Source organism: Carcharhinus amblyrhynchos, chromosome 23 (assembly GCF_965287045.1).
Source record: "Carcharhinus amblyrhynchos chromosome 23, sCarAmb.v2.hapA, whole genome shotgun sequence".
In the NCBI taxonomy this organism is placed as follows: domain Eukaryota; kingdom Metazoa; phylum Chordata; class Chondrichthyes; order Carcharhiniformes; family Carcharhinidae; genus Carcharhinus; species Carcharhinus amblyrhynchos.
In genome coordinates this window covers 26,859,542-26,920,489 of record NC_137346.1, presented here as the reverse complement: position 1 = coordinate 26,920,489, position 60,948 = coordinate 26,859,542, and the positions used below count along the sequence as shown (strand labels likewise).

At 40.4% G+C, this 60,948-nt stretch overlaps 1 protein-coding gene across 4 annotated transcripts; it reads left to right on the top strand.

The window, feature by feature from the left end:
* The first annotated feature begins 348 nt into the window (after positions 1 to 348).
* On the top strand, positions 349 to 56,479 carry ggnbp2 (gametogenetin binding protein 2). 4 transcript variants are annotated; one of them, XM_080210835.1, is made up of 13 exons: positions 349 to 819; positions 17,830 to 17,910; positions 25,488 to 25,741; positions 26,978 to 27,076; positions 39,666 to 39,779; positions 39,959 to 40,162; positions 42,397 to 42,571; positions 44,332 to 44,523; positions 45,632 to 45,827; positions 46,611 to 46,736; positions 50,797 to 50,951; positions 51,611 to 51,853; positions 55,793 to 56,479. In XM_080210835.1, exons 1-13 carry the CDS (start codon positions 727 to 729, stop codon positions 55,988 to 55,990), a joined length of 2,130 nt encoding a protein of 709 aa, XP_080066961.1. In that variant the 5' UTR covers positions 349 to 726; the 3' UTR covers positions 55,991 to 56,479. The 4 variants fall into 4 exon arrangements, with proteins under 4 accessions (XP_080066961.1, XP_080066960.1, XP_080066963.1 ...); XM_080210834.1 differs by having other exon boundaries at positions 350 to 819; positions 39,959 to 40,168; XM_080210837.1 differs by having other exon boundaries at positions 351 to 819; positions 45,677 to 45,827.
* Positions 56,480 to 60,948: the final 4,469 nt, after the last annotated feature.

Genomic DNA, 60,948 nt, shown 5'->3' with positions numbered 1-60,948 from the left:
AGGCGTGTGAGACTCTGCAGACAGGAGACTGGATCCCAAAGGGGGAAGCGCGCATGCGCCGAGTGGTCGGCTCGCCTCCCCTCCCTCGCTCATGCGCAGATCGATCGGAACTACTTTCAGCGGGGGTGGTGGCGGATGTTGAATTTGTCGCCACGTCCCTGGGCCCGGCCGCAGAGAGAGAGAGGAGGAAAACTGCCCGCTCAACAATAGAGAATTAATATCAAAACACACGCACACAGAAATAGAACAATTGAGAGAGAGCGAGGGGGAGTAAGAAATCTGAGGGCGGTGGTGGTGGTGACTGAGGAGGGAAGAAGGCGTTGCTGAGGTGGAGGGGTTAAAGGGAAGGACCTCTTTTGCCGGGGCGGATGGCGGCGGCGGCGCTGCGGCTGTGACGCGCTCCATTTTTATTCGAATATTTTGGTGGAGAGGGAGGCGAGTTTGCGGGGAGGCAGCGCCCGTGTGTGAGTGCGGCTCCAGCCTGATTCCCCACCATTCCCCTCCCCACTAACCTAGCCAGGCCCAAAGCCTTCAACGCACCGCCTCCCCAACACAACCGCCGTGGGCGCTCAGCTGTTTGGATTGAAGCGGAGCGGGAGGATTTTTACACTCCCCCTCCTCCTCCTCTCAGGCCCCGCGGGGGGAGGGTGTGTGTGTGTGTGTCAGTGAGTGGCGGTTGGTGCTGTCAGCTTCCCCCTCCTCCTCCTCCTCCTTCTCCGTGTTGACATGGCGCGTCTGGTGGCCGTCTGCAGAGACGGCGAGGAAGAATTCCCCTTCGAGAAGAGGCAGATCCCGCTCTACATCGACGACACCCTGACGGTGAGTTTGTGGGGGGGGGGAAGAAGAAGGAGGAGGAAGGAAAATGGGGGAGGGGGGTGAGAAGGAAGGGCGAGGCCTCGGGGGCCTGGGCCTGGGCCTGGACTGCCCGCGCCTGAGGATCAGCGGGCTCCAAGGCCCCCTTCCGCACCAGGCCCCTGGCGTCTGAGCGCCGTCGCACTTCCCTCCTTGGGACACGGTGTGCAAACTGCAGGGAGGTCGTTCAGCAGCCTTTCGCCCACTAGGCCTGCCTGGAGTGCAGTCTCTTTCCCCCCCTCCCCCCCAAAACAACTTGCCCTTTCCTCCTCTTGGGCCTCAGATCCTGCAAGTTACCAAGTTATGAAGTGCGTCAGTTTATGCTGTATGACTGGCATTTTTTTAAAAAAGATCCTCCGGTTCAAATGCAGACTTTGCACAAATTCAGATTGTTACATCATCCCTTTTATCATTTTTAAAATTTTCGTTCTTTGTAGATAATTAGATCAGATGATTAGATGATTCAAGTTTAACCTTTTGACTGCAAAACATTGCATTTTTATTCCGTCTTCAAATGTAACTTTTTAACCCCAATATTTTCAGATATTGCATTTTTTTGCCCCTGTATGATAGTGAGACAGAATTAACCCCAATATTTTCAGAGATTGCATTTTTTGGCTCCTGTATAATATTTGAGTGGGACAGAATTTAGCTTTCAAAATTGCAAAGTGTTACTAACATCTTTGGAAAATAATTAAATTGCAATAAACTTGAAATTTGTGCAAGCAATAAACCTGAAATCAGTGTGCAGTTTCCCATGTTAAAATATGTGGGATTTTATAAAAGTGTAATTGTGTAGAATGATAGTTGAATTTACATGGAAGATTATGCAAATTATTTGGTTCAGGCAGCGATTTGTACTCATTTTAGCTAATCTTGTACGATTTGTACCGAATCTGGCGCACAGATACAACTTGGTGCACCATGCCAACAGAATGTTAAAGGTTTCCCCTGTCTTCCAAGATATTAGCTTTTTCTGGCATTTCAGAAGTGCCATGCCCAATGGTACTTTGGCTTAAATGAGCTCCTGAGAGAGTGGCAGTGTATTTGATTATGAAGTCTATCGCAACTAAAATTGACTATTGTCATATATGCACTTTCATTTTCCACTTAGATGATTGGGATAAAGTTGTGGTGGACCACTTTTTCCTCTAGCTCACCCCTTCCCCCATTTTCTCTGTCCACAAAATGGGTCCTCTGGCTAGTTGTGACCCCTGTCTGCTAGTTCACTAATGTCATCTATTTGATTTGCATGACTTGGACTGTGCTAGATGTTGTCTAGATGTGCTAAGTCAAGGGAGCTGCAAACTTTTTTTGAAAAAATAACTGATTTTTTACAATTTTTTTCAGTTGTACAATCAAATTACAATATTGATGGCTGAAAGTGAACTTGAACAATTGCTTTAATTCATGTGTGCACCATGTTTTTGTGCCATTTATTGGTATTGCTTTGCTTTGACATTGATTTGTTGCTGTATAGCTTCACACTTCTCAAATCTTAACCTATGAAAGTGTATAGATTTACATTTTAACGTGATACCATAAATTATCATGATTAAGACATACAGAATGATTCAGAAGTGTGAAGCTGGTTTGCTGTTTTATTCTTTAATGGGAAATGGGCATTACTGCCTAGGCCAGCATTTACTGCTCTTGAGAAGGTGGCTTTTTGAGGCTCTTTCTTGAATTCTAAGTGGTGGATGTCATGGATTTTGAAGGTGCATTGATGCGTTGCTGCATTGCATTTTGTAAAGACTGTTACAAGATTGTCAAGAGTGGAGGGAGCAAATCTTTAAGTTGGTGGATGGGGTGCCGGTCAAGCCGGCTGATTAGTCTTAGATGGTGTTGGACTTCTTGATTATTAGAGCTCTACTTGTGCAGCAAGTGGAAAGTACTCCATCACGCTACTGTGCCTTGTAGATGGTGGAGCAGTTGTGCAGAGTTCAGAGTTACTTGCGACAGGATTCCAAGCGTCTGACTTGCCTATCTGCTTTATGCCCATTATCCCTTAAGTGCATTTCAGTTCCAAGTTTAGCTGCATGTGCCCTTTCTCCATCCACTGATCTGATCTGCTCTGTTGTCCCTTTGTGTATAGTCTCTAACCTAGAGTGGTTCTGCCTTTCTCCACTTGCAGGAAACTAAACTTTTCTCATTTCACTTTCACCGCAATTGCCTCCAGCCAAATATTACCCCTTTTTTTTATCAACCCCCAGAATACTCCATTTTCCCACCCTACTAATTGTGGAAGAACTGTTAGCTGACTGAGTCTGATTTTTGTTTAAGCTGCTTTTAAAATCTTTCAGCTTTTTAAAAAACTTCTCAAACCTAGTTGTTTAACCATACTTTAGGGTGCACCTTCTCATCTCTTTCACTGTCTGGCTTGGCCTTGCCCCTGTCTGAAACACCTTAGTGTTCAAGGAAAGATGGTTGGGTATGGATCCTTCAAATAAACTTTGCCTTCCCAAATTGAAGCCACTTGACTTACCACTGCTGTCCTGACCTGGAATCTTCCAGCTTTTTTGACAGACATGGCATATTTAATGTCTGCATGACATTAAATATCAAAACTCCTTAAACCTTGCACCATTTTTGTTAGCGTGGTTTAGTGGAAATAACTTGTCTGAGTGAATCTAAGCCTCACTTCAAAGCTCCTGCTTTATTAGCTCAACGACTTTATTAACTACTACTTTATTGCCTTAAAGGCAAAATACTGTTAATGCTGGAAAATCTCAGCATGTCTGACAACATCAGTGGAGGAAGAATAGTGTCACCGTTTTGCGTTTAGGTGACCCTTTGTCAGAACCAGCTCAGATCAGTATTCTGACAAAGGGTCGTTTAGACTTGAAACGTTGGCCCTATTCTCTCCTCAGATGCTTTCAGACCTGAGATTTTCCAGCATTTCTCTCTTTGTATGTTCTTTATATATCACTTTTACATAGTAAAACTTTTCCAGGTATTTCACATGTTATTAAACCATTTGATACTGAGCTGTTTAGGGCCATACTGGGACAGATGGCCAAAATGGTATTTTTTTAAAGAATGACTTAGAGTGAAGTAGAGACTTGGAAGTTCAGAGTGGAAGTCCCAAAGCTAGTGACTAGGCAACTAAAGGCGTGGCTGCCTTTGAAGTGATTAAAATTGGGGATGCTGAAGGCCAATATTAGAGCAGTACCAATATAAGGACTGGTGGATTACAGATAGAAAGCAGTGAAGCCATGGAGGGATTTGAAAAAAGGATTAGAATTCTAAAATCAAGGCTTTGCTTAACTGGGAGTGACTGGTTTAGATAGGACACGGGTACTAGGTGAACAGGACATGGTGCAAATTAGCATACGGGCAGCAGAGTTTTGAATGATAAGATTTATGGAGGGTGGAAGTTGGGAAGTTGGCCAGGATTGCAGTGGAATAGTCAGTTTGAATGTCGGTGGTGCAGTGTGACAGATCATGCGGGGGGGGGGGGGGGGGGGGTGGGTAGAGCTAGGTGCTGTCAAAATGTATGTGAAAATATGCAATGTTTTTGGTTGATTAAGCTGCGGCATGCAGCATGTAAGTGGGAAGGGGGCCAGGGAATGCCACAAGTGTGGAGGTAGAATAATGTCAACGTTTCGAGTTTAGATGAGCCTTTTTCAGAATATTGATCTGAGCCAGCTCTGACAAAGGGTCATTTAGACTTGAAACGTTGGCTCTATTCTCTCTCCACAGATGCTTTCAGATCTGCTGAGATTTTCCAACATCTCCCTTTTTGTAATGGCATGTTAAAAGCTTGATTTTGAAGTTGATCTTGAAGCAGAAAAGAGATGTTGTGCTTTGAGGGAATTACAACATTTGGAGCTTGTGCACTGTCATCAATAGTTAGTTGAAGTGAATGAGGGATATGTGAGGAGCCAGAGTTGGAGTGGTGCAACCTTGAGAGCTGCAGGGCTTAAAAAAATTAATGTAATTGAGCAGGTTGATTTTTAAATCGGAAGCATTAGATTGGATGCCAATGTCCGTCAGTGAGTATAGAAATGATTTAATTAGTTGGACATTAGGATCTGGGCAGTGGAATTTTGGCTGAACTCAATTTTATGGTGGTGGAGAATTGATGGACAGCCAAGAGGGTATTAGGACAGTAAAGCCTCTGGTGATAAAAGGATGACATGCATTTCAGCAGATGGACTGAGGGACGATAGAGACAAGTAATGTTACAGGTGTAAACTAGGAGAATACTGCATTTTCAAAAGTGCTGTTTGTAGGTAAAATGTTAATCTGATATCTGGCCTACCTGCTTAGGTGATATTGAAAAAGGAACTGGAAACTTCTTCCAGTGTGACAATCATCAAAATAGATTAATTGGTTCAAAACTGCTAGAACTATCCAGGTCAGGCAGTGGAGGGAAACGTACATCAAGCAACATTTCAGATCAACCTGTCATCAGTACTGAAGAAAAGTAGAAATGAGAGAGTTTAAGTCTGTAGAAGGGTAGGGTGGCAGGAAGAACAAAAGGGAAGGTCTTGATTAGGGGGCATAAGAGATCAACCAATAAAAGATTTCATGATGCAAAGGCCAATGAGTGGTAATAAGATTAAAAGTATGAAAGTTGTGTTCAGTTGAAGTGTGAATTCTTGCATTTCCACTTTCATTGAGCTGAAATGTTAATTTTGTTTCGCTTCACACATGCTGCCTGATCTGCTGAGTACTTCCAGCATTTTTCTTTACTCATTCCAGCATCTGCAGAGTTTTGCTTTTTGACTAACTGGTTCATATCTTATTTATAAATCTTCTACACGTGTTGACCACTAATTGCCTACAAAGCAATTAATACTCTGCAAAAATAATTGCCTCTAAAGTAGTTTGGGATCTCTTGAGGACCAGGGAAAAAAATAGTGTTCTTAAAGAAGTAGGTGACGCCTTGCATGGAAGTTCTTTAGACAGATTCATTGGGACATCTAAGTGCAAACAACTTCATAGTTCAGTATCACACATACAGTGGGTTGATCTCCTGGTTGTGCTACTTTGTCCCTGATTTAAAGATCTAGCGGATGACTACTGAAATTTTTGTATTAATTTTGTAGTTTCTCGTTTTAATGTTGCACTTGAGTTTTTATTTCCATAAATGCTGCTGCTAAATTATTTTGCCTTCTATTGCCCCCTCCAATGTGTCTAATTTTAATTTGTAATATCTGATTTTATTTGGTTGTAACCACCTTGTGATTACAGTACCAAGTGCTGTGTTTAATCTCATTGGATTAATTATTTGAATGCCATTAAGTTATATTTGAGGGAGGAAGACATTGAGGCTTATATATTGGTTAATAAAATGGCCTGATGTGTTTATGCAGCATCACACTGAATTGATGTTGCCCATATTTCATATCTCCTCTGAATTACCTGAGTGGTAGCTTTTTGGCATCTTCTCACTCCCCCCTGCCCTCCAGTGGCCATTCTTGTGACCCTAGATATTGACTTTTGATGTGTTTCATCAGGGATATTGTAGCCAACCCTGGCTCTGTTCACCAATGCCCTAACACTTGCATTATAAACACACACCACTGCACCTGACAGACATAATGCTAGTATTAGCATTTCAAAGCAGATTTTAACTTGACTATTGTTACCAGTGATGCCCTAAAATAAATTGGATGTGGATGACACAGACATTTCCCCAAATGACAGAACGTATCATCCAGTATCGCAGTAAATTGTATCTTCCAAATATTAAGTTCAATTCCAAGTGCAAATTAGCTGAACCAAGCACCAGTTTGGCACTGTTGAAAAATCCTCTGGTGAATGAAGTTAAATACCTTAATATGATAGTTGTTTGGACTACAAGATGGTGTAGTGAATCACAAGTTATTTTAAAGAGCATTCTGCATAGGTTGCTTGCAATAGGCTAATGCTGTCTAGTTTCATTGTGCTGACTTTTCCTTTGTATCTTAGAAAACTAAATGTAATTCTTGATTTTTAGGATTTGTATAGAAATTGCAAAATGTGCCACTGGTACAAAATACTATCAGCCTTTTTTATACTTACGATGGATTGATCTGTGATTTCAGATGAGCAAACTATCCTCCAGGGCTTTTGTTCTGAAACCTTGAATAAAATGTTTCTGTTGCTTTGATTTATCTTCATACAATAAGTGTTTGTGTACTTATCAATGGAGCTTCAGAAAACCCACATCTTGGCTTGCCAAAAAATATAGCTTATCTTCACAAAGTGGAAATCAGACTCTGTTTAAATGAAATGTCTGTGCTGTTGAATACTTCAGATTTGTTCCATGGTCGTCTGAGTTAGTGAATGACAACAGTACTGATGCTATTATGGTGTAGGAAATGGAAAAATTGGGCATGAGTCCTATAGTTGACCTGTGTATGTTTGTAGCACTAGTGAGGATAAGAATGAAAACAAAGATTCTGAAAAAGTGCAGTTGTTCACTGATTCTGACCCATTTAGCCAGCTGGCAACTAGGCATCATGACCTTCAATGCTTCTCACCTAAGAATAGGCATTTAATTTTGAAAAGGCAGCAAATTTGGATAATAAAACACTAGCCTGTGCTGGGAGGGAATTGAGATTCTAGAAAATGATGAACGTGGAGGAAATAGAATTGTGTCCTTGTCACATTATTATGGTTCAGGTCAGAAACTCCAGATTTTTATAGAGCCTACCTGAATCATGGGTTTTGCACCTTGAATTTGGCTAGGCTAAGTACGATATGTTTTGCTTCAGATATGATTCAAATGACCTATTAGGGAGCTTTTGTCAGTTTATTTAAAAACGTGTATAAACTCTTATTACAAACAAACAAAAACTACTATAATGTATAACCTTTTAACAAATATATCTAATGTGTTGTAATCAAGCCAATCTGTGGACAAAAGACCGTTTTCACAGGTTTAACACAGCAAAGACTAATGCTCACATGTTACTGGACTTGAGACCTTTGGATGAAGTCTACAGTTTTCTGGATAGACTCAGAACAGTTGGAAGTTAACAACTTCATGGAACCCCATGTAGACTCTGGTCAAGCCACCAGCAGCAGATTTTCTACTCCAGGAAGGGTTTCAACTAATCCACGGAATTTCTAAAACCAAGGGGGGAGAGAAAAAGACTTTTTAGCTTGATGCCCCTTCTAAAACTTAAACAGCACCAACTGAAAATGAAAGAACTTTTGTCACCTGACCTGCTGACCAGTTTTTCTCCTAACAATGCAGAGTCATAAACATCCCAGTAAAAATAAACTTGCGTTTAAGCAGCAGTGGAAGGACATAAGAACATAAGAAATAGGAGCAGGAGTAGGCCATCTGGCCCTTCGAGCCTGCCCCGCCATTCAATAAGATCATGGCTGATCTGTCATGGCTCAGTTCCACTTTCCCGCCCTCTCCCCATAACCCTTAATCCCCTCTCTTATCAAGAACCCATCAACCCGCTTCTTAAAAATATTTAGCGAGGCAGCCTCCACCACTTCAACGGGCAGAGAATTCCAGAGATTCACCACCCTTTGAGTGAAGAAGTTCCTCCTCAACTCCGTTCTAAACCGCCTCCCCTTTATCTTGAGGCTGTGCCCCCTAGTCCTACTGTCTTTTTTGAGCGGGAAGAGTCTCTCCACCTCTATCCTATCCATCCCATTCATCATCTTATACGTCTCAATGAGATCTCCCCTCATTCTTCTAAACTCTAGCGAGTACAAGCCTAGTTTATTCAGCCTCTCCTCATAGCTCAATCCCCTCAACTCCGGTATCAGCCTAGTAAACCTCCTCTGCACTCCCTCCAGGGCCAAAATATCCTTGCGCAGGTGCGGCGCCCAAAACTGCACACAGTACTCCAGCTGCGGCCTCACCAATGCCCTATACAGCTGCAGCAAGACCTCCCTACTTTTATATTCAATCCCCCTCGCTATGAAGGCCAGCATCCCATTTGCCTTCCTGACCACCTGCTGCACCTGCAGGCTGGGTGACACTTCCAGTCAAGCTGGCAACAATGAAAAAACAGCTGAAGCCAAAAAGGCCAGCTTACAACTGCAGAAAACATGACTTAGAAAAAAAATCTAAGATACCCTAATGTTATAAAATAAACATCTTTATCATATAAAGTTAAGGATTTTCTGTAAATTGCCATCTAATGGCTTGATTATTTCATTTTTGAGAAGTGAGATGGTGCATTAAATCTGTTTAATTTTCAGAGACTGGCCAGCATTGCTGATACCCAGTGCTTACAAGTTAACTATATTATACTGTAAGTTTTAGAGATGCTCAATTATGCAAGGTGAAGGTCTCCTATATATCTGACATTCTTGAACTGTATGTCTGGTGTCAAAAGCACTGGAAGGTTGAAGTTTGAATGGTGATACTGATATTAAAAACACTTCCCATTGAGGCAATTGCCTGCATCTGAAATGTTAGCTACTATTTGGGTACTACTGGTTTCCCTTTTTCAACAGTTCCTGTGCATCAACTATTTCTATGCCATGAAGAAATATCCATTTCACATTGATCAATAACTTTGCTGTTATTAGATCAAAATACTGGAACTCCCTCCCCAGTGATAATGGAGCAGAGGTTTAAGAAGGCATCTTTCCACCACCTTTAAGGGCAGTTAGTTGGGCAATAAATGCTGACCTATCCAGCAATATGCACATCCTGTGAGTGTATTCAATTGTGAAAGGACTTTAAAGATCTGGATACAATATTTAAGGCAGTTTGAAATGTTGTGTATTTGACCATTTTGCAACAAATTTATTTGATTTTGCTTCTGTAATTTTGTATGATGGTTGATCCTTGGCATGTCTATTTTTCTTGTTAAAATTAGTACTTGTGGACAGCTGTGCAAGGTATTGTTGTAAAAGTTCAATTGTGACATGTTTCTTTCACAGTTTGCAAAAAGAAGTTTAAGATTACATGAAATGCAATTCTGCCTGTGCAAATAGAACTGTCCACATGCTGAAGTTGAGGCCGCAGGTTACATTATAGCATGTTTGTGATTGCTGTAGCAAAAGCTCACATAACATTAATGACTTTCAGCTTATTGAGAATTTAAATCACAGGTCCAAAAGTTTGTTTACCTTCTCCCTGAAATGATCAAAGTGTCAAGCAAGTATGATGGGTCAGTGTGGTTCTTTCACTCCTGGAGTTAGCAATTACACAGCTATTTCTTAATGGTACGGCTGAGCTTTTAAGTCACAGTTTTGGACTGTTATTCTCTCTGTTTGAGAACTTTAATGGTGAATGCAATGATCCTCCTTGCATCCTGAAACTTCTGAAATGTTGGGGCTCGGTTTCTAATTCCAAAGTAGCAAGGGCATTGGAAAGATTCAGGACTGGCAGTGTCCGGAGAGCAAAACAAGAGTTAATGTTTCATGATTAATATGATTACAGAACTGTAAAGAGGTAGAAATGAGAGGTTCAATGCCGTTGAACGGGCTGGAGGAGAACATGAGGAAATGTTTGGGATAGGATAAAGGGCAGGAAAGATTGAATAACATTGTTTTTACAACCATTACCACTCCCTGCACAAAGCATTGGTCTAGAATAAGTATTAATAGCAAAATAATGAATTCCTCTGTCTGAAAGCAAAAACATGAATAATGTACAGTCTGGCATGTGGCAAAAGGAATTAAAATGGAAAACAACTTCAGGCTATGAACTATCAAACTTAATGTTGAATATTCTTTTAATACAGGCTGACAGGTGCTTAATAAAAGATGAGGTGCTATTCCTCAAGATTGCGTTAAGCTTTACTTTATAAGGTTCACCATGCTGATACTGGAGATGAGGGGGTTAGCTTATGAAGAGGTTGAATAGACTGGGTCTGTACTTGTTAGGAGTTTAGAAGGCTGAGGGGGGATCTTACAGAGACTTACAAGATAACGAAGGGGCTAGATAGGGTAGAGGTAGAGAGAGTCTTCCCGCTTAGTAAGGATGGTAGAACGAGACGGCACAGCCTCAAAATGGGGGTGGGGGGGAGGAAGCAGTTCTTCACTCAGGGTGGTGAATCTCTGGAATTCTCTGCCCGTTGAGTGGTGGAAGCTACCTTGTTGAATATATTTAAGTCACGGATAGATAGATTTCTGATAGACAAAGGAATTAAGGGTTATGGGGAGAAAGTGGAACTGATTCATTTCAGATCAGCCATGACCTTATTGAATGGCGGGGCAGGATCGAAGGGCTAGATGGCCTACTCCTGCTCCTATGTTCTTATGCTTACTGGAACGTTGTACCAGACTGAAAATAGAAATGTCAACGCAAGAACAAGATAGTAAATTAAAATGGCATGCAACTGGAAGGTCAAGGTTAAGCTTGTAGATTGAATGGAGATGTCCCACAGAGTCGTCCAGTCTGTATTTGATCTCCAGTGTACAGGAGACTGCATTGTGAGCAGCAAACAGTATGCAGGTAGAGTACCTGAAACCCTTGGGGGCCAACTGGATTTCAGGTCATTTTGGTTTTTGGATTTCACATAGCTAAATTATAGCTAGGCTATTGTAATACAGGATGCCATTTAAAAGATACTTGTAATTTTCTTTTTGACGTTCACAAAAACCACAAAGTATAAGTGCAGGTAAACAACTATACTTCCTGTACAAGGTCAATGAGGTTCAGAAATGTGCGATTTTTGGATGTGCTTGGTTTTGAGATTTACAGATATTGGATACTTGCCCTGTAATAAATTGAAAGTAACACACACATTGTTGCTTCATCTGGAAGGCGTGTTTGAAAGAAGGTAAAAGCAGGTGTTGCTGTGATTGCTTGAGATGGGGCTGAGGTGTTGTGGATAAAATGGATCAGCATTTCTCAGATGGAATGGTTTCTTTGAAATGCTGGCAGAAATGGAAGATGTATTTAGTATCACCATGCTGGAGGAGATTCCATTCTGTCATTTCCACCACATCCAGCATGATGCCATCACCAAATGCATCTTTCTTTAACTACTCTTTCCTAATAATGTAATGAGGCGGGTAGAATTAGGGACCTTGCGGTGAAGGATCCTCTTGGAGAGAGTGATCATTGTATGGTGGAGTTTCTGGTGCAGATGGAGGAGGAGAAAGTGGGTTCCCGGACGCGCGTCCTTTGTTTGAATAGAGGGGAGTATGGTAGGATGAGAGAAGAATTGGCGAATGTGGACTGGGGGAATGTGTTGGAAGGTAGGTCTGCTGAGGAGCAGTGGAGGATCTTTAAGGAGATCTTTCTTGGTGCTCAGCAGAAATTTATTCCGATGGTTAAAAAGGACAGTAGGAAGAGAGGTAATAAGCCGTGGATAACGAAGGAGGTGAAGGAAAGTGTTAAATTAAAAGCGGAGGAATTTAGAGTAGCTAAGAGCAGTGGGCGAGAAGAGGATTGGGAAAGGTTTAAATGTCAACAAAGATTGACAAAGAAGTTGATAAAGGAGGGTAGGAGAAGCTATGAGGCTGGGCTAGCACTTAATATAAAAAAGGATAGCAAGAGTTTTTATAAATATATAAAAAGGAAGAGGCTGGCTAGGGTGAACGTTGGTCCTTTAGAGGATGAGAAAGGGGAGCTAGTGGTAGGGGATGGGGATATGGCGAAGGTCTTGAATAACTTTTTTGTTTCTGTCTTCACGGAGGAGGACGTGAATAATTTGCCGGGTGTTAGCGATGGAAAGGTGGTAGGAATGGAGGGTCTTAATGACATTACTGTTACTAGAGAGGTGGTGCTCGACAGACTGGAGGGGCTGATTGTGGACAAGTCCCCAGGACCGGATGGAATGCATCCGAGGGTTCTGAAAGAAATGGCGGAGGTGATAGTGGATGCCTTGGTGGTTATTTTCCAGACGTCGCTGGATTCTGGGGAAGTGCCGGAAGATTGGAAAATGGCTAATGTTACGCCGTTGTTTAAGAAGGGTGCCAGGCAAAAGGCGGGGAATTATAGGCCGGTTAGTTTAACGTCTGTGGTGGGTAAAATGTTAGAATCTGTCATTAAGCAGGAAATTGCAAGGCATCTTGAAGGGAATTGCTTGATAGGGCGGACGCAACACGGTTTCATTAAAGGGAAGTCGTGTCTGACAAATTTACTGGAGTTCTATGAGGATGTGTCTAGGGCAGTGGATAGAGGAGAGCCGGTGGATGTGGTCTTTCTGGATTTTCAGAAGGCCTTTGACAAGGTACCTCACAAGAGGTTATTGCAGAAGGTCAGGGGACATGGAGTTGGGGGTAGGGTGTTAGCGTGGATAGAGGATTGGTTGTCAAATAGGAGGCAGAGAGTGGGGGTCAATGGGTGCTATTCGGATTGGCGGATGGTGACTAGTGGGGTGCCCCAGGGGTCAGTGCTGGGGCCTCAGCTATTTACCATTTATATAGATGATCTGGAGGAGGGAACCGAGTGCAGGGTGTCGAAATTTGCTGATGACACCAAGATTGGGGGAACGGCAAATTGTGCGGAGGGTGTGGAGAGTCTGCAGAAGGATCTAGATAGGCTGGGCGAATGGGCCAGGAAATGGCAAATGGAATTTAATGTTGGCAAGTGTGAGGTGGTCCACTTTGGTAGGAAGAATGGTAGGAAGGACTATTACTTACGTGGCGAAAAACTGCAGCAGGCGACGGTGCAGAGGGACCTCGGGGTCCTTGTGCATGAGTCGCAAAAACCCAGCTTGCAGGTGCAGCAGGTGGTCAGGAAGGCGAATGGGATGCTGGCCTTCATAGCGAGGGGGATTGAATATAAAAGTAGGGAGGTCTTGCTGCAGCTGTATAGGGCATTGGTGAGGCCGCAGCTGGAGTACTGTGTGCAGTTTTGGGCGCCGCACCTGCGCAAGGATATTTTGGCCCTGGAGGGAGTGCAGAGGAGGTTTACTAGGCTGATACCGGAGTTGAGGGGATTGAGCTATGAGGAGAGGCTGAATAAACTAGGCTTGTACTCGTTAGAGTTTAGAAGAATGAGGGGAGATCTCATTGAGACGTATAAGATGATGAATGGGATGGATAGGATAGAGGTGGAGAGACTCTTCCCGCTCAAAAAAGACAGTAGGACTAGGGGGCACAGCCTCAGGATAAAGGGGAGGCGGTTTAGAACGGAGTTGAGGAGGAACTTCTTCACTCAAAGGGTGGTGAATCTCTGGAATTCTCTGCCCGTTGAAGTGGTGGAGGCTGCCTCGCTAAATATTTTTAAGAAGCGGGTTGATGGGTTTTTGATAAGAGAAGGGATTGAGGGTTATGGGGAGAGGGTGGGAAAGTGGAACTGAGCCACGACAGATCAGCCATGATCTTATTGAATGGCGGGGCAGGCTCGAAGGGCTAGATGGCCTACTCCTGCTCCTATTTCTTATGTTCTTATGTTCTTATGTTCCTCACTGTCCAAGACTCAAAACGTTCTTGCTGGTGTAACAACAATTGTACATTCAGTTTAGTATACTGTATTTAGCTGCTCACAGTGTAATCTCCTTTACACTGGGGAGACAACATACAAACTGGTTGACTTCTTTGCAGAACAGCTTTACTGAGTCCACAAGCATGACCCCAATCTTGCAGCTATCTACCATTTTTAATTCACCACCTTACTCTTGCTCATTTTTGTCCTGAGTCTTCTGGGTTCAACAGTTTAGGCCATAAACTCTGTCCTCCGTTTTGTTTTTGTCAAGTGCCAGTCTATATTTTAATTTTGGACAGAACTGTTCATTATTCAGCCATTCTGGGCCGGTGCTTTGTTTCTTTACGGCAACTATGATGACTACCTTTGCCTTTTGTTCCATGAAATCTTTGTTATTTAATCTCCTGCTCACTAACCTATCCGAGCCCTTCCATTCTGTTCTTCCTCCATAAAACCCATTACTTTTCTATTTTCCTTCACTTATGAAGAACAGTCACTCTGCTGTTTCTCCACATACACTGTTAGATCTGCTGCATTTTTCCTGCATTTTCTATTATTTAGTCTGCACAGTTTAGCAGTGGTAATCTGCTGCCACTCTGGGTTTAGTGACAATGTTAGCACAACTTTTTTTGCGTTTGGATAAGGTGCTTTGATTATTAAAATTCCTTGAGCAATATATGCACAATTGTGGATTCCTTAAGTGGGCATCTTTGTACATATGTATTGATTTAGAATTTGAATGTTCAATACAGTTTCCTGGTTCAAAGATTTTGCATTACAATTTAACTTGCCTGGCAACCAACTAAGTCATACAACTGACACCTTAGGAATTTGGTACTTATGAGAAATAGTCGGCATGTTATCTACCTTTAGGAAGGACAGTAATTTCTTAACTTTCACAGCACATAACAAAGATTAGACTTTCTTGCTGCCCCAACCTTTAAAGCACAAAATAAATTTGACTTGGTTGCTGCCAATGTGTAGTAAGCCTTTAGGGCTGGGCCAAACCTAGGACAAGTGATTTTGAACATCTTTTTATAATTAAATTGCAGGTTGAAATATTTGAAAGGAAAATAGTGAGTTTGTTTTCTCTACACAAGATTAATGGACATGTGCAGATTTGGAAGTGAGCAAACCTGCTTAGCTGTTTTGTAAGACGATCTCAGAAACCAAACAGCACGAGGGCTTCCTCAACTTTAAAACTACACAAGTAACGTAGAAGTGGGATGGAAGGATATCTGCACAGTTATGAATTGAATGGCGATCATGTGAATATTCCTCAATGTCAGAACTCTTGAGAGCATTACAAGTAAGGTGAAGTCTCTGCAATACAACTGACTTGGATCTCTAAGATTTCACCATACGCCCCCCACCCCAGTTCCACTTCAGAAAAGCACAGGGATAAAAGTGAGTAGCTAAGCCAAAGATGTTAATTGGGGCGACTGAAGCTTGTTTTAAAGCAGGTTAGAGAGTTAAATCATAAAATTACTATAGTGCAGAAGAAGGCCATTTGATATATTGGGTCTGCATCAATTTTCTAAAAAGCATTCTATCTGCCTCCTTTCTGCAAACATCCATCATAACTAATTTAACTAACCTACACAAAGGACAAATTAGAATAGCCAATCCACCTAAATTGCATATCTTTGGACTGTGGGTGGAACCCGGAGCACCCGTAGGAATGTGTAAATTCCATAGTCACCTGAGGCCGGAATTAAACCTGGGTCCCTGACACAAGCAGCAGTGCTAAACACTCTTTCCACTGTTACTCCAAGTGATAAAGTAGTTTAAGATAGGAAAGCATAATGCCTTGGTAGCTGAAAGCATGGTCACCAATGAAATGATATAAAGGAAGCATGCACAGCAGGGCAGAGTTTGAAGAACATAGTTTGGGGCTGTAGGATTGGAGCAGCCATGAAGAAATTTAAACACTTTTAAACTTTGGGCTTTTGAAGGATCAGAAACCAATGCCTTTTTAAAACTCATTTATACTCTCTGTATCCTGCTATTTTTTGGTAATACAGTTTTCACTTTATCTTCCTTTCTCCCAATTTCATTCCTTTCCTAATGATGTTGAAAAAATACTAACTATATTATTCTCAGCCTCCACCATCTGCAAATTTTACAGGGTGTATTGATTTGAGTCTTCAGGCACTTTGTGCAAGTAAAGAAGGGATCCAAGCACTGAACACTGGTATCCCAGTTAACACTGTACAAGTACTCTTACTACTTTGTGTCACCCTTGGGTCAACTCGTCCAAAAATTATAGGAACCAGCCATTCAACTGCTCCAATCTGCTGTGCATTTCAATTAGATCAGGCTGATCTTCTACCTCTGTCATTTCCCTGCACTGTCCATTTCCGTTAATGTCTTTTAATATCTAGAAATTGCTCTCTTGATGACTGAACCTTCACTGCCCTCTGAGGTAGAGAGTTCCAAAGACTTAACAACTCCCTGAATGAAGAAATTCCTCTTCATGTCAGTTTTAAATTGACTACTACTACTTCTAGGACTGTTTCTCCCCATCCCACCCTGGTTCTAGACTTCCCAGCCAGTGGGAGTGTTCTTCCTGCACCTAGCTTCAGCCCTGGAAGGACTTTATGCTTTACTGAGATCACACTCGTTCACTTTCCACAATCTCCTCATTGGACAGTTCTGCCACCCCAGAAATCATTCTGATTGTTGGCCTGTTTTGTACTAGCAGCTGCGAATGTAGTTTTTAGGTGATATTGGAAAAACAAAGAACAAGTTGAGGATGATGGGGGTGGAGTTGAAGGTGGAAGACAGGGAAAACCTACATGGATGGGATGGGCACTAATCAGAAAGTTGCCCTGGACTTGAGCCACCTTCTGTCTCTCTCTCTTGATGAAACTTGCCTGTTTTATGATTGATTATGTACTTCTAATTTAGTTGGTCTTGGCAGCCAGAATAACTCTACACATTGTGTTGAGAATGGGAACAAGCTCCTGGGCATGGGGAGAACATTCAGAGTGAACAACCAATGTTCAAAAAGAACTGCAATGCATTTGATTCTAATGGTGCCTTACCACATTGGAATAGGTTTCAGGGGCTTCTAAAAATATGTAATTTAAGTATGTTATTTATTGTAATAATCACAGCTTTTCTTGGCTCTTTCTAGATTAAATATTTTAAAATGTTAAATCTTGTATAAGGTCTGATTTAGGTGACATTCTTGTTTTGGCAAATTTAGCCATGTAAGATCAATAAAATTGATTACATTCTAGTCAGGTTTACTGAACTTTATTGACAATTGCAAATGTGTAGTTTCTCACAGGATGTCTATTAGTTTTACGTATGATGTAAATGCAAAGCCAGGAATTCTTAAAATCAAACATTTTCTCTGAATAGGATAATCTATATTTTGACAATTGTGGTTTTAAAAAAATCAGATGAAAAACTTGCATGTGGTTATCTGATGAAGTTAATGGACTAGGAGTTGGAAAACCATTGATTTTTTTTTTAAAGAAACCTTTTTTAAAACACTGAAGATGTAATGTAAGTTCTGTACTATTAAACGTTTTTATATTCTTTGGCAGAGTTGTGGAACTTGAGCTTTTTAGCCAGATAATCAGAAAAATCCTAGCAGTTGCTTTTAGCTGCTTTGTTCATTTCACTCAGTCCCTTTTACTATGACCACTAACTGAGTTGCATTTTCCCTACAGATGGTAATGGAGTTCTCTGATAATATGCTGAACCTTGATGGTCACCAGATCAATGGTGCACAACTGAAACAATTTGTTCAGGTAAGCAGAAAAAATGTACCTCAGTATCAGTTTTGTACTCAATATAAAATATTGTAATTATTATGTCTATATTCACGTCTTATGGTAAAACCTTAAATTTTAACTTAACCATTTGACTATAGAAAAAATGTACTTGTATGAGCTGTCACACAGGGAAAAGGGTTGAGTGGGTCTACTAAAGAGTTGTTATTCAGTTCCTTGCTTCAGGGTTGCCTGGATGCAGAAACCAAATAAACTTGTTAAATGGGCCTGATATGAAAGCATCTGTGACTTGGTACAGTAAGAATTTAAAGAAAAGGCTAATGGAATTAATGCAATAACTGCCAAATTTGTGTTTGATGAATTTAGTGGATTTTTATGAAAATTTAACAAGTGCGGTTGACAGAGGGGAACTGGTAGGTGTGGTGTTTTTAGATGTCCAGGTGTTTGATAAGATGTCTCTCGAAAGGTTGCTGCAAAAGATTAAGGTACACAGAGTTGGGGGTAAAGTGTCAGCCAGGGTTGAGGATTGGCTAGCTAACAGGAAGCAGAGAGTTGGAATAGATGGGTGCCTTTCTGGTTGGCAGTTGGTGACTAGTGGCATGCATCTGTGCTGGGGCCTCAACTGTTTACCATATACATAAGCCATCTGGAGGAGAGGACCAAGTGTAGGGAAACAAGGTTTGCTGATGAGACAAAGGATGAGTAGGAAAGCGAATTGCATGGAGGACGCAGAAAGCCTGCAGAGATTTGGATAGGCTAAGTGAGTTGGTGAGGATCTGGCAGATGGAGTATAACGTTGGCAATGTGAGGTTATCCACTTTGGAAGGAATAATAGTAAAATGGACTACTAAATGGTGAAAACTTCAACATGCTATTGTGCAGAGGGACCTGGGGGTCCTTGTGCATGAATGCAAAGACTCAGTTTGCAGGTGATCAAGAAGGCAAATGGGATGTTGGCCTTTTATTGTGAGGGGGACGGAGTGTAAAAGCAGGGAGGTCTTGCTGCAATTGTACAAGGTACTGGTGAGGCTGCAGCTGGAGTACTGTGTGCAGTTTTGGTCCCCTTATTTGCGAAAGGATGTTTTGGCCTTGGCGGGAATGTAGAGAAGGTTCTCCAGGTTGATACCGGAGATGAGGGGGTTAGCTTATGAGGAGAGGTTGAGTAGATTGGGCCTGTACTCAGAGTTTAGAATGCTGAGGGGGGGGGGGATCTTATAGAGACAGATAAGATAATGAAGGGGCTAGACAGGGTAGAGGCAGGGAGAGTATTTCCACTTGGAAAGGAAACAAGAACTAAAGGGCACAGTCTCAAAATAAGGCAGAGTCAATTTAGAATAGAGTTGAGGAGGAACTTTGAGGGTAGTGAATCTTAGGAATTCTCTGCCCATTGAAGCAGTGGAGGCTACCTTGTTAAATGTGTTTATGTCACAGGTAGATTTCTGATCAATAAGGGAATTAAGGGTTATGGGGAGCAGGTGGGTAAGTGGAACTGAACCGCTATCAGATCAGCCATGATCTTATTGAATGGCGGGGCAGGCTCAAGGGGCTAGATGGCCTACTCCTCCTTTTTCTTATGTTCTTATTGCCTTTGTGGAATGGGTAATCTTCTAAAGTTTTAGAAAGCATTCCAAGACTAATGTTCATTGTTTTGTAGCAATAATGAAAGGTAGCATTCAAAGTACACCATATTGGCAAATACACAACGTTGAACTTAAGCATATAGTTACCGCATTGAAACATATATAATGTGCTAACTTTGAAATATTGTATGTAATTTTGTTACCATTTTTATACGAACAGGTTTTAGTATTCAACACAGCAAGGATAATCTATCAAAAATGTTTGAAAATCTGAAATTCTAAATTCTAAGGCAAAAAGCTTAAAGGTTGGCAGGTCAGGAAGTTCTTGAGCTGAAAAACTTGATGAACAGCTATTTGATTAAAAGTCAATAAGATCAGAAGATGTAAATTATGTGCCCTTTTCATATTGCAAATTTCTGGTTTGCATTGCGTATTCTTCCAGGCACTGGTAACACTCATAAAATAATCCTATGTCTTATGTTGAGAATTTTGTCCGTACTGCCCAATATTTAGCTATTTGATCGCAAGATCCTAATTGGTCTAACATAATGTGACCCCTTTTAATCAGAACTGGATAGTGTCCAGTGCATGTCCATTGATGTCTCTAAATAGTCTTGATGTGGGTATGCCGGCGTTGGACTGGCGTAAACACAGTAAAAAGTCTGACAACACCAGGTTTTAGTCCAAGACTAAAACCTGGTGTTGTCAGACTTTTTACTCTAAATAGTCTGTCAGGTGGATTTGGCATTAGTGATAGAATTTGAACAATGAAGCTGTTTTCCAATGACTGTACAGACTAGCAACAATCAAATTTCAGACCAATTTAATTCTGATCCTTTACAACACCCTGTCATGATGAGCAGGCTGAATATGCTTTTGGTCTCATGTGAATCAGATTAAGAAATACACTGAACTTATTTGGTTTTATTTATTGAGACTTGCATCTCTTGCATCTCACCAACTGACCTGAATTGAATGAGTTTGTGTTCTTGCTCGTTGTGCCCATTTGAAGTAGTAGACTTCCTCCAGTCCAAAGGACAGATGTTACTATTGTTGTCCCTTTGTCGCTCGGCCAATTTTGTATCCATATTACTTGCTGCTGTCCCTTTTTTCCGTAATTTCATGATACGGTCCTCGTGTGACCAATGTCTTTTAAAGTCCACATAGCACTGCTGTCAAATCTTTCTGTTACAGCATCTAAAAACTTTTATTTGCCCTAAAATTCATACTGGCTTTCCATAATCCACATTTTCCAAGAGATGATTAATTTTGTCCCTAATTGTTTCTAAAAAGTTTTCTGACCACCAAGGCTAAACTGACTAGCTTCTAGTTGCTTGGCTTATCTTGACACTTTTTCATTGAACAAGGGTGTCATATTTACAACTCTCCTCTGGCACAACCTATGTATCCTAAGGTATTGGAAGATAATGGTCAGCACCTTTGCAATTTCCACCCTTCCATCAGTATTCTTGGCTGTTTCCTCCAGTCCTAGTCACTTAACTTGGCCAACCTTTCTAATACCTTGTATTCATTAAATTTGAGCCCACTGAGTGTCTTGTTCATCTCTCCCATTGGTTTTTGCAACATCTCCCTTGGTAAAACCATGTTATGTAACTTCGTACCTCAGCCAGGCCACCGTGCTTAAATTCTCTTTTCTATCCTGAATTGTCCTCATTTTTAAAAAACTCTTTATGCTGATTAAAATGTTTGACAAAGAAGTTGATAAAGGAGGGTAGGAGAAGCTATGAGGCTGGGCTAGCACTTAATATAAAAAAGGATAGCAAGAGTTTTTATAAATATATAAAAAGGAAGAGGCTGGCTAGGGTGAACGTTGGTCCTTTAGAGGATGAGAAAGGGGAGCTAGTGGTAGGGGATGGGGATATGGCTAAGGTCTTGAATAACTTTTTTGTTTCTGTCTTCACGGAGGAGGACGTGAATAATTTGCCGGGTGTTAGCGATGGAAAGGTGGTAGGAATGGAGGGTCTTAATGACATTACTGTTACTAGAGAGGTGGTGCTCGACAGACTGGAGGGGCTGATTGTGGACAAGTCCCCAGGACCGGATGGAATGCATCCGAGGGTTCTGAAAGAAATGGCGGAGGTGATAGTGGATGCCTTGGTGGTTATTTTCCAGACGTCGCTGGATTCCGGGGAAGTGCCGGATGATTGGAAAACGGCTAATGTTACGCCGTTGTTTAAGAAGGGTGCCAGGCAAAAGGCGGGGAATTATAGGCCGGTTAGTTTAACGTCTGTGGTAGGTAAAATGTTAGAATCCGTCATTAAGGAGGAAATTGCGAGGCATCTTGAAGGGAATTGCTTGATAGGGCGGACGCAACACGGTTTCATTAAAGGGAAGTCGTGTCTGACAAATTTACTGGAGTTCTATGAGGATGTGTCTAGGGCAGTGGATAGAGGAGAGCCGGTGGATGTGGTCTTTCTGGATTTTCAGAAGGCGTTTGACAAGGTACCTCACAAGAGGTTATTGCAGAAGGTCAGGGGACATGGAGTTGGGGGTAGGGTGTTAGCGTGGATAGAGGATTGGTTGTCAAATAGGAGGCAGAGAGTGGGGGTCAATGGGTGCTATTCGGATTGGCGGTTGGTGACTAGTGGGGTGCCCCAGGGGTCGGTGCTGGGGCCTCAGCTATTTACCATTTATATAGATGATCTGGAGGAGGGAACCGAGTGCAGGGTGTCGAAATTTGCTGATGACACCAAGATTGGGGGAAAGGCAAATTGTGCGGAGGGTGTGGAGAGTCTGCAGAAGGATCTAGATAGGCTGGGCGAATGGGCCAGGAAATGGCAAATGGAATTTAATGTTGGCAAGTGTGAGGTGGTCCACTTTGGTAGGAAGAATGGTAGGAAGGACTATTACTTACGGGGCGAAAAACTGCAGCAGGCGACGGTGCAGAGGGACCTCGGGGTCCTTGTGCATGAGTCGCAAAAACCCAGCTTGCAGGTGCAGCAGGTGGTCAGGAAGGCAAATGGGATGCTGGCCTTCATAGCGAGGGGGATTGAATATAAAAGTAGGGAGGTCTTGCTGCAGCTGTATAGGGCATTGGTGAGGCCGCAGCTGGAGTACTGTGTGCAGTTTTGGGCGCCGCACCTGCGCAAGGATATTTTGGCCCTGGAGGGAGTGCAGAGGAGGTTTACTAGGCTGATACCGGAGTTGAGGGGATTGAGCTATGAGGAGAGGCTGAATAAACTAGGCTTGTACTCGTTAGAGTTTAGAAGAATGAGGGGAGATCTCATTGAGACGTATAAGATGATGAATGGGATGGATAGGATAGAGGTGGAGAGACTCTTCCCGCTCAAAAAAGACAGTAGGACTAGGGGGCACAGCCTCAAGATAAAGGGGAGGCGGTTTAGAACGGAGTTGAGGAGGAACTTCTTCACTCAGAGGGTGGTGAATCTCTGGAATTCTCTGCCCGTTGAAGTGGTGGAGGCTGCCTCGCTAAATATTTTTAAGAAGCGGGTTGATGGGTTCTTGATAAGAGAGGGGATTAAGGGTTATGGGGAGAGGGCGGGAAAGTGGAACTGAGCCACAACAGATCAGCCATGATCTTATTGAATGGCGGGGCAGGCTCGAAGGGCTAGATGGCCTACTCCTGCTCCTATTTCTTATGTTCTTATGTTCTTTTATCTCCCAGCGTCTTCTCGTACATTTTTACTTCTCCTGAATTTTCAGTGTTTTGTCTACTTAACTTTCCTGTCATATGCATACTTTACCTGCTTTATCTTGCTCACTATCTCCCTTCATTTAGGGAACTCGAATTGTTCTTCCGATCGTCCCCCATGACCTGTATCTTGACTGTCCCAAGCTATTTTTTTAAAAGCAGACCATTGTTACTGTTTTGCTTTTGTTTCCAATTTATCTGGGCCAGATCAATGTTCTTGTTATCGCAAATGGCGCACTCTCAATCTTACTCTGGATTGCTCCTTGTTCCTTTCTATAGCCTAGCTAAAACTTGCATTAGTAGGTCACTGTCCTCTAAATATTTCCCTAGTGACGCTTGATTAGATACAGTAATGCCATCTTCCTTGTTGATGCTAAACATATGTGGCAAATTCTCCTCTGCCCTTACTTTACCTTACCAGTCTTAAGAATAAATGGGTCCTTTTTCACCATGAAAAGATGTAACCATAGGGATCAGTTCTTAGCCTGCAATTGTTCACTTTACGTTAATGACCTGGATGAAGGGACAGGATATAAGATTTCCAAATTTGCCAATGATATAAAGATAGGTGGAAGTGCATGTTATAATGAGGATATTGTGATTCTGCGATGGGTTACAGAGAGCTTGGGTGACTGGGTGAAAACCTGGCAAATGAAGTTTAATACAGGGATGTGGGGTCATGTGCTTTGGTAGGAGGAATCACAAAGCAAGAGTATCATCTAAATGGAGAGAGACTGCAAGTGAGTGAAATACAGGGATCTAGATGTTATTGTGCATGAATCATAAAAAGTGCAGTAATGGTTTAGCCTTTATAGCAGTGGGGTTTGAGTTTAAAAATAAGGTGGTTTTGTTGCAATTGTACAGGTGAGGCCTTACCTGGAATACTGCGTGCAGTTTTTGTCCCCTTACCTAAAAAAGGATATTGTAACATTGGAGGCAGTCCAAAGGAGATTCACCAGGTTTAACTACTGGGATGAAGGGGTCTGAAAAGAGTTAAATAGTCTAGATCTGCTCTCTTTGGAAGAGTGAGGGGTGACCTTATTCAAATATATAAATTCCTGAGGGCTTGACTGGATAGATGGTGAGATGCTTTCATTAGTGGGAGTGTCTTGAGCCAGGGGACATAGCTACAAGGCAAAGTAATAAGAACATAAGAACTAGGAGCAGGAGTCGTCCATCTGGCCCCTCGAGCCTGCTCCATCTTTCAATAAGATCATGGCTGATCTTTTTGTGGACTCAGCTCCACTTGCCTGTCTGCTCACCATCATCCTTAATTTCTTTACTGTTCAGGATTTGATACTGGGGTGTGTAGAAATTTCTTCTCTGTGGAGAATCTCTGGAATTCTCTGCCCTCAAGGGTGGTGGAAGCTGGATCATTAGAAGTATTTAAAGTGGAGGTGGATAAATATTCCTTACATCGAGGGCTATAAGGAAATGGCACAGAAAGGGAATTGAGGCCATGGATCAGCCATGATTGTTCAAAAGATGTGCTGGTTGGGTGCATTGGCCATGCTTAATTCTTCCTCAGTGTATATGAGAAGCCATCAGGGTGTGGCAACTTGGGGATTTTCACTAACTTCATTGTAGCGTTTATGTAAGCCTACTTGAAAAACTAAAAATTAAACATAAAAATGTAACTTAAAAACTTAATTTGAATGGCAGGGCAGGATTGAAAGGCTTACTGGCCCACTAATCCTGAGTATTAGGAATGTTTGCAGGGTAAACTTACATGCGGTGAGTGGAGTAGGGCCTTGTTGACATTGTTGTCGGTGCGGGCTTGATGGGCCAACGGCCTCCTTCTGCACTGTAGGAATTCTGTGAAATAACATTATGGGTCTATCTATGCCATATGGACTGCAGCTGTTGAAAGAAACATCACCTCAAGGGCAACAAATAGTTGTGTTGTCAGCAATTTTCCCATCCCATGAAAGAAATAAAATGCAAAAAGCTGGTCAGTCCATTGCTTACCAGTTCTTTCATACTTGAATCATTCTTTAAGTAATTCTAAATATTTCATTTTATTCAGATTACTAGTTTTGATTCTAGCCGAAAGCAAAAGCAGGAATCTAGAATCTGTAGTGCATGTTAAAATTAAATTTGGTAGATGACAGTGCAAGCATCTTAATGCAAAGAAAATTGCATTTTGAAAAGTGCAGCTACTTACTTCGAAGAAGCCTTTATGGATTGTATTAAACTGCTGTATTTAAAGGTGAGTTATTAAGATCAGCTGTAGTTTTTCCAACAAGGGTTTGTCATTATCAAGATATCCTACATTTGTAATTCTAAACATTTTTAGTATGTTTACGTATCACAGAATGAAAGTTCAAATCATTTTGTTTCAGCAACATGGCATGCTCAAGCAGCAAGATCTTAACATTGCTATGATGGTAACATCCCGTGAAGTCTTCAGTGCACTTTCTCAGCTTGTTCCATGTGTTGGATGTCGGCGCAGCGTGGAGCGTCTTTTCTCTCAGCTTGTAGAATCTGGCAATCCAGCCTTGGAGCCACTCTCGGTTGGGCCCACAGGAGTTCTTTCGGTAACTCGTGCCTGCATGACTGATGCAAAAAAGTTGTTCACGTTATTTTATGTGCATGGGTAAGTGAATTATTTTAGATTAGATTTTTAAAGCCAATTTTGCTAAATCATTTATCTATTGTGATTGTTTCCTGACTGTACTGAAATGTTGAATAAAGTTGCTCCTGAACAGAAATGTTTATAATAACTAAATGTGCTATGTTGTGCATACTGCCCTTGCCCATGTTGCTCAATTTGGGAAAGGTTGTCTGAATAGTTGTCTTGACCATCAATCAGATTTCAACTACCTGTTTAGAGAATGAATTGTTTAATATATATGCCGTACCTTGTAATAACTTGATTGAAAAGGGAACAAGAGACTTTTGATTCCACAGGGAATTTTGGGTTTAACTAGTAAATGTGGATATTTAAATTGAAGTGATTGTTCCCCAAACAACAATTTTAAAACTTATTAAACTGAAAAGTGTGTACTTATCACTCCCGAATACGTTAATTACAACTAAACCTCATTTAATCCTGCACATGTCTAACTTGGAAATTAGTTGTCGGATTTGGCTTGAATAAATCTATTGGTGGTGAGCTTGGAGCTGCGCAGTAGTGATATTTCAAATCAGTGGTACATTTTTTTTTGTCACTGTGAGCTGTGAAGTAGAGGTAGCTAGTCCAGTTGAGAATAATTTCAACATTAAAACCAAAGTGTTAAATATAGTACTGATTTGTAACTAAATTTGTAGCAAAGAGCATGTCGGCTGAAATGAACAACTTAACTCATTGACAAAAGTTCAACTTCACAAAAGAACATTTTAAAGGTTGCATACAGTCAGTCCATTTTAGATATTCAATAATTTAATAAGCTATTTTAATTGACTTGGCTGTGTCTAAAGCTATTCAATAGCAAATGTTCAATTTTATAATTCTGCTAAAATGATAGCCATGCCCTATGTTTTGGTGGCATGGGTCATAGGTTCCCTTTCCCTGACATTACTACTTTGCTATATAATTGAGTATTACGATGATTTTAAATGCTTCTTGCCTGCTTTTAGTGTTATTTTGCTGCATACATTGGAGCCTGGCCCCGGTCTTGGTGTTTATCAAATGAAAGGTGATGCAGAAGGGCAGACACAAATTATTTTGGTCTTTCTTTCCTTCTCCAATCCAGTGAAACCCAACCAGGAGTTCTGAATGTATAAGACGTGTAATCCAACATCCTAGTCGTAGGCTACTTATGGGCAGTGCTGCAGATGTTTATCCATTTTGTTAATGTTCTGTGCAGTTAAGTTCTGAATTTCTTCTTAGGTCCAAACTAAATGAGACTATTGACGCAATTCCTAAAAGTAAAAAGAACAAAAGATGTCAATTACATTCGTTAGATACGCACAAGCCAAAACCTTTAGGGTAAGTAATACCTACAGTTCTTTGGTACTAGATTATAATGTAATTTTAAAAAATGTAGCTGCACTTCTATGGCAGTATAAAAATTGAGTTATAAATTCAATCTAATCTATTCAGCCAATTTTAGTTGTATGAGAGGAGGATTTTAATCCCTTTTGAATGCAGTGGTTAGTAAATCAAGGCAAATTAGCTATTCTTGGTTATTGGTGTTACTTTTAGTTGAAAGTTATTCATCAAGTTAATTTGATTGAGGTGGTTCAGATAATAAATAAGAATTTGAATGAAATATAGTTCCTTTATTCTCTAATATCTTAATAGTTTTTGTAAAATTTTTGTGACTTTATTCATGATCAGTGGCTCAAAGGAATATTTCCTGGTACCACTGAAGGAAATTTGAGGGTGAAGGAGAGACGTTTTTTAATTGCAGTGGTATCTGTTTGGTTCAAGGCCTAAATTGGAGAATAGTGGTACACCTTCATGCCTACATGGTCTTAGGGTTATTGGATCCAACTTGATTTTGCATTTTCGATACTAGTTGCCTACATTTCCTCCATTGTATAGTTAACCTTTACCTTATGGTTCAGTTATTTATAAAAGCTGATTTTTCAATAGGGCAATGAAATCTGCTCTGCAATGTTCCTAATCTTGCAGCAAAGTAAGTGCGTTGTGCTAGATTGACATTTTTATTCACCATTTTCATCTGCATATCCATTACTTCAGCCTCTTCTGTGCTGATGAGAAAGGCTTAGCTATCTAAAGTATTGGTGGCATGTTTTTAGTTGTCATATATTCCTTCCAATTTGTTATGGGCCTGAGGAAACAGGCTTGGAGCAATCGCCTGTACATCCAGAGTTTGAGGCTTAATATAATTGAGTAAGAGGCAAACAACTGTTGCTGATCAGTGGAAACTATTGAAACCATTGCGTAGCCAGAATGATGGTGATAATGTACTGTTGGTGACTTGGGACTGCTCATGAGTTCCTTTATCCACTTAGTGGGTGCCCACTTTTTATTAGGCCAACTGTTGATTCTGGTAGATTTGGATGAGCAGACAGAGGGGGCAAGATCATCTCTCAAGACTGAATTAGCTCTTTAACCTGCTTGCTGATAGAATTTCAAAACTGAGTCTGCCACCTCTGGCAGACTTGGTAATCAAACACCTGAGGCAACAGGCTCAACAGCACTTGAGGAGCACTGATAATTGGCTCATGAATGGGACTTGGAAAGCTAATACTGAAGCTGAAAACTGGGATCTGTTTCCAGATACCCCTTCAGGTCACTTGATTCACTTTTCAAACTTCACAAATCACTGACAATAGTTGATGTATTCCAGAAGTTCCTCATCATATCTTCCCAATGATAAAGCAGCTATTTAAAGGAAAATCGTGGTAAAATTAGTTTCTGTAAACTCTCAAAATATAGCTGAATAAATTGTCGTATAGAAGGGTGTAGAAATTTGAGATGGATAGAAATCAGGCCTTTGGGGTCCTAGTTCGAAAGCCTGTGTCCTGCCCTGATTGGACAATTTGCTGAGATGTTTGTGCATTGTGCTGCTAAGCTTGTTGGTTTCAGCTGGTTGAACAATTCAGTGTCAATGCATACTGTAGGGTGCCTAAGGAACTCTATAGATTGGTGCCTCCTTGGGAGAGATGGAAGCATGCAAATCATGAGGGTCAGTCAGCCTATAGGTCTGTGCTGCTGGTTTTAAAATGTTTCCATTCCATTGGCTGCCTTCTTCAAATAAATTCAATTTCTTTTAGAAGTTTGTGGATTCTACATTTTCTATGCTCCCTTGGATAAGGCATGCCAAGTCCTAACAAGTTTCCTAGAGTTGTTTTTAAAATTCTCCTTTCCTGGACACCACCTTTTGTTCCTCCCATTATCTTGTACTTGGGTTGGTGGAAAATGTTTTTCCCAATTTGCCATATCCCTTCTCAATGGATTTTGCCATTTTTTCTTCTGTGTAGATTTGTATCGCTGAACCGCAAAGTCTGCCTGCACCTCTTCAGTGTATGTGTCCTTTTATTGTTTATCCTCCCAAAATCAATCACCTTATTTCTTGATATGTGGAATAAAACTACATTTTGCTGCTCAAGTGTTCATGGCAAATCATTGTATCAACATAATAATCTGTGTACTGTTAGTATTAGTAACAGCCATCAAGTGGTAAAAGTTTGATCATTGAGCTAATGAATTTCATTGCACCGAGCAGATTGAACTACAAATTCCAGAAAATTAGATTTTATGCATTTTATACCTTCATTCTGTATGGGAGCACCTACTGTTGCAGCATAAATTGGTATTTGAATGTTTTTGACTGTTTTCAAATTACTTATTACTATTTTTGTGCATGCATGAAAAAAGCTAAGTTGGCTTTTCACAAATCATCTTGTACTTTAAGGCCTACACTCCCTGCAGTGAGAAGGTGCCTGTCTTCAAGTCATGAGCTGATGCAGCTTCAGTTGATTATTTGCCCAGTGATTCAGTTGTCCTCCTTCCTTGGTATGCCTCTTAGAAATGCATGCTCAAGATTGGCAACTTTGAGTAAGGAAATGAAGCTGCATTCCAACATCTGAGATGTCATGGCTTTATGATAGATTGGTTTTCCAAAGCAAAATCTTATTTAACAACTTAAGTTATTTGACTGAAATTTGTTTCAGAATGCAGTAAAAGTTGTAGGATTTTGTATCTTTACACTTGATGTACATCTTTATAGGTGAAGGGTAGAAGGATGTATGCATAAATGATCCTGAGCTTGTTAACTCTTCTGCAAATTACAGTGAAGGGAACAGTGGCAGTGGAAACGCAGAGAGAGCACTAGGGTCAGATAAGAAAAGTAATGGAGACAGCAAGAAAGAAGTCAGATGTAGCATCCTTTTTCACTTTGGACCTTTTCAGCCACCGCACAGGTAACAGGGAGATAAATGTAGAGGTAGTTTATTTGAGGTGCATAGTACACTTGTAAACATTAACATGTCATGTTCATATTTGGCTTTTAACCAAATTTATCCTTGTCGTCAACCACAATCCTTTTATGAAGTACATTTTGATGATTATTACTGAATGTTGATCTGCTACCTTGGCCTGATACTTTTTAAATTAACTTAAAAAATAACTTTCAAAACAAGCATGCAAAAGCTTGCTTTTAGAAATTGACCAGTAACAAACATTACATTATTGGTTTGTGATAGCTAGTGGATTTAGTAGCATGGCATAACTCTGCTTGTTAATCTTGTAACTTGTTACATCTCGTAGCAAAAGCACAGGTTAAAGATAGATCTGGCGGGTTGAGGAAGAGAGAGAGGGAAATGATGTTTAACCATCCTTCTAGTAATTTTTAAAAAATGCTACCATAAAGCTTCCTTAGTCCAAGCATCTATCGTTCACAATAGGTTAAAATAGTGCATTTGAAAGCATGCTTTACACACCCAAGAGACGTGAAAAATACAGTTGCCCCTTAAATCTATTTGTATCATGAAACTTTTGTTCTTCTCTGCTTCCTCCTAACTAAAGGTACCTTGTACCTTTTTATTTAGAGGCATGAGTTCAATGTCTGCTGGTGGCCCCCCCAATCCCTTGCATTAATGATTCATCTTGATGATGAATGTTGACTGGTGCTACTTAAGCAAGGGATGCATCAGTTTAACTTGGCATTCTTTGTGAAATAGCAGGACTCCAAAGACAGCAATCAGGTGGAAACCTTGGCTGACTTTATTTTCCCCATCTTCCCTTAAGACTAAAAGTATAATACAGTGATGAGTTTTATTGATATTGGAGATCACGTAACTTGGCACAGATGAGGCATTAAAGCTATGTCAGTGGCAAATAGAGCATTTAGAATAGCACTCTTCGTGGGCCCAGCATCACAAATATCTTTAGATCAAATTGAGCACCTTTTGAATTGTAGTCATTATTGTAATATATGTAAATTTGTATTTGTGGTTTACTTGTAATTCAGACTCTTATGAAAACTCAAGGTGAGTGGACATTGGTCAGCAGACTTGAAGGTTGAGGGGCTATTGCTAGTTCAATCAATGTGAAACTTGATTCTGTGTTGCTGATTTAAATTAATTAAAAATGTGCTAAAATCTCGTAGGTTAGTGTAGCAACTGTAGAGTTCCAGAAAACAATGTATTTGTCAATCCTGCTAAAACACGGACTGGCTTTGGGGAAAACAGCACTTGTACAAGTTGCACCTGTAGAGAGCTGGAACTGAATTTGTTGTGGAGAGTTTTGCTAGTGATTCTGGGAGAGGTTAAGATTAACTCTCCAGTGATATGGAAATCAGAAGGGAATATTAGAGGAATATCAGGGTCAACAAAATGCTTGGAGACACAGATAGCACTAATATAGAGAACAGTAAACTAAGGTGGAATTGCAGTAAGGGAGAAAGTAGTGAAGTCTAAATCAGGGTTACTAAGCATCTATATGAATGCATGGGTTGTCGTAAATAAGATTGGAAAGTTACATGTGCGTGTTGTCATGTGGAAAGATGATGCTGCAGTGATGACAGGGACCTGGTTCAAGAAAGGTCAGGATTGCTGGATATGGGGTGTTCAGAAGAGACAGGAAAGGGAGAAAAGAGGGTGACAGTTTTCAAGAGCATTGCGGTGCTACTGAGAGTATATCCAAGAGGATCCAAGGAGAGCAAAGGAAGAAAAAGGGTCCAAGTATATAGTCGATAGACAACCAACTAGTGGGAAGAATGTAGACGAACAAATCTACAGGAAAGTTAGTTATATGCAAACAGAGTAGTTAAAATGGGCCACCTTCAAACAAATAGATTGGTCACGGTATGTTCCCTTAATAAAAGGTAGAGCAAACAATCTAGAGCCCCCTGGATGAAAAGATAGCCTCTTGAGGACCAAATGGAATACAGAAGATTCAAAGAGGTGGAAAAGCAAATAAGACATTAAGAGAAAAGGCAGACGGTCAGAGGTTTGCAGCATGGAAACAAGCCCTTTGGCTCAACTTGTCCATGCTGCCTTTTTTAAACCCCCTAAGCTAATTCAATTTGCCCGGATTTGGCCCATATCCCTCTATATCCATCGTACTCGTGTAACTATCTAAATGCTTTTTAAAAGATAAAATTGTACCTGTCTCGAATATTACCTCTGGCAGCTTGTTCCAGACACACTCCACCCTCTGAAAAAATTGCCCCTCTCGACACTTGCGTATCTCTCCCCTCTCACCTTAAACCTATGCCCTCTAGTTTTAGACTCCCCTACCTTTGGAAAAAGATATTGACTATCTACCTTGTCAATGCCCCTCATTATTTCATAGACCTCTAAGGTCACCCTTCAGCCTCCTACGCTCCAGAGAAAAAAGTCCCAGTCTATCCAGCCTCTCCTTATAACTCAATCCATCAAGTCCTGGTGGCATCCTAGTAAATCTTTTCTGCACTTCCTAGTTTAATAATATCCTTTTCTATAATAAGGTGACCAGCATTAACAATGTCTTGTACAACTTCAAGATGTCCCAACTCCTGTATTCAGCGTTCTGACTGATGAAACCAAGCATGCCAAATGCCTCCTTCACCACTCTGTCCATCTGTGACTCCACTGTTAAGGAGCTATGAACATGTACCTCTAGATTTCTTTATCCTGTAACTCACCCCAACACCCTACCATTAACTGAGTAAGTCCTGCCCCGGTTCAATCTACCAAAATTCATCACCTTGCATTTATCTAAGTTAAAGTCCATCTGCCATTCGTCAGCCCCACTGGCCCAATTGATCAAGATTCCGTTGCAATTGGACATAATTTTCTTCACTGTCCACTCTGCCACCAATCTTGGTGTCATCTGCAAACTTACTAACTGTGCCTCCTATATTCTCATCCAAATTGTTAATATAAATGACAAATAACATTGGGCCCAGCACTGATCCCTGAGGCACACTGCTGGCTACAGTCCTCCAGTTTGAAAAACAGTTCTCTACAATCAGAAGCCAATTTTGTATCCAATTAGATGCCTCATCCTGGATCCTGAGAGATTTAACTTTATGCAACAACTTGCCATGCGGTACCTTGTCAAAGGCCTTGCTGAAGTCCATGTAGACAGCATCAGCTGTACTGTCCTCATCTACTTTCTTGGTTACCCCCTTCAAAAAACTCAATTAAATTTGAGACATCATTTTCCACTCAAAGCCATGCTAACTGTCCCTAATCAGTCCTTGCATCTCTGAATACCTGTAGATCCTGTCATTCAAATTAACCTTCCAACAATTTACCCACCAGAGATATGGGGCTCACTGGCCTGTAGTTCCCAGGCTTTTATTTTCGGGCTCCTCATCCGTATCTATCAGTGGTTCAAATATCTTGGCTAGGGGACCCGCAATTTCCTCCCTAGCCTCCCACAACATCCTGGGATGTACTTCATCAGGTCCCAGAGATTTATCTACCTTCATGTGCTTTAAGACTTGCAGCACCACATCCTCTGTAATACGTACACTCCTCAGGACATCACTATTTATTTCCCCAAGTTCCCTAACATCCATGCTTTTCTCAACAGTAAATACTGATGAAAAATATTAATTTAGGATCTCGCCCATCTCTTGTGGACCTGCGCATAGATGACCTTGTTGATCCTTAAGACGCCCTACGCTCTCCCTTGTTACTCTTTTTGCCCTTTATGTATTTGCAGAAGGTCTTTGGATTCTCCTTTGCCTTATCTGCCAAAACAATTTTGCCCTCCAGATTTCTCTTAACTCTACTCCTACAACTCCTATACTCTTCAAGGAATTCACTTGATCCCAGCTGCCTATGCATGTCATGTGCCTCTTTGTTCTTCTTGACCAGGGTCTCAATATCCCGAGCCAACGTAAAAGGGAATCCCAAAGCCCGGTTTAGGCATGTAAATGGGAAAAGGAAAATTTGGGCTGATTTAGGGACCTAAAAGGGCACTTGCACATGGGGATGAGGGGCCATTACTGAGGTATTAAATGAATGGTTTACATTTGTCTTTATCGAGGAACTAGATGCTACCCAGGTCATGGTAACAGTGGACGAAACTATTAGAAGAAGAGTTCAAAATTGATCAGGAGGAACTATTTGCTAAACTGTTGGTGCTTAAAGTTGAAAAGGCACAATCTGGATGAGATGCATCCAAGAGCACGGAAAGAAACGAGTGGAAATTGCAGAGACACTGGCCATAATATTTCAGTTTTTCCCTGACATTTCCATTTTGGGTGGCACAATGGTTAGCACTGCTACCTCAGTGCCAGGAACCCAGGTTTGATTCTTGACTTGGGTCACTGCATGGAGTGTGCACATTCTCCCATGTCTGTGTGGGTTTCCTCCCACTGTGAAAGACGTGCTGGTTAGGTACACTGACCTGAACGGATGCCACAGTGTAGTGACTAGGGGAATTTCACAGTAATTTTATTGCCTTGTTAATGTAAGCCTTACTTGCGACTAATAAACTTTATACTCATGTAGATGCCAGAGAACTGGAGAATTGCAAACATTTGTTCAAAAGGTTGCAAGGATCAGACCAGTCGGTTTAACTTCAACTTCAGTAATGGGGAAGCTTCTGGAAACAACTGTTCAGGATAGAATTAGTCATATGGAAATATGCAGGTCAATTAGTAAGTCAGCATGGATCTCTAATGAGGAAATTGTGATTTTAAATAGACAATCAAGGCATTTGGTAGTGCCACACAATGGACTTGAGACATCTAAGCTGTAGTTCTTGGAATAAAAGGGACCTATTTCAAAATGTGAGGTCGTTTATTTTGGTAGGAAGAACACAGATTATGTAAAACCTGGAGCAAAAATCATGAGTGCAGGAGCAGAGGGACATGGGTGTGTATACATGCATAGATCATTGAAAGTGAAGAGAGCAATTAAGAAAACTGTTCTCGGCTTAATAAATAGTGAGATTGAGTCCAAGAACAAGGAGGTCATACTGAACTTGTACAAGCAGTAGTTAGATCTCGGCTGGAGTAGTGTGTTCAGTTCTGGGTGCCATAACAAGAATGTGAATGAGCAGGAGTAGGCTATCTGGCCTCTTGAGCTTGCTCCTCATAAGCCAACCCCTCAACTCTGGAACCAATCTAGTGAATCTCCTCTGCACCCCCTCCAATGCCAGTATATTCTTTCTCAGGTAAGGAGACCAAAACTGTATACAATATTCCAGCTGTGGCCTCACCAGCACCTTTATGCAACTGCAACATAATCTCCCTATCCCTCTAGCAATGAAGGATAAAGCTCCATTTGACTTTTTAATTACCTGCAAACAAACCAACTCTGATTCATGTACAAGGATACTCCCTCTGCACAGCAGCATGCTGCAATTTTTTACCATTTAAATAATAGTTCATTTTGCTGTTCTTCTTACCAGAATGGAATACCTCACATTCACCAACATTATACTACATCTGCCAGACCTTTGCCCACCCACTCAAACTATCTATATCCTTTTGCAGACGTTCAGTGTCCTCCGCACAGTTTGCTCTACCGTTTTTCTGTCGACTGCAGCTTGGACACACTATACTTGGTCTGCAACTCCAAATCATCTGTGTAAATTGTAAACAATGCAATGCAGAGAATGCAAAAGAGATCACCAGAATGATTCCAGGGATGAGAAACTGACCTGTGAAATATTGGAAGAGAAGGCAGCCAAGAGGGGATATCATTGATGTGCTCAAATCATGAGGGAGCTGGATAGAGGAGATGGGGCAAAACTGTTCCTGCTTCTAAAAGGATAAAGAACGAGGGGGCACAAACTTAAAGCAATTTTCAAAAGAAGCCAGTGTGATGGGGAAAAAAACACTTTCTTGTGAGTGGTTTGGGTCTGAAATGTGCTGTCTAGTACATTCCATTGAGGCATTCAAGAACACAGTGGATAATTAGTACAGGGGTATAGGGAAAAGGAGGAAGAATTGCACACAACTGATGTTCAGATGGAGAGCCTGTGCTGATAGAAGGGCTGAATGACAGTCTTCTATGTTGTAACAATTCTTTGATTGGAACGGTGTCAATTGAGGTTGCAGATATTGCCAGTAGTTTGAAAATCAACTGATGGAAACCCATGCCAGGGATTAGTTTCTTTTATTGGTGCTGATTTCAGAAATCACTTGAATTCATCAAACTATGCAGCAAATAGAAATATTCTGTCCAACATTGAACCCTAATCTAGCTACACCCTCTGAATGCTCTTATCACATTTGTAATATTGAATTTTTGTGATTCCATCTCTATGCAGGAGCTAGTTTCAATTTTGGCCTTCCAACTGCCACTGCTAATAGTGTATGGCAACAATATTAGCAGTGGCAGTGGCTAGGTTTAAAGCAAACTGGGGTAAATGTCAGCAACTTATTACATTTCAAAAGTAATTTGACCACCTTGCATTTGGAGTTGGAAATGGAACAAATGGCCTGCAGATTTGTGGGAAATCTTAGCTACCAAAATTACTTCATCCCATAGCTATTAAATAACTCATAAATGGAAAGCATTCCATCTGAATTTAAAAATTGCAAATTAAGTGGTATGCATTTGAGCAAAGTCTAACTAAAATGAATCAGATTCTCACTCAAGGTTTCTTCAGTATGGATTTAACATAAAATTCAGGAGTGGTGGACAGTCTTGAGAATTGAGACCAAAATTGCTACCAAAAAATCCTCCTTTAAAACAACAGAGCTGCAGGAGAGCTTTGATAAAACCATAACACTTGAAAAATACAGCCTTTAGTTCCATCCAGTACAAGGAACAAATTAGGTTTGAGTTCTGGTTTGTTACACAAAGCATAATACATAGGCTCGCAGATCTGGCAATTCTATGTGAGCTGGGTGTTTTCTCTGAAATTATATATAATGTGACTGATAAAAACAAGAGTGATCATTAATTTTGTTGTGGAGCATCATTGCAGTTCAGTTACATCTTTGAGGTTGTGCTGGCAGATGCGTTGAAGCAATTAGCTGACTTTTCTCTTGTCAAGACAATAGAAATACAGACGCATTTTCATAGAACATTACAGCGCAGTACAGGCCCTTTGGCCCTCGATGTTGCGCCGACCAGTGGAACCAATCCAATGACCCTCTAACCTAAACTATTCCAATGTTATCCATATGCCTATCCACAGACCATTTGAACGCCCTTAAAGTTGGCGAGTCCACAACTGCAGGCAGGGCATTCCACGACCTTACTACCCTCTGAGTAAAGAACCTACCTCTGACATCCGTCCTATAATTACCACCCCTTAATTTAAAGCTGTGTCCCCTTGTGTTAGCCATCACCATCTGAGGTAAAAGGCTCTCACTGTCCACCCTATCCAATCCTTTGATCTTCTTGTATGCCTCAATCAGGTCACCTCGTAACCTCCTTCTCTCCAATGAAAATAACCTCAAGTCCCTCAGCCTTTCCTCATAAGACCTTCCCACCATACCAGCAACATCCTGGTAAACCACCTCTGCACCCTTTCCTATACCTCCACATCCTTCTTATAATGTGACGACCAGAACTGTACACAATACTCCAAGTGCGGCTGCACCAGAGTTTTGTACAGTTGTAACATGACCTCACGCCTCCAATTCAATCCCTCTACCAATAAAAGCTAACACACCGTATGCCTTCTTAACAACCTTATCAACCTGGGTGCCAACTTTCAGGGAGCTATGCACATGTACCCCGAGATCCCTCTGCTCGTCCACACTACTAAGAGTCCTTCCATTAGCCCTATATTCTGTACCCCTGTTGTTATTACCAAAGTGAATCACCTCACGTTTTTCTGTATTAAACTCCATCTGCCACCTCTCGGCCCAGCTCTGCAGCTTATCTATGTCCCTCTGCAAACTGTAACATCCATCCTCACTGTCTACAAGATTTTGGTGTTGTCAGCAAATTTACTCATCTGTCCTTCTACACCCTCATCCAGGTCATTTATGAAAATGACAAACAACAGTGGCCCCAAAACAGATCCTTGAGGTACACCACTTGTAACTGCACTCCAGGTTGAATATTTCCCATCAACTACCACCCTCTGTCTTCTATCAGCTAGCCAATTCCTGATCCAAACTGCTAAATCACCCTCAATCCCATGCATCTGCATTTTCTGCAATAGCCTACCATGGGGAACCTTATCAAATGCTTTGCTAAAATACAGTACATTGCAGTAAAATTCAGTACATTGCAATTCTGACTTGAGCAAACTGCTGGGATATAGTGTCCAGTGAAGGCCTCAGCCACATCTTATGCCACTTGAATATTTTATTTTCAACACAATAGTTGACTGGTAAAATACAGCAAGATTATGTATGCTGTTGCTCCTTGACCCCTGATTTTCTTTGAAAATGTTGAATTATGGTTGGGTTAAAAGAATCAACATTCTATAATTTCACCTCTGGTTTCACAACTGTATTTAGTTTTAATCCCCTTGATTAACTTGGTCATCCTTTAAAATGGTGAAAAAATTGAGTGCAGTTTAATATTTGATTTGGGACAGTAATCTACCATTGTATAATATATCCAAATGTATATTAAAATCTAGCTTGACTATGCAGAAAACTTTGTATAGTTTTAGTTAGCACAGTTTCCAAGTAACTAGCTTTGTATGGACCATTAATCCACTGAAGCTCATTTAACACTCCTTGGCATTAAATTGTTTTCATCATTAGCCCCAGTAACAATTTATTGTTCAAGTCCCACTCAGGAGATGGAGCATGTAATTAACCCAGGATCAACCAAAGCTGCTAAGACAAATGAAACTGAATATTGGTGATGCTAAAATCTGAATTGAATTTTGTCAAAACTTTGTGATATCAGATAAGATGTGAAGTTAATGTTTCAGGCAGTTGTTGATCAGAAGCAGGTCCTTCCTAGATACTACGCCTGACATGCTGAGTGCTTGCAGCGTTTTTCACTTTTTGTTGCATTAAAACCAGATCTGATCACTTAACTAGTAACTGCCTGTGGAGTGTTGCTGTATTTGCCTACATGGCAAATGATTGCTTCAAATTAATTGATATTGAAGTAGTTTGAGACATCCTGAAAATGTGAAAGGTGCTATATAAATACAAGTCTGTTGTTTGCCTGAATGTTTTTTCCTTCTCTTCCCAACCTTCCCCATATCCTCCATCTTTCTAGATTTTAATCCTAGTTGATGTTCACCCGCTATCTATTTTTGTTTTTAATACCCTACCTAATGTAAACTTTAATAGGATGTAGATACTACTGAACAGCAAGTGACTTTTATTACTTCACAGTGGGCGATGCTCACCTGGGCTCCCTTGGACCATGAGTTTTCCTTGGGATTGGAAAACTTGAGTTACCAAATCATTTAGTTTTAAATTTAATTGTTTGCTCCTTGCATTTTAGAATAAATGAAATGTTTGTGGGATTTTTTTCAATCACTCTCTTCATGATTGATCAGTATTGGATGAGTGCATTTTTTATGCACTGTTACATAAAGAGTCTCTTTTGTTCAGAGATCATTAATTAACTGATTCTGGAGGGAAAAGAAATCAATCCCAAATGGTGGCAAGTTTGAATAATTGTTTGTTTAGTATTGATGTCCATTCTAGTAACCTGTATTCTAATTGGGCCAAATGTTTTTAATAATTTGGAGAAAATCATATTGTTTTTGTTTCTCTTAACAGGGGTTGCTGGATGGATGTGTGGGAACTAATGTCCCAAGAATGTAGGGATGAAGTAGTACTAATTGACTCCAGTTGTCTTTTGGAAACACTAGAGACTTATTTACGGAAACACAGGTTTGTAATACAGTACAGGGGTGCTGCGTGCTATTGTGTGCAGAATTTGCCACTGAAATTAACTACATTATAAATTATTATATGAAAGCTATTCAGTATTAAGTAAAGATTACTGCATTTATATATGCCACTGTAATGGTAATTTTATGGCTGTTCACATCAGTTTCTTTTTATTGCAGGTTTTGCACAGATTGTAAAAATAAAGTACTACGTGCATACAACATTCTCATTGGGGAATTGGATTGCAGCAAAGAAAAGGGCTACTGTGCAGCTCTCTATGAGGGACTACGTTGCTGTCCCCATGAACGACATATTCATGTCTGCTGTGAGACTGACTTCATTGCGCATCTTTTGGGGCGTGCTGAGCCAGAGTTCGCAGGAGGGTATGAGTATGTAATTTGCTAGAATGGGCTATCTAGCGCTTTTGGTTGCTTTCTTTTAAATGTATTTTCTTTAGACATGATGCAAGTGTAAAATAACTGCTGAAATCAGTTGCTTCTGTTAAGGCTGCAACAGTAATTGACTGAAGCTTTACAGCATTTGTTCATAATTTGCAGAGATTTAGCTATGAACCACTTGGGGTGACTGCACTCTTGAGGGAGAAAATTGAAGATTGTGTGTGCACGGACCATACCAGCAACACTAAAACATGTGATAAAGTTGTCTATTTCCATTATCAAAAATGAGTTGTGGATGACATTTGAGGCTTAAAGGCTGTTTTGGAGAGGATTCCATCTCTGTCATTGGCATTGTTCCAGAACATTTTCACAAATTGGTAATATGGCTTGGGTTGTGAAGATGGAGAAACCATCTTCTCAAAGAACAAGGTTATTTTTCACCTGGGATATGAGGTACAGTAGCTAAAAGGAAAAGATCCCAGTTTGAAGGGGGAAAAGAAATCCATGCTGAGGCCCTGATTTTTTTTTTAAAATTTATTTCTGGATGTTCTGTGACCCTAACCAGTTCATTTGGATGGGGTTAGGAAAATTGTTGCAGCACTTGCTGTGAGTATGGCAACATTTTGAGGCTTTTTTATAGTTCCTTGATTTCTAGTATACTTTGCAATAGATTCTAAGGCTGTTTTAAAACCCCCTCTGCTTTCCTAACAACTTCAAATGCCAGCAATGCATCTGAACCAGTGGATGTCTTGTGTCTGGATTTCCAGAAGACATTTGACAAGGTGCCACACAAGGCTGCTGCATAAGATAAAGGCACATGACATTACGGGTAATGTATTAGCATGGATAGAGGATTGGTTAACTAACAAAGCAAAGAGTGGGGATAAGGGTGTTTTTCTGGTTGGTAGTCAATGACTAGTGGTATGCTTCAGGGATTAGTATTGGGACCTTAATTGTTTACAATTTACATGATTTGGAGTTGGGCATCAAGTTGTCAAAGTTCGCAGGTGACTAAGATGAGTGGTAGAGCAAAGTGTGCAGCGGACGCTGAAAATCTGCAGAGGGGTGTAGTTTGAGTGGGCAAGGGTCTGGCAAACGGAGTGCAGTATTGGTAAATGTGAAATCCATTTTGGTAGAAAGAGCAGCAAAATGGACTATTATTTAAATGGTAAAAATTGCAGCATGTGCAGAGACACCTGGATGTCCTCTTGCGTGAATTGCAAAAATTTGGTTTGCAGGTGCAGCAGGTAATTAAGGCAAATGAAATTTTGTCCTTCGTTGCTAGAGGGATGGAGATTAAAAACAGGAAGGCTATGTTGCAGCTGTATAAAGTATTGGTGAGGGCATACCTGGGGTACTGTGTACAGCTTTGGTCTCCTTCCTTGAAAAAGGATATACTGACACTGCAGGGGTGCATTGGTGATTCACTAGGTTGATTCCAGAGTTGAGAGGGTTGGCTTATGAGGAGACTGAGTAGACTGGGGCTTATACTTATTGGAATTTAGAATGAGGGGGGGATCTGATAGAAGTGTATACAATTATGAAGGGAACAGGTAAGGTAGAAGCACGGAGATTGTTCCCACTAGTGGGTGAAACCAGACCTAAGGGGCCTAGCCTCAAAATAGGACGGAGCAGATTTATTACTGAGTTGAGGCAGAATTTCTTCACCCAAAGGGTTGTGAATCTGTGGAATTCCCTGGCCAGTGAAGCAGTTGAGGCTACTTCAATGAATATTTGTAAGGCAGAGATTTTTGGACAATGAAGGAATTGAGGGTTATGGTGAGTAAGTGGAGCTGAGTCTGCAAGATGATCAAGCACGACCTTGTTGAATGATAGAACAGACTTAAGGGGCCAAATGGCCTACTCCTCCTGGTTCTCATGTTCTTAATGCTGAAAATGTCTGGGATGAAGAATTAGAAAATCTCCACTGAAGAAATGTAGGCCATTAGATTTGTTCTCTATCTGATTCTTTGTATTGTGTCATGTCATCTGAATGCTCAAATTGAATCTAATCAGTTTTTTGCTCTTGGTGCCATATAGCATAGTCTAACAGACTGTATAGGCAATTTGAATCTTAAATAAACAATATGGAATTTACTGTTTTGAAATACTTTAACTGTTTTGTAACTTTCCATTCTGAACATATGTTGAAGCTGCTATTAGTGTAGGTTTGAACAGAACATGTAAAATAGTAACCTAACCAGTCGTATCGCTTTTAGGCGGCGGGAGCGGCATGCAAAAACTATAGACATTGCACAAGAAGAAGTCCTTACATGTCTTGGTATTCATCTGTACGAACGCTTGCACAGAATTTGGCAGAAGTTGCGAGCTGAAGAGCAGACATGGCAGATGCTCTTCTACCTTGGTATTGATGCACTGCGCAAAAGCTTTGAGGTAGAGTGTTAAATTGCTAATGTAAAATGTGGTTGGTTGACAGTTTTAAATGCAATTTGATTGGTAATAATTCTGCATCAGTTTTTGTACTCAATTGTATTGAAACAAACAAATGATGGAATACCATCACAGTGAATTGGCAGTGTCAACAGTATTGCAATGAGGAAAGAAAACTAATGCACATATACTTTGGGGAGAGAAGATTTAGCGAATGTATGCACCAGGTTAAACGTATAACTTTGTCTGTGAGAATATAACGTCAGATGTCTCTTTCTTATCCAGGCTGTTTCCCAATCTTTCATCCCCTACTAGACCGGATGTATTAGAATTTGGGGGAAGAAGTGCAGAAAATGGCAAAGATTTCCACTGTGGTGATTGGCTTAATTTACAAACACATAAATTAGGGGCAGAGGTGGGCCACTTGGCCCTTTGGGCCTGCTGTGTCATTTGAATAGTCATGACTTAGCTGATTGGTAATCTCCAACTCCACATTCCCATGTACCCCTGATAACATTTCACCACCTTGTTAATCAAAAATCTATCTATCCCTTCCTTAAAAATATATAAAAACTCTGCTACCTTTTGAGGAAAGGTGTTCCAAAGGCACTTGATCACAATCACTGTCAAGACTCCTTTAGCATCTGGATTTGGATTCCCTGTGAGGCCAAAAAAAAAATTTGGTTGGCACCTCTATGATTCAAATATGTGATCAATTCTTACACTTAATCCATTCCTATTTTGTGTTTTTAATATTCAAGTTATTTCTGATTTTTAAAAATATTTTAACGTAAATTTACATTGGGATTTCAGCTGAACAACTTCTTTTGCCTCCTGCAGTCAGTGGCTGCTAGGAAGTGGTTCCATGAACCCTGGTAGTTCTTGGCCACTGAATGACCATTATTCATATGCGTGCCGTGATGCTATCAAATTGATTGCAGGAAGGTCTCTGCAGCTAAGCTTGATCAATCGCCATTTGAGACCAACATGCACTTGAAATGGGTGGCTGGATTGTAATCAAGCACCTGGAGTTGTTCTGTAGGTTGACCATTTAAACTGAGCCACTTGCAGGGCAGAACTTTAAGGTGTGAAGTGGTGGAAATGGTCCAGTTTGTTCTGTGCCTGTTGAAATGCCAGCAGCAATGCAACTGCTTTTAAGAAATTGTAGGCAGCAAATTTCTTTTAGCCTGGGCATGTGGTAGTACTTAATTTTTGGGGGGGCCTACTACACTTTTTCGTGGTTGTTAAATATGCCAACTTTTGTCAAGTGCTACTGCAAGCTGCTTGGCTTGGACATATCGAAAGATCGTTTCCAACTTAATTGACTGCAACACCATCCTGAAGACAGGATGAGAAAAACAAAAATGCTGCTGCTTTTTTTCCTTTTTGTAAAGTTTCTCTTGGCAGAAAAATGTAATTGTAAGTAATCTGTGGCCATTGTAAGATTTTCCTAAACTACAGAACCTTCACCCAATGCTTGACCCGTGACAACTTGATAATGAAGGTCTTCCATTTTTGCAAGAACCAGGAATAGATTTCTGTAGTGAGACATACTGACTTTTGGAAGGATAGACGAGTTGGAGATTTTATTGGGATGACCAAATGGTGTATATCTGGTCTCTTTTTTTTCTATCTAGTGAAGCTGTAAAGAAACCATATTTGGTGAAGTGGATACGTAAATCTTAACTTGAAATTTTGCTTTTATAGACTAATGGCCTTTATAGTAATTTTTAGTTAAAAAAAACTGGAACTCTATTCTGTAGATGGCAATTGAAAAAGTGCAAGGTATTAGTCGACTGGAGCAGCTTTGTGAGGAGCTGTCTGAAGAGGAGAGAGTTCGAGAGCTTAAGCAGGAAAAGAAACGTCAAAAACGGAAGAACAGACGTAAAAATAAATGTGCCTGTGAAATATCTACTCCACTTCAAACTCCAGGGGAAACTAAAGCTGAAGAAGAGGTAGGTAGAATAATAACTTTCAAATTGTTAAATTGATCCAACGGTCTTTGTGCAAGTTGTATTCCGCATCCTTGCCTTTTTGTCAGCAATGACCATAATTACTGATCATAAAAATAATTGAAGTAAAATTTAACCTTTCCATTGGCAGAAATCTGTTGTTTCAATACCCATTTGAATCTGTTAACTTGTGTTTCTAACTACCATTTATTTGCTGCAATTGTACCATTTTTATTGGCAAATAGTAAGTAGACTTGTCTGTTCCCAGATCCTTCCCCATCTTTATATTAAGAGGTGAACCCTGTTTACTTTTCTCATCAAACATCTTTACCCAATTACCCCACATCTCAAGTCTAATGAAAATAGCAACATTCTCTTCTTGCCCTTTATCTGGTATGAGATAACAACTAGTGATGAATTGTGCTGTCGTCTGCCTCAATATGGGTCCTACGTTGTGGAGCCCAAAACTGCACACTGCTTCAGTTGTGATCTTACTGTGGTTTTTCATAATTGGTTATTGTAGCTTGCCTTTGATATTTTGCCCCTTATTAAACCATTAGCTATTATTCCATATTTATTTGAGGTGCAGCTATCGAAGGTCATCTGAGTCTACCTTTCCATAATCCCCTAGCTTTTCCTATTCAAGTATAATTTTATTTCAAAACTATAAAATGTACAACCACCCACTCTTTGGTATTGAATGCATCCTAGTTTTGTTCTCATCAATATCAGCTTCCAGTTCCTTTGGATCTTCAAATATCTACTCTAGCTCATTTTAGTTTCGTCTACAAGTTTGGACAGTACTTCCTCTAGCCAGGTATCCATATCGTTGATATCTATAGTAAAGTCTTCCCAGAGCAGACCCCCATAGGATACTTTTACTCATCTCTCACCTACTGAAAGCTGCTTTTAATTCTTTCCTCCTTTCTAAAAGGTTTATAATTGTTTGCTGCTCTCATCTTTAATTCTATATCCTTGAATCATCATCTGTGCTATGGTATCTTGTCAAAGGCTTTTAGAAGTCTGTGTACCACATCCACCGTTTTGATTCAAGACTCTTCAGCTTCAGTGGAGGCATTGGCTTTCAGTAGAATCATTGGTTTTATTCCAGGGCAACCATTTTTTAAAGTCAGATGCTATATCTAAATCATTCCAGGCAACATCTGAACCAGTAGAGAGTAGCTGTAAAGACTGTGGCACCATGGAAGATGCAAATGGTAGAGTTGAAGTAATTGTTACAAATGAAAGTACCTCCTGCACATGCCCTGGAAGTGAAAATCTACTTGGATCACCCAAAACAAAGAAAGGTACGAACACGGTTGTGCCCAATGTTTGCCAAAGAATGTTTGACCACTTCAGATGAACTATTGTTTTCTAAAACGTGCTGAACCTGAGATTCTGGCTGGTTGTTTTACTGTTTTGAGCAAAGCTCCCAGTAGCCAATGTTTTGAATTTATATGGTATCCTTTTGTTTTCAAATGCCTTGAAGTACTCTGAAGTACAGGTACTGCAGCAGGTGAATAATTAGCTAATCATTGGGAAAGAATATTGTTCAGGACTCTTGAAATAACTCCCTGTTCTATGACTGTAATCGGATCTTTAACGTTCATTAGAGCCAACAGACAAGGCCTCAGTTTAGTGCTCTATCTGATGAAATGGAACCTTCTGATGAACCCCTGAAGTGGGTCTTCATCCTACAGCCCTTGACTCAAATTTAGTTTACATGCTGCTGAATTGACTGGGCAGATGTTGCATGAGGTTTAGTCGGACAGGCAACATTACCCCATGCTACTGCAAACTTGCTCTGGAGCCAAAGCTGCTGGGAATCCAGGCTCTCTTTTTTTTTCTGGTTTAAAATCCTTTTTATTTGAATGAAAACTTAAGTGATGGAGAAAATTGAAGAGATAAACATGTTTAATCTTTAAACCACTTTACCAGCTCAGGGAATAGTGCACAAAATCAAGTAGTTGTACCCAGTACAAAACTTACGCAGTGATATTTTTCAATACAAATACTTTCTTCTATAAAGCAATACTGTAGACACAGCTTTAGTTGAAATTTCTCCCTAATATGTTTTTATTTTCGTTCAGGTTTATCGCCACATTGCAATGGTAGTGACTGTGGTTACTCCTCAAGTATGGAAGGCAGTGAGACTGGTTCCCGAGAAGGATCAGATGTAGCTTGCACTGAAGGTATCTGCAATCATGATGAAACAGGTCAGAGTGATACCAAAAGTCTTGAAGCATCATGTTATTAACAATATTTAAAATGGACAAATTGTATAGGGCTGACATTATAGAACCAAGGGTGTCATCGAATGGCAATGCCAGTTGCATAGTCATGCAGTACAAAAAAGGACCATCAACTCACCAGGTCTGTACCAACAAAACTTGCACTAATCCCATTTTCCAGCACTTAGCCTTGAATGTCATGACATATCAAGTGCTCATCCGCGCACCTTTTCAACAGTTGAGATTTCCTGCCTTCACTACCCTCACTAGCGGTGCGTTCCTGATTCCCACCATCCTAAATGAAAAGAAAATTTCCTCAGATCCCTCTAAACTTCCTGCCCATAACCTTGAAATATGATCCCCCATTATTGACCCTTCAACTAAGGGGAACAGCTGCTTCCTATCTGTGCTGTCCATACCCCTCAATCTTGTACACCTTAATCAGGTCCCCTTCAGCTTGTCTGGTCTAAAAACAACTCTCCACTCTCTCACACACACGCTGTCTGTACCTTTAAGACTTGATTACCTGTAAAGACTCGCATTCCGACCATTATCTTGTAAATTGAGTTTGTCTTTATATGCCCTGTTTGTGTGCACAAGTCCTCACTCTCCTGAAGAAGGAGCTTGAGGCTTCAAAAGTTAGTGCTGCCAAATAAATGTGTTGAACTTTAACCTGGTGCTGCAAGACTTCTTACTGTGCTTATCCCAGTCCAACGCTGGCATCTCCACATCATACCTAAAGAAAACAATCCAAGCCTAACCAGCCTCTCAGATGTTCTATCCCAGGCAGCATCTTAGTGAATTACCTCTGCACCCTTCCCGTGCAGTCTCATCATTCCTATAATGAGGTGACAGTACTGCGCACACTCTTCCTGCTGTGGCCTAACCAAAGTTTTATACAGCTCCAACATAACCTAGCACTCTTACTCTATGCCACAGCATGACTGATGGCAACTGTCCAGTACACTGTCTTAATTACCCCATTTATCTGTCTTGTTTCCTTCAGGAATCTGTGGATAAGCACCTCAAGATCCCTCGGTTCCTCTGAGCTTCCTACATCCTACCATTCATTGAGTACTTCATTGTCTTGTTACTGTTGCCAAAGTGCATCACTTGGCACTTTTCAGGGCTAAATTCCAACTGCACTGTCCTGCTCATTTGATCAACCTGTCTAATCTTCCTGCAACCGAAAGACTTGCTTACTATTAATCATCATGCCAATCTTAGTGTCATCCACAAACTTATTCCCCCCACATTGTCAACTATCACTTAAATACATCACAAACAATAAAGGATCTAGCACTGATCCCTGTGGTATACCACTGGAAACTGGCTTCCAGTCACACAAGCAGCCTTCTACCACTGCCCCCCTGTCTCTTGCATGCAGCTCTTTAATATCTCTGTTGTAATTTCCAATGTTTTCAGGTCATGTTTTTATCTTAAAAAGCCTTTCAATCAAGAAAGAACTAGACGTAAACACACTTTTCCTTGTTGTTAATTTGTTTAATCTAAAATTTATCTATCCTGTTGGACTTGATCATTTTTAAAAATGTGTGGCAATTGTGGTTTTAAGATTAAATTAGAAGGTTAAACAAACCTTGAGAGCGTGATTGTAGATGATACGCAGTTATCAAAATCCATGGAGGTCCTGGGTCTCTTTCCATACTTTGGGAACCTACTGTCAACAAGGGCAGACATTGACATGGATCAGCAGTGTATCAGCTACACCTTTCGTCACCTGCTTAAAGTCCAGGACCTGTTTTAAGGCTCATGACTGGAGCAGTAGTGATACCTACTCTTCAAATGACTAAGATGTGGACTATGTGCACCAGGCACCTGAAAACCCTGGGAAAGTACCACCTATGCATCAGTAAGATCCTACAAATTGATTGTCAGGACAGGTGCACCAGTGTCAGTCAGGCCAGCATTTAAGCAATGAGCGTGCTCAATCAGCTTTGCTGGGTGGGCTGTGTTGTCTGCATGCCTGACACAGACTCCTGAAGCAAGTGCTGTACTTTGAACTTTGAAGTGACAAGTGAGTCCCAGGAACTGCTTCAAGGACAAAGTGCAACATCCTCACTGACACCTGGGAATCCTTGGCCTTTGGTCCACGACCACCTGAAGTGATGAAAAAGCATCTGGGAAGGAGCTGAACATCTCTTTTCAGACAAGAGCAAGCTGAAGCCAAGCATTAAGAGCAAAAGGAGCGTGTGGCAGCATGGGCACCTCCCCCACCCGCTTCTCCAACCATCACCTGGTCCACCTGTGATAGACTGTAGGTGCACATTGGATACCTCCGTCATTTGAGAACTATTGTGTGGAAGCAAGTCACCCCCATTCAGAGGGGCTACCCAAGGAGGGGAAAGGCTGTGCCTTTTGTTTAAGCAACCAATTATGGTTGCAATCATGGTTGTGTCTAATACAGCTGAGACAATTGGCTTGCGCTATTAGAAGTATTTCTAATAATGAGAATCAATAGCCATAAATTATCCTGATTGTAGTCTGGATTATTTAACTGACAATTATAGTAAAAGAAATGTCAATGTTCACAAGATTTTTTTTTAAAAAAAGTCTTATTACTTTGGAAACATGCAGTTTTCTATTAATTTAATATGATTAACCATTTTACATTTCCAACATGCATGCATAATTCATGCAAATTTATGCATTAAACATGAACATGCATATTTCTGTAGATACAAAGAAAAATCAAGCCATCGAAACTAATGACCATCCAGAGCTGGATTTATTTTGGCTTTGATTTTTCTTTACACAAACATGTATCTTGTATGCAAATTGTGCATTCTAACAGTTTGGCAATTTGCCATGCGTTTGGTTTAGAAATGATTTTTATTTGGCTGCTCCTAATACTTTAGGCATTTTAAGGTTCTTTTAGATACAAAAGGTTGCCAGTCCCCAAACTAGAAATGAAATGGGTAAGATTTCCATGTTCAAGTTTAAACGTGCACTTTTTTCAACTTTGTTATCCACTTTGGCAGAACTAATAGTAGGAGGGATTATTATTTAAAAGGCAAAGCTGCAGCATGCTTTGGTACAGAGGGACCTGGGGGTCCTTGTGCACGAGTCGCAAAAACCCAGTCTGCAGGTGCAGCAGGTGATCAAGAAGGCGAATGGAATGTTGGCCTTTATAGCGAGGGGGATAGAATATAAAAGTAGGGAGGTCTTGCTGCAACTGTACAGGGTACTGGTGAGGCCGCAGCTGGAGTACTGTGTGCAGTTTTGGTTGCCGCATTTATGGAGCGATATATTGGCCTTGGAGGGAGTGCAGAGGAGGTTCACAAGGATGATACCGGAGATGAGGGGTTTGGACTATGAAGAGAGACTAAATAGACTAGGTCTGTACTCGTTGGAGTTTAGAAGGATGAGGGGGGATCTTATAGAGACGTATAAGATAATGAAGGGGATGGATAGGGTAGAGGTAGAGAGATTCTTCCCACTTAGAAAGGATAGCAGTACTAGAGGGCACAGCCTCAAGGTAAGGGTGGGGGGACGGTTTTAGATCAGAGTTGAAGAGGAACTTCACTCAAAGGGCGGTGAATCTCTGGAATTCTCTGCCCGTTGAAGTGGTGGAGGCTACCTCGCTAAATATATTTAAGACGCGGGTAGATAGGTTTTTGGTAGGCAAGGGGATTAAGGGTTATGGGGAGAAAGCAGGAAAGTGGAACTGAGCCACTTCAGATCAGCCATGATCTTATTGAATGGTGGGGCAGGCTCGAAAGGCTAGATGGCCTACTCCTCCTATTTCTTATGTTCTTATGTTAGGCAGTATGTGTGCTAATTTGGCAAGCGCCTGTACTATACAGTTGCTATTGGGTTTCTAAAATTGCTGCAAAAACTAGATTGATCGGAAATCCGGCACCAGAAGTTCTAAATATGCGTAGTTGAAGCCATTTTATGTGGCATGAGGTATACCCTAAATTTTAAGGCTTAACAGCATCCAGACTAATTATTTTTGTTGAACTCAGTAGAAAACAACTACAATTTAGCATGTTAGCATGTTAACATGTTTTTGCACTCTTGTCAGGCGATGATACTTGTGTACATCACTGTGTAGAGGACAAAGAGGAAGATGGTGTGGACAGTTGTGTAGAATGTTGGGCCAATGCTGCTGAAGAGAACACAAAAGGCAAAAACAAGAAGAAAAAGAAGAAAGGCAAAGGCGTAAAATGTGACGATGATGTAAGTATTTTGGTTTTGAGCAGTTCCATAGATGTGCCTGGAAAATGTAACTAACAGCCTAAATATTTAACTTTGTCCTTTTTGTTATTGCCCATCAGAAGTGGGTCTTTCATTACCAGGTTTGTGGTTTCTAAACTGTTTCTGTAGTGTCTACTCCAGTCGCTTTGAGAGTGATGCGTCTTTTTAAAGCCTGGATTTTAACATTTGCAGCTATAATGAGCAGTTATTCCAGAATTATTTTCACCAGGTGTACATTTATTTACAAGGTTATATATTGAATTGTCAGCTGTGTTTTTAAAAAAAACTCGTCTTCATGAAAAAAGGTATTAAATATAATCAATTTGGATTCCCGCTTTGTGTTTTTCTAGTTGTTTATATTTCTTCACTGGCAAAATGTGGAGTATTTTTTTCAGAAGTAACTTAGTGGAACTAGTTACTGGAACTTGTCTATCTGTGGAGGAAAGTTGTGACTGCACAGCCTAAGCACATTGTGTTCCATGGTTTTGGTTATCCTTTCCACAGATTTCCAGAGATGACTGAACACATCTGGTTTAAATTTGTTTTTAGCTGCATATTTTCTATTTTGAATGAGACCAAAAATAAAAATGCTAAGAGATTTTTTGAAATTTCTAATTTTTTGCCTGCGCTTTCTCCTTTAGAGTGAAAATACTGGAGATTGTAACATGGACCTAAGCAGACAAGAAAACTTGGGTAACACTTTTCATAATGAGTTACATCATGACAAAACCAAAGATAGCTGTAACTCACTAGAGAAAAGTGGTCAACAGCCAGTTTGGGTAGCACAGATACTGTCAGAAAAACATTTTTCACAATCTTCACAAATTCCACCACCCTGTCTGCCTGATTGGGGAAGAGGCACAAAAACCTTAAAGGAACTACTTGTAAGTATGAAAGTTGTATTTCATCATGTTCAGACATTTAAATGTTCACTGATTTCCAGTTTTGATTTGATTTATTGTCACATGTATTAGCATACCGTGAAAAGTCAGTTGGTACATGTCCTCAGACTTCTGTATCTTTCCTCCTGATGGAAGGAGGTGGAAGACAGTATGTTTGGGATATGTGGGGTCCTTGATTATGCTGGTTGCTTTTCTGAGGCAGCAGGAAGTGTAGAGTTGTCAGTGGATGGGAGGCTGGTTTGTGTGATGGACTGGGCTTTATTCACAACCCTTTGTAGTTTCTTGTGGTCTTTGGAAAAAGCAAGAACCACACCAAGCTGTGATATGGCAAAGAATGCTTTCTGTAGAAGTTGGTGAAAGTCATAGTAGTCATCCCATACTTCCTTGGTCTTCTGAGAAAGTAGAGGTGCGGCATGGAGAGACCAGGAAAAGTTGTTAGGGTTCTTTGAAACCTAACAACAAGAAACTCTTGGTCATTTGTACTTCGCCCTGTTGATATAGACAGCGGCATGTCCTCCACTACGCTTGCTGAAGTTGAAGACTATCTCCTCCGCTATTGTCGTTGCACCAGTTCACCAAATCCTGTCTCTTTCCTGTACTCCGTTTCGTCATTAGTTGAGGTCCGTCCCACTACGGTGGTGATGTCAGCAAACTTAAAATCTAGTTGGAGGGAATTTGACCACAAAGTCTTAGGTTATAAGGAGTATTGTAAGGGGCTGAGGACAGTCTCAGTAGGTAGAAAGCCTAGGATCCAATCGCAGAAGAAACAGCCAAGTCCCAGGCCACAGAATTTGGAGATAAGTTTTGTAGGAATAATGGTGTTGAAGGCTGAGCTGTAGTCAACAAATAGGAATCTGACAGGGTGCCTTGTTATCTAGGTGTTCCAGGTGATTAGGGGAATGTCACATAACTTCATTGCAGTGTTAATACAAGCCTTGTTTGTGACTAATAAATAAACTACTTTTAATTTGTATTCAAAAGCATTAACAGAAGTAGAAAAATTGATTTAACTGGTTGTGGGGAATTCACAAACTTTATAAGTTAGTGAGAGAGAGAGCAACTTTTTGACTTCAACATGAGAATTAAAATTCTTCTCTTTAACAGTACAGAACAAGTTACATCAGAAACAATGCAACTTAGAATCATAAAATCCCCGCAGTGCAGAATGAGGCAATTCGGCCCATCAAGGTTGCCCCAACAATGCCACCTAGGCCCTATCCCTGTAAGTGCGCACATTTACCCTGCTAATCTTTGATGCCAAAAGGCAATTTAGCTTGGCAAATCAACCTAACACGCATCTTTTGGACTGTGGGAGGAAACCAGAACACCCAGAGGAAACCCCCACAGACTGGGGAGAATGTGCAAACTCCACACGGCTACCTGAGGCTGGAATTGAACCAAGGTCCCTGGCGCTGTGAGGCAGCAGTGCTAGCCACTGTGTTGCTGTGAAATTTGAGTCTGGTTTTAAAAATTTTTATGTAAGAATTATTTTCAGTAGTTAAATATTCCAAGTGTAGAATTGGGGAAAATGTATTTCTTTTTGCAAAAATACATTACTGATTTAAGACTTTCTTGTAATAGTTTTTCTGCTTTTTAATGAGTGGGTATAACCCAAAATATGTAATGAGAACACAGCTGTATTTGTTTCTACATACATTCATCCAACATGCAAGGCTCCGAAAGAATAATGCCAGTAAAGATTTCAAAGCACCTGTTCTGTATATAGACGAGGTCAGCCTTGTTTTATAAGTCTTGAACCAATGCCACAGGACAGTGCCAAAAGGCTGTGATAAATCTGATTTGAACTATGGGGGTGTGAGGAAAATTTATTGGTTTACTGAATAGCGGAAGCCAAGCGCTTTCTCAATTTTCAATTGAACTTGATATTGGAACAAACGTTCCTTTGAATTTATAGAGCTGAACTTGGGGAAATAATGAATGGTTTCCTGTGCAAAATTGCTAGAAGCAGTAGTTCTTTTTGTGAACAGGTATTTGAAAACTGGTCAGTCTCCCAGCTTTTTGTCCGTTACTCAGCACATTGCAACCATTGTTGCTTAAAACACATCTTAGCTGGCCACCATTCTTGGGTTTCTTGAAAGAAGCCTATTGTGAAATTATTACCACTTGCTGAATGGATAAAGTGATGAGATTTCAGTCATATTCTCGTCTTGAAGGATATTATTGGGCCACTTATTGGCCCAAGCCTGGATGTGAGTTGTGAATTGTGCTGATTGCTATTGAATGGGCAGATGTCATTGAAGCAGCTGTGGAGTTCCTACAGCTCATCTTTAGGGTGTGCTGATTGGCTTCTGACATGAATGGCAATTTGTTTGAATCTTACAATTCATTCCAGCTGCAGGAAGGTTTTCCCTTTGAAGCCCTTCATCCTCTGTTCAACTTTGCCCTCGAATATATTTGGCCAACTACTCTCATTTCTCCGTTTCTTCTTTCTGTGCCTGGTTTGGGGCAGTGCTAAAATATATTTTGGCAGAGTCCAAAAAAAAGGAGCAGATCATCACTTAGCAAGTACTGCTTTAAACTTTGAAACAGTCCATTTCATCTTGCTGATTGGAATAATGTTGCTTGGGTGATGGATACCTAGGCTAGGTTTTTCTGGCGTGCAGTTTTCTGCATGGTGAAGGCCATGGAAAGAGAAAAGGGAGTGACGGAATAGGGTAGGGGTAGTGCAATAGTTTGTTCTTTATGAAAGGGTCCTCGCCAAAGTCTCATTTAACATTCTCAAATGTCCACCTGATCATATGGTGCCACAACTGTCCACTAGATGGAGTTAATTCTAACATTTTGCAAAATGAAATGCACACATCTAACAATTGACAAAGCTTAGGTTCATTGGCACTTGTCAGGAGGTTTTCTCATTTGTTGTCCTGAGAAATGTTCACTTTGCACGTGATTTTTCAGTCCACAGTCTTGTGATTTGCATATTTTGTCTAAGGCAAAATGGCCACAAATTAATTTTATTTACTCGGCTGTGCGCTTCAGGTGTAACAATTTATTTTAATATTTCAAAGCCAGAAATCAAGAACTATATTGGCCCCACAAAAGCAATAATGGACTCATCACAGATCTGAAGATAATGCGTTCAAATTCCACTTTTGGAATTGAGCAGCCAACCTAGAATTATAAAGAGAGATTTAACTAGCCGATTAAATAGGAAGTTGTAAAGTGAAATCATATAGCAGTTTATTACCCATACGTTTTGCACACCAGTACAAAGTACCAGGTGGTACGATGGTTAGCACTGCTGCCTCACAGCACTATGAACCTGGGATTGATTCTGGCCTCAGTCTCTGTAGAGTATGCATGTTCTTCCCATGTATGTGTGGGTTCCCTCTGGGTGCTTCAATTTCCTCCCACAGTCCAGAGATGTGTGGATTAAGTTGACCATGCTAAATTTCTGGGGTTAGTAGGATAAATACATGCGGTTACAGGAATAGGGCCCAGGTGGGATTGTGGCTGGTGCAGGCTCAATGGGACAAATGGCTGCCTCCTGCCCTAAAGGGTTTCTATGATTCTAAGAGACCCATTGGGGTGAATTATGTAGATTTCTTGTTTCTTGCATTTTGTAGAATCTCCAGGTTGAAAATGCTACTTCTAAATCAGTAATATTCTGTTACTAATGGGACAGTTTTAGTAAATGCAAATTCAATATTTTTGACTTTACAATCACTCACTACTTCAATGGCCCCAGTAACTGTTCCAAACACAAACATGCTGTAAATTTTCAGCCATTCAGCCAACATCTGTGGAGGGAAAAACAGTTTACATTTCAGGTCAATGACTTGAGTGAGTTAAGCTCCCATTCTTTTACTAATGCAGCTGTTGGCTAGTTAACAAGATTTGTAGTAAACAAGTCATTGTGCTGTAAATCATTTGTGGTAATTTGCTGGTTTGATTTTTCAGGAAGAATCTGAATGTACTTCTGAAGACGAGAATTTCATTACCCAAGATGAAATACAGTCATTTAAGACAAATAATCAATCTTTCTACATCAACCGAGAACAATACCGGCAGCACCTAAAGGAGAAATTTAACAAATATTGTCGCTCCAATGACTACAGTGTCTGCAATGGTTGGCTGACGACAGCTGGTGTAAACTAGCAAAGAATGCTTTAAACAGAAGCTATCCTTTTCTACACAAACACTCTGACCACTGCGCCTTCTCTCTCAATCTTAAAAAATTTAGATTTTTGTTTCCTGTTGCATAATTTTACCTTGAACAATTGGTGGTGTGGTTTATTTTTATTTTTCTTTCTACACTCTCCCAGGCTGGTGGTGGGGAGCACATTTTTGCTCATCTGCTTTCTTGAAGCTTATGCAGTATTCAGCCAGATGTCTGCAAAAGCTTACTTTATACTTTTCAACAAAGCCTCTCCTCTCCCACTCACTAAATGTTTCTCTTTACTGTGAGAATTATACAAATGTCTAGTGACGAGAGATGTCCTACCAATAAATGTGTACAGAGAAAAATGAAACTTCTGATTTAAGGTTTTACAATAGACATCCATTTCAAATGATGTTTGGATGTAATGTACAAGCGCAATGTGCAAAATTTACAAATAAAGAATATTTATTGATATGCATATCAAATTGTGTAGCATTTTAATCATTGTCTATTCTGCAAATATCTCAAATGCTGATCTTCCCATTGATATTGATTTGAGAACAGATTGGCTAATGGGGTCTATTTGGAATATTAAGAAATTTAACATTTTTGGTTTAGTTTAATTCCACTTGATAGGTAAATTGAGTATAGTATTTCTCTACATTCTTTGTAGGATGATTTTGGAACTTTGAGAAACTGCTGCCATTCATTTACTTTTATTTTCTGTCAACCACACTGCGGAAGGCAACAGCAAACCACTGCAGTACTTTGCTGAGCGTGATCACGCACCAATGCAATGTAAGTTCATAGTTGACAACACCCTCTTTGGGCGTGGTAACTGAAGGAGAAGAGTAGATCAGTAGATGGTTAGTTTGCCTAACTTTTTATTCCCTTATTTCTCTCATTCTAAAATTTTTATTTATTGGAATAGTTGTATTTATTAGTATTGACCAAGATAAAAACTCGAGACTTGGTGTCCTGTTTGTTTTGTGTTCATACTTTCAGGTAAGGTCTCTGGTTAGTGATTGAGTGGCAAACACTGGCTTGGCTGACAAATCCTTTTCCCCCACTCTGGCTTAGTTGCTCTTGTATTCTGGATTACTTGACATCAGTTTCAGCTTGGTACAGTGGCAGAACTTGATCAGCTAGGATGCTGCCCTCTTCCAAATGTTGCACATATAATCTTGCATTTGAGTGTACAATGGAAGGAATGCTGGCCTTATTGGAAAGGGAAGTCTTTCAGATAAAAGTTCAATCCAAAGTTATGTATTCCTACTTGAGTGCATGTAAAATGAATAGTGAGCTATTCTGTTAGGTCAATAACCAGGGAATGTAGGTTTAAAGTATTTGGTGGAAGGATTAGAGGGAACTTGATTTCATTAGGGTGATAGTGGTATGGAACCCAGTATTCAGAAGGGTAATGGAAGCAAAAACCTCCACTTTTTTTTTACAAAAGAGCACTTGGGTACATATTTAATCTTACAGACAGAGCTCAAAGGTAGGATTAGACCAGGTAACACTTTCTGGTGGATGGATATAGATCAAAGACATCCTGTATTACAGATGTTTCTAAGTGTTGCTGTAAAAAGAGACATGCTGTCAAAGCTTTTGATCTTGTATTCATCAGGGCAAGTGCAAGAGTACCAAGTTTCAACAGTTGTCAAATAGATTTCTAGTTGAAGTGCTGCCACAAAATGCACAAGACGACAATTACCCCCAAGCAGTTGTTTAAATTTTAATCAGGCACGTCGCCACTGGTTGAGGCATTGTTTCCATGGAGCACTCCCCATAACAATGTCCCCCCAAGCCTCTGTTTATTTGAAAAAGTGACCATGCCTGGACATATTTTGTTTAGAGCACAGACTGTATGAATGTAACTTCTAGGGTGCATAAGTGAGTCCCATTGTGAGGCTGACTAATAATCCTGAATTGTTAGTGTAATTCTTAGCACACTTGGAATTGTTAAATAAATTCTGAAATCATACACAATGTTGGAACTTGTATTCTGAGCTTTGTAAGCACAAGCTGATTAAGTGTGTAGCAAACCAGGAAAGGGACGTCCTATTTGATCCACCTGTTGTTGGGACATCTTGACATTCCTAGCATCATGCCAGCACTGAAATACCTACTTTTTGTGTAGGTGATGTGGATTTGCTGTGCTAATTTGCCCTTTAGTGTCCAACTTTAGCCAGACTTTTAAATAGAACAAAGAAAATTACAGCACAGGAACAGGCCCTTCAGCCCTCCAAACCTGTACCGACCATGTTGCTGGACTGAATTAAAACTCCTTGCCCCTGTAGGGATCACATGTCTCTTCCCATTCTATTTATATATTTGTCAAGATGCCCTTTGAATGTTGGTAGATAACTTTTCAGAATTTAGACTACCTTTATCCTTATGAATTGGCATGAATAAATTGATTTTCTTTCTTACTCTTCGATGCTATAGTCTCCTTAAAATGCCTAACAATTCTAGAAAACCTTAAGTATAAATGTGTTAGCATTTTGCGTGGTTTCATTTTAACTTCAAGAAATGCAGAGCAGATCAATCAAATACCTATAAGAACACTAATGGTGATAGGTTCTGAAGAATCATAACCTTACTCTTGCAAAAAAAATTACTTGCTGTATGCTTTTACAAATTTCTAATATTTTAAGCTTCTGAATTATTTGCTGGTTTAATTTCATTATGACCTATGTAAAATCCACTTGCAGTCCAAGATAGATTTCTAATTTTAAAAAAACTTGTGCATTTTTTATCAGTGTTTTGTGTCGACACTGCTTCAATATTCAACTTTTTTTTCCAAGTTACAACTAGTTTCCAGTGCTAATGCTGTGCTGTGATCAACCAGTGAGAAACATATTGCATCAATTTCTCTAGTTCCTTTGACTTTGGTTTGAATTTGAACTCTGCTTCTTTTGTGAAGGTGGCAGCTCTGAACTAAGAGTCTTGAACAGCTGATCTATACTCGGATTTAACCAGTCAATGAAGACAGCCCTAAACTAAAGCAGAGGCCTAGTATTTTGAGCAATGCTCATGAGGCAGTCAACCTCAGCTCACCTCAGAATCACTTGAGTTTTCATGGCATGGGGGAAGATCATTTAACACCTCCAGAACTGGTGCTATCTTGTGTATGCACTTTAACTTGATCATTATTCTTGCTTTTCAAACAAGTATCATATTTCTTTGAAAAATAATTTACTAACCTGCTTCAACAAACTCAGTACAAGAATCTCCCTCCTTGTCTTTCAGTGAGAATTTGCAGTCTGCATTCATTTGTTTTCCATATGCCCACCAGTGTAAATTGTTCATTTGTCTCACAGCAAAGTTCCAGGCTATTTTCATCCCTTCATTGATTACTTCACTCCTACTCCTCATATTGCTGCTCCTAGCTCTGCAGAGAATATTGGTCTCCATACCTAGCCCACTTCCCATTTTTCATCTCCATGTTTCATTTTAAGCCCTGGCTCAGCCTCCACGTCTTTGCCCAAGCTCTCCTGAATCCTCCACTGATTGCCAATCCTCATCCTATATCTGTCTCAATCTGGCTACATGAGCCTCATTCTGATGCCCTGTTTCACTGACTACCATTTCCTGGATTCCCCTATGTACAGTCTACTTCCCTATTCCATAACCTCATTCCCAAACTTCCATATTCCCTAGGTGAACCTTTTACTCAGCCACATGCCAACTCCTAATTGTTCTTGGCAAGCCATCAGCTTGTGGCTCTCCAAGAGCAGTTGATAACATAGTGGAATATTTTTAACTGATACTTACTAATTTGCTTGACCAAATTAACCAACATGCACTACATCTTGGTCTTTCAAGGATTATAAGTAGAACAAGAAACAAAACCTACAATGATTCCAGCCAGTAACTTCCAATCAATCAAAATAATCTAATATTCACATGCACATTGGGTGAGTTATAATAACAATATGCTGGAAAATCTCAGCAGATCTGACATCTGTGGAGAGAATAGGGCCAATGTTTTGAGTCAGGTGACCTGACTAGAAACAACAGTTCAATTCTCCGTGGACGCTACCAGACGTGAGATTTTCCAGCGTGTTCTGTTTTTGTTTCAGATTGCAGCATCTACAGTATTTTGCTTTCATCTTGGGTGAGTTATTGTTGAGTTGTTGCTGGCATCAGTGAAACCATTACATCAGGTTGCTGCATGGAGGAACTTAATACCTAAATAATCTCTTGAACTTTTAATAACAGTACCTGCAAGATCCATGTCCAATTTTAGAAGACTACCAGACAACTAAAAAAACATGCATTTTTTCGTAAGTAGTAGTTTAATAAAACAATTTTGAAAAGTATCATGTCTTTTAAGCTGTCTTACAAAATTTTAATGAGGCTATTTGATTTTATTGCTGTGCTAAACTTTAATCTTTAAAGTTCATTGTTTTAGTTTTTTTATTTCCTTCAAAAGCAATGAGCTCATTTAATGGAATCAGTTTTCCTATCCTAAAACTTTAGACACCATAGGTAAGTAATTCCACCTACACCTCTAGTTTCTCAGGAGGCTAAGGAAATTTGATATGTCTGCTACCACTCTCACCAATTTTTACAGACGCATCATAGAAAGCATTCTTTCTGGTTGTATCACAGCTTGGCGTGGCTCCTGCTCTGTCCAAGAATGCAAGAAACTTCAAAGGTTCATGAATAAAGCCTAGTCCATCATGTAAAGCAGCCTCCTATCCATTAACTCTGTCTACACATCCTGCCTTCTCTGTAAAGCAGCTAGCATAATCAAGGACTCCACACACGGCCATGCTCTCTTCCACTGTTTAATGTCAGGGAAAAATACAAAAATCTGAGGTCACGTACCAAGTGACTCAAGAACAGCTTCTTCCCTGCTGCCATCAGATTTGAGTGAACCTACCTCATTAAGTTGATCTTTCTCAACATCCTAGCTATGCCTAACACGTTCTGCACCCCCTCCTTT

Bases quoted from the DNA above. Each gene is read 5' to 3' on its own strand.
- ggnbp2 (XM_080210834.1), top strand. From the start codon at position 727: ATGGCGCGTCTGGTGGCCGTCTGCAGAGACGGCGAGGAAGAATTCCCC. The intron at 820-17,829 runs GTGAGTTTGTGG...TTTTCCCTACAG, and splicing joins ACATCGACGACACCCTGACG to ATGGTAATGGAGTTCTCTGA. The intron at 44,524-45,631 runs GTAGGTAGAATA...GTTTTATTCCAG, and splicing joins AAACTAAAGCTGAAGAAGAG to GGCAACCATTTTTTAAAGTC.